This window comes from Vigna umbellata, chromosome 4 (genome assembly GCF_029865625.1).
Source record: "Vigna umbellata cultivar VRB3 chromosome 4, Vumbellata_1.0, whole genome shotgun sequence".
Lineage (NCBI taxonomy): Eukaryota > Viridiplantae > Streptophyta > Magnoliopsida > Fabales > Fabaceae > Vigna > Vigna umbellata.
This window is the reverse complement of record NC_142168.1, coordinates 35,676,455-35,748,543: the sequence shown is the minus strand read 5'-3', so window position 1 is coordinate 35,748,543 and position 72,089 is coordinate 35,676,455. Positions and strand designations below refer to the sequence as shown.

Here is a 72,089-nt window from a genome sequence, read left to right as displayed (position 1 = left end):
TGTCTACATGTGCTCACAAAATGTATGGACGATTTTAAGAATCATGCATATCATTGTTCATAAATTGGGTCAAATTTTAAGAATCATGTATATCATTGTTCATAAATTGGGTCAAACCGGCTAATAAATATTTAAAAGATAATTTTATATTAGTTTATGAATAAATATTTTTCTAACATTTATTTATTATTGATTCAAATCTTATTTGAAATGTAAATGTGGTGTTTTCACCGGTTCAATGGATAATCAAGTTTTGATAACAATAATGTTTGTAATTAATTTTAGAATATGAATCATTCAAATTTACACTAACAGTTTAAAAAGGACAATGAAAATAAAATGTACTAACCAGAAAAGCAACTTTGCTAGGTAATCTCGAGAAGTGGTTAACGTATCACTAAACTCCTCACTACTGTCTGAGTGATTGTCCAGGTTTCCTTCAACTGATTTTTCCGTTACATTAGAGTTATTAGCATCATCTCCAAAGAATCTTCTCAGTATGTTCCGAACAAGTTGGTTAATTATATCCTCCACTTCTACTGAGGAAGGTCGAGACATTTCAGACACCTGCCACACAAGTTACACAGCACAAGATTCATAAAGTGAAACGAGTGACAGTGCCAAAATTAATGGAAACAAGGGAGAGAGAGGGGGAGGGAAAGGACTTCATGCAAACTTTCAATTGCAAGGAAATACAAAATAAATACAAGCAGCGAGACATTACCATATCAGGATCTAGAGATCGAAGATATTCCAACAAATTGTTCCAGTTTCCCTTGTCATGTTCTAATTGCATCATTTCCTTCTTTTGGGCATTCAGCTCCTGAAAACAAAAGGAACATATCTACGTCAACTTTCATTCTTTGAGCTTTCCTTTTAAATGGTCCCAGAGTTATAAAACACTTCTTCCGTCCACTTGGAGGAGCACGGACTAAAGAGACTGAAAGTAAGAGCAGAGACGAGGAAGTTTTTCTTCATTTTTACGTTAAATTCCCCCTTGATTGCGAAATTTTATAAAAAAATGACAAAACAAGTTCATTCATTATTCAATTTAAACCATCATCATTTCATAATTCTCTCAACTTAAAAATGAAAAGTTATCTCCTTCCCTTCCCCTCCAGAATCCCCCATCCAAAACAAAAGTGACTATCAATAGAAACCATGATGTACCACGTATTTTTGGCAGGAACAGAAGAATATATTTGACATGTTCTAAATAATAGTTCATTCATCAATATGAGATCCTTGTTCCAAATTCCAAATACTCCAACTCAAAATCCAACTTACCAGGCGCACACATAAGAAGAAAACATTTATAAATGCAGCTAATCAGCAATCATTGTGTTTAGAAAATTGGACTAAATAAAAAGAAAAAGAGCTACCTTTGTCACACTTGTCAACTCAGACTGCAACTGCTGGATGTAACTCAAAGCTTGAGGAGGCAAATCACCAAACTCTTTCAGGCTACCATTGCCGTTGCAATTTTCAAAATGATTAAAAACCTCCATTTTCTCATTACCCTCTGTTTTTGCTCCATCCTTCACCTCAAAAACCCCCGAATGTGTTCCACCATCCGATCCCTCATCCCTGGTACCAGATATATCCAGATTCCTTGCCAGAGACATCCTGTACTCTGCATTCCACAGAGTATACCTAACAAGGAAGAGAATAAAAGTTCAATGAAAACAAAATCCTTCAATCTAGCACATAAACTATCAAGTGATTGCCCCTCCCAAAATCATATTTTCACCGTGATATTATCTTAAAAAGCATAATAACTAAATTTATCATACATTTTTTCATTGTGTCACTGTTTTGAATGTTGGCGGATAAACTTCTTTCAAGGTACTTACAAGGGGAAAAGAACAAAACAAAACGAAGCTTTTCCCACGGGTCGAAATCAATTTGGCCACTTTAACTTCTACAAAAATTCTCTTACCTAAGTTCTTCAAAATTCAAGGTGCATAATTTCATTTTAAATTCTGGGAAAAGTATAAATTTTTGTCTTAATATAAATCTCCATAACCACTCATAGAATGACAAAAAAAAGGTATGCATTGATCTTCCCCAGTGTTGTTTAAGCAAGAAACTCAATTTATAAAGAAATTCAACTCAATTCGTTGTCCCCTTTCCTTCATAAGGGCTTATAAACTATTTTTTCAAAACAAAACAAAGACTTAGAGAAGAAGAAAAAAACAAGAAACTAGATTGAATTGAACCTTCCGTGAGCTAATGAGCTAAAATGAATTAAGCTCGTGATGATGTAAGAGAAGTAGTTCAGTTCATGTTACCTTCTTATTTTATGAGGTACATCATAAAATGAATTTTGTTCTCTTTTAACCTAAAATCAATTCGTGCAACTGTCGTTTACAAGATTTCTCACATCCAACATCTTTGAAACATTAAGTAAACAAGTTGATTTAGCCTTGTTAGCTCACAAGAACGGTTCAATTAACTTTACCTTCTTATTTTCTTCTCTTACAAGTGCTCAAACATGAAATCCATAAAATGAATTAAGCTTCTATCTCGTAATCCAAAATCAATTCTTATACAGATTAATTTGAGTTTTACTTTCTTATTTTCTTCTCTTAAGAGTGCTAAAACATGAAATAGATGAAAATAAAATGAATTAAGCTTCTCTCATAATCTAAAATCAATTCATGTACATGTCTATTACAAAATCTCTCTCATCAAACTTCTTTGAAAGATGAAATATCTAAGTTGATTTTAGCTAGTTAGCTCAGGAGAAAAGTTAAATTCATTTAACTTCTTATTTTCTAGGTCTACGAATGTTAAGGGAGAAATTCATCGAAAACAATAATTTTACACTTGAACAGATTTGGCCACGAAATTGGTACTAGAGTAGCAATTGAATTGAACGAGAAAAGAAATCTCAAACAAATTAATTAGAGAAGATAGTTGTTGTTCTTTCGTTACCCGGTGACGATGGAGGAGAAGAGGAGGCGGTGGAGGGGGTGTTTGGAGACGGTGACGGTTACGGCGAAGTGGTCGGAGGGGAGGAGGCCGAGTATGGTGGAGATGGTCTGCTTCATGGAGTCGCGCGCAGCGGGGGACACGCCCTTGGAGATGGCGGAGTTGTCGAGGAGCTCGATGCGGCGGAGCATGGCGGCGATGACGGTGAATCCGCGGTTGAAGTTGCGCGTGGTTACGGCGTCGTCAGAGAAGCCGTCGACGACGCAGTAAAGGAGGAAGCGGCGGCGGCGGCGTGTGAGCGGAAGGAGGTGAACGGACGGTGGGGGAATAGGAGGAGGCTTGGAAGGGAGAAACTGAAAGAGTGACCGGTCGGTGACGCGGGGTTGGATGACGGACCGAAAGGAGAGTGCCATGGAATCGTGCTACAGGCGGGTGAGGTAAAGCCAGCTTATCTATCTTTGCGATTTTATTCACAGAGTGATCTTCTGTTCTGATCTGTTATTACTTGCCTACTCTACCAAACGGTTCAATTCGGTTCGATTCAACCGCTCTAACACTGAACCGGATTTGCAATCGTCCATTACTGATTTTAAGAAACTAATTAGTAACTACCAATTTAATCTTCGAAATTATTTCTGGCAGAATTATTCATTATTTCTTTGAAAATAAGATTTTTTTTATTGTTTCTTTGAATTATGCATCATGTTTCAGCAGGATTTAGAATTCTAATCCAAAACATTTAAAGTTGTATGTCCAGTTGTAATGTCTTCTCTCTTCTCCTTGTCCAAAGCGGCGGAGGTGCCTGCAAAAGACACTCCAACGCTCAAGTCAGTGACTTTGCTAAATAATCTTCTAATCAAGATTTAGTTATCAGAGCTCTACGACTCTTCTGTCCCTTTATCGTTTGGTTGGTTGCGAGCTCATTTTATCGAGCAGTTAACTATTTGTCCGTTCAGTTCATTTGCCTAGGAGTTATCATCAGTCAGCCATGAGCTCAAAATAACTTAGAAGCTCTCTTGCACATTTACCGTTCGGTCGACTATAAGCCCATAGTAAAACATCATATTAATTTTAACATTTTTAAAGCAAATTATTCTATAAACAAATAGTTTAACATATTAATTAGAAACATGTATTCACACATGCAGTAAAAAAAATAGTTTTGTGGTTTATTTTTCTTTTTATCAACTTTATTTATTTTATTTTTGGTCATGATCTATTATTTTGCTTGCGTAACTGTAATTGGTTAATGGTTGTTTTGATTCGTTTTGTGTTAATGAAAGAAAATAGTATCAGTGAATTCAGTTTCAATAAAATTTTAACTAATTCAAAATTATTAAAAAAATATCATTTTAAAATAACAGAATAAAAAGAGTATAATTTGTTGTTTTATTAAAAGTGTTATACACACACAAAAAAATGTTCTATAATTTTTTATACCATTTCATACTTTTGATATTATTTATTAGTTTTCATTGTATAATATTTTTTGTTTTCCGTTGTTTGCTAAGCAAATAAGTTTTTATGAATTTTTCATTATAATATGAAATAAAAGTTCTCCATTATTGCAAGGTGCCCCTGATATTTTACATAATTACAGATTCCCCTCTTTACACTGATTGTTCTGAATTTGAGAAGAAGAATCTTCTGATGTTGTTCTTTCTTGCCTTCCCAACCCCAAACTACAACATCCAACCCAAAAAAATTAGGGAAGAAAGTACATAGAAATTGAAAATATATAACAGTCTATTTGTGTAAAATTGATTTTAAAATAACTTAAAGATAATCATTTTTCAATTTTCAAATAAATAATACTTTTTTTTCAAAAATATAATATTTTAATTTATTTTATTAAATTAATAAAATAGAATAATGATAAATATTATTAACTTGTCACACAGTTTCAAATAATTCCTAGTAAGCGTTTTCATCAATTTAATTTGAAAAACTAAACAAACCTATTTTCATGAATTTAAAAATAAAAATAGTATGGCAAAATTGAAATCGTACTTAAAATTAATAAGATGAAATAAACTATTAATCCAAATAATTTATGCTAATTCATGTAAAAGTAGAAACAAAATAGTATCCTATTACTCAGAAATTTTGGACATATAAAGCTCTATAGGAAAAAAACTAAATATTGTTTATAAAGAAATTAGATGTGATTTTAATATTAGCAATTTAAATTATATATATATATATAATAATAATTAAATGGGTTAAGATTATTATATTTTATTAGTTTATTTATTAAAGGGATTAGATAAATTTGTGATTAAAAATATATATGTTATTAGATATTAATTGTATAAAGAGGAATATTTTACTTTAATAAAGAATCAAATTAAAAATATTAAAAAATTAATTAAATAATTGACAGAAATTACATAAAGAATTATGGTTTTGTGAATATTTATTATTACTATTTCTTTGTCTTCGTTCTTAAAAAAATTATTAAAAAATTATATACTATTATTCCATTTACATTATTTTTAATATCAATCAAAGTTATAGTTTTTATACTAATCTTAACTGATTTTAATATAATTAACGATCACTTAAATAAATAAATAAATAAATATATATATATATATATAATAATTAAATATGTTAAGATTATTATATTTTATTAATTAATTTATTAAAGTGATTAGATTAATTTGTGGTTAAAAATATATATGTTATTAGATATTAATTGTATAGAGAACAATATTTTAATTTAATAAAGAGTCAAATTAAAAATATTAAAAATTAATGAAATAATGGACAGAAGGAATTATGGTATTTATTTGTAAATACTTATTATTATTATTTGTTTATTTTAATTTTTATAAGAAAAAAAAAACCTAAATTGTTCTATAATTAAAAAATTATGTACTATTATTCCATTTACATTATTTTTAATATAATTAACTATAATTTAATTTATTGATAGAGTTTGATTGTTTTATTGTTTTGACTGATATTCTAACATAAATATAATATTTTGTTAGAATTTATTAGTTTATAATAATATCTATTAGACATTTTATATCACTTTTGGGATAAAAAGAAATTAAACACCAATTTTTTTTTAAAAAAAAAAAAAAGAAGGAAAACGTTAGTTATGTATGATAATCATGAAATTGGAATACGAAATTTTCAAGGGTTGAATGATTGAAAAAAAAAGAGAGGTATATCTAAAATGAAAATGAAATGACATTAAATAAAACAAGAAGTATGCGTCTAAAGTAGGCCCCTTTCCTATTCCAAACACCAATAAAACTCATTAAATATTTCAAAATGGACCACTTTTCGAATCTCAAATTGTGGCTTATATTCATTCTTAGCTCCAAACATCACAAATAAAACCATTTTAATTTTTAATAAATATTAAATTTAATTTATACACTTTTAACATTTTTCTTAAAATTAACTAAATTATTCAAACTTATTGCGGTTTTCTCAATGTCTAAAATTAACTCTTAAGATTTAAGTCACAACTATATCATGAGAAATGCTAAAAACCTACGCTGTTTATTAATTAAAATTTAATAAAACTTAAAATATTTAAATCCCACTTGAATTTTTTGGTAATCTTACACTTTTCAATAAATTATACCTATGAGACAAAGTGCTAGAAAAAAAAAATCTTCATGCATTTGTTTTTTCGTATCTCCAAAATTTTAACTCTATTTTTTCATTAAAAGTCATTCGGTTTCAAAGTTGATTAAAAGTTTTATAGATTTCAAAAACTACTAAAACTTTAATCGATTTTTAAAGCTGTTATTAACCAAATTTCCAAAACTAATTAAATAAATTTTTTATTTTTGAAAACGGGTTAAATAAATTCTTTAATCGATTTTTGAGAGAATTAGTTAAGATAATTTAAAAAATTGGTTAAGGTTCCCTATTATCTTACAACTATTTTTATTAATTTTTTAATAATCCTTTAATTAAATAACTCAATTTAATATTTTATTATTAAAAGACATTTCTGGTTTAGTTGTTTAGAAAACAAATCGGTTATCAAATCAAAAATTTTCTAGAACAAAATGTTACAAGATAATAAGTTTCTATAAAAATAATAATAATATAATTTCATGTGCTAGATTTTAATGTGACTCTTCTTCCATGGGTACCATCCGTCGTGATTTGACCTACATGACAATTTGAGCAAAAAAGTTTGTTTTATATCTATTTCAAAAATTACAGGTCAATTTAGGTAACATGAATATAGTTGTTAAAAGTTGTCAAGTAATTGATTTAGTTTTGAATTTTCTTATTCTGAACTTAATAAAATTCTTAAAGTAATGTTTATGAAAAAAAAATAAACAAACTAAATTCTTGTTAAATATCTCACATATAAGATAATTTTATTTATATAGTATAAACGTCATTTTATAAGATTAAATTAAATTTAAAATTCACTTTATAAAATTTTCTTTATTAAAATTTATAAAATTATTATCCATTAGATGTAATAGATTTTCTATAAGTGTTCAAATTCCTTTACTTAGTTATTTATATAAAGTATTTTATAGAAAGCTTAAAACAATATTGGATAAAACTTTTTCTAATATATATTTTAAAATAAAACTTGACGGAAGTTTTAAGTTTTTTACAAATTTAATTATTTATAATTGAGTATGTATTAAATTTTTTATATTAAATATTTATAATTTTTTATATTTTTTCAATTGAATTTTATTAAATATAAAACTATGTCTCTAATATAAAATATATGAATTTTTTTTACAATAACAATATAGACATTCTCTGGGGAAAACTCCCAGAAGGTCACTCATTCCTAAATTACTAGGGGTTAAGCACGCTTAACCATGGAGTTCTTATGAGGTTAGGCTACCGAAAAGCAAATGCATTTGGTGATATAAGTAGCCAAATCAATCCCTTTAAGCTATCCTTCAACCGTATAGTCCCATACCTATATAGTCTTTAGATCCCTCTCATTCTAGTGTATGTTCGATTCATCCATGTGTCCCTTCCACTCGAAGTCTGCTAGAAGTCACTCCTTGTCTGTGCTCCTTGCACCGGCATCACTCCCCGTCCTCGTCAGTGCCCGGGTGTCACAGACATCATCGTCTTGACCGTATAACGATGATGGTTTTATTATCCAACATATTTTTAATAAAAATTGTAATTAGTTTTACTTGATTATAAAATCTCACATTTTTAACTCATACAAACAAACAAGTAATTAATATAAAATAAAATAAAATAATAATCACACTAATCACTTAATATAAAAATTTAATTAAAAACATGTATTTTAAACATTCAGTAAAAAAAATTAATTAAAAATACTTTATCATAGACTTTGAAACTTATAAATATACATTGGTTTCTTTTTCATAATTTAAGTACTTCCAATTTTATTATCAATATATTGTTATGTTCAACTTGGAATTTTAACGGTTGTGCAGCAAGCTGTTAGGCCCACTAAAAAGTTGTAATTAGACTTTAATTTGAGCACATTCAGCAGTGTTACGATAAAATATAACATGATGGGACAATAAGTTCATGTGTTACCGTTCATGGTGTTTTCAACTAAATAATTGTAAGTAGTTGATTATCAATGCAATTATAAATTCGATAACATGATTAGAAGAACAAATTTTTACATAAATTAGTGGAATGTTTGTAATATGGACCTCTTTAATCTTATTCATTGTTATGTGCAAGGTTGATTTAATACTTGAAAGTATTTTATATCTAATTTCCTAATCAATTAGTTTTACATAATTCGACACTTATAGTGATTATTTTTTTTGTATTTATTGTGAGATATGTTTTTAGAGAAAGAAACATGTTTGATATATAACTTTGGATGTTGCGTTCCTTATTATGAATGTTAATAGATATAATAGTTTATAAACTTAATCGTGTTTAGACTCTTATTCTTCAAGAAAGTAATCAAGCTTCTTCATGAAAATTTAGTTTTCAATAGTAAAAAAAGTTTTTTTTTTAATGTCATCTAAGTTAATTTTTATTTGATCTCTTTGTTATAAAGGAAAGGGATCAAGAATAGAAGATGGTGAGATATGAAATTAATGACTTTTATTTTACAAAATGTATGGCAATTTTAATTTAATCATAAAATTAAAATAAAGTTTAAGTAATTTTTCTAAAAAGTAGGTTATAATTTCTATATTTATATTTCTTTTTAAGTCTCGTGGTCTTATTATTAAGATTGCAATTTGCAATTTATTTTGTTATATTTATTGTTAAAATATAATATAGTTATGTTGACATGTTTAACTTAAATTATGCAATCATCATATTCACCAATTTAAAGTTTGAATGACGTATTTTGTAAATCATACTGTATACAAACTAAATCAAACATTAATGACAAACTTAAGGTTTTACGACATCAAATTTACATCAATAAGTAAAATTATTTTTAACATGATAAAACATAGGCTTAATACCTCTTTTGGTCCCTCTTTAGGGAGGCAATGTTCAAGTCCGTCCTACCTTTTTTAAAATGTTCAATGTGGTCCCAACTTGTGAAAAAAAAAGTGTACAATTAAATCCCTTTTTGTCACGGCGTTAAATATTTAACGATCTCGCTGACAGCGTGCAGTGATCTGTGCAACATGGCTGCATAAGGGGTAAACATGTAATTTTCATTAAAGTTCATGTGGCAGTGATTAAAAAATTCTGAGTTAGGGCTTGGGTATCGCGATTTGGGGTTAAGCATTTTGGAGGAGTTGTCTTCCAAATTGGGTGATCTTGAAGCTGAAATCTGCAGAGCAAATTGAATTCCGCAAATCAGTTAGGGAATCTATCAACAAATGCATCAAGTCAAGTCAAGAAAACATTAAGTGAGAAGGGTATACTTCAAACCTTGTAATGAGGACAACCCCAAAAATTTCTCCCAGCATTCTTCGTAGTTTTGGCCACTTTGATTACTGCAATATCACCACAGTAACAAGTAGGGATTAACCCACCTTCCCTACAAGCACCACCATGAGACGAACGAGAAGATCCTTTGGCCCAGCTTTTCGAAAACAAAGAACACCCTTGGGAACCCATTCCTATGTCTCCCCAAACACTTCCCAAACCTCAAAGACCAATTAGGAGGAAACCAAACCCTAACCCCTCTTAATGAAAATCACTGCCACTGCCACGTGAACTTTAATGAAAATCACTGCCACTGCCACGTTATGAACCTAAACAGTCACGTTGCACAGATCACTCTACGCTGTCAGCTGGATCGTTAAATATTCAACGCTGTAACCATAAAGGATTTAATTGTACACTTTTTTCACAAATTGGGACCATATCAAACATTTTAAAAAAGATAGAACGAACTTGAACATTGCCCCCCTAAAGAGGGACCAAAAGAGGTATTAAGCCTAAAACATATAACTTAGCTTTTCTCTCCTGTTTTTGACAATTCTAACTACTCTAACTCCAAAACACCTATAACTTAACATATGCTTTATCTATACATAAAAACATCTCAAAATAATCAAATCATAATCACCTATTAAAGACTTATATAAAATATTCAAACAATACATGTAACCAAGAAAATATTGCATGCAAACTATAATAAACAAATTCAACCAAAGGGAAAAATAACATAAATTAAACTTCCTCAAATAAAAGAACTAATAGGAAGAGTTTACCAAGATAATCACTTCAAACCCGATTAAAGGAAAGTAAGAAAGAATAGATAAAAGATAAAGAAGTTTAGAAAAATGATTTTAGAAATATAATGTAGTTTAAAGTAATGAAAATTGTTTAAAATAATCGAGTCACACAATTTTAAGATACTATCAATTTTAAAATATTATACTTTTTAAAACATTTGCGTTATTCAATAAATTAAAATTAATATGATAAGAACAAGGTCATTATATGTGAAATTCGAGACTAATATAACTTTTATCAATAATGTCTTTTAATTTCTTAAATTACAAGTATTACATGTATAAACTCTAAACACTAAATTTAAGAGACTGAAATAATTTTTTAAAATCTTAAACAAAAAGTCTATTAAAATATTTTTTTAAAAAGTTAAAACCTTCTAAAACTTTTTCTAAGTAAGAACATAAAAGACTAAAAAGCAAGACTCGTTCTAAAATTTAAGATGCTGAAAAGAAAATTGAGTTAAAATAGAATACAATATCTTTACAAACAAACAATATATAGATTCAAGAAATATCTTCTTATCTAGGCTTGTGGGTCTACATTTTATTTTCTTCACCGTAGAATTTGTAATGATTAAAATATAAGAGGGTCTTAATCTGATTATAACATAGGTGGAAATAAAATATAATATGTAGTCAAGGATAAATAATAGAAAAATTGGATTTTTTTTCATCAAATTCAGAAAATAAAGCTGTAAGAAACACATAACACTCTAAAAATTGTTTTTGTTTTATCTTTTAAATATTAGTGTCAATCACAACATGATTTAATGTAGACTGAGGCTAAATTGACGATAAAATTAGATAAATTCTTTAAAATTAGCACAAACTTGATTGCACTGTTCATATGTTCGGGTGAACCTGGCCCTAGCTACTAATAGTTTACGGGGCTTTTCTTAAATGCACCCCATTTTGCTAAACACACATCTGAAAATTTCAAAATTTCATTCCACTTTTTTATTCGTTTGTAAAAGTAAATTTACTTTTAATATTTCAAGATTAAAATTTGTATGCACATCAGCCTCTGATCGTTGTTTTAGAAAAGAATCAACCAATGAGTTTAAAATATTTAAAAAAAGAACTATTCACATGTCAAAAAGATAAAAAATTATATATATTTTGTAACATCCCAAAAATACAGCAATAATCTATATATTAGGATAATCGCATTAATAATAATCCAAAATCAGTCTTACACTAGAGTCGAGCGTACGCTCATGGCCGAACGGCCTTACAAAAAGACTTTCAACTAAACTGCTCAAGGTAAAAGAAATCATGACCGGACGGTTTACAAAAGAGAAATATCGAACGATCATACCTAACAAAAAGGAAGGTGATCGAACGACCACCTTACTAACTAGATTATTGACCGAACGTCCTACTGTTCGGTCTTCACATCAATTTCTTCCAAATTTTCTTCTTCCAGCACCTCTTCCAACAGTTCGCCTCCTTCTGCTCACATCTACACGGATGATCATTGCAATGACAAGGACGGACGTACAAACGAGACAACACAAGGAAAAACACAGGGTAAGCTTATGTAATTTAATTCATGCATAAACATACATTCCAAACAATCCAACAAAACAAAGTACATTTCATCATACATATCATACGAAGCCTAGTACTAGACTGACTGTCCGAACTGTATGAAATATGTGTAGCTACAGGCGTTCATGCACCCGGGTGATGTAGTAACTGGAATACTCTCATCAGCTGCCACCCGAGGTTAATCCTATTCATCCAAAGTACCCCTAAGGACGGGACCTCCTGCCGTTTCCACACATGACCTACCCTCCTCTACGTGAGGACGAGTACTCACGAAACATCAGGATGAACTGTCAGCACTAGCATAACCACAGTCATACTTTACAAATCTCAATTCTCAATCCTGAGTCGTTCCTCCCTGGAACGCTCGTACAAATCCACAACATTCTATTCATCTCATATTTTCTTCATCATTCTTTATCAATCATCTCAAGTTTGTCTTTCATTACCAATCATTTTAGTTTCATCTTTCACTTTCAACCATTTCAATTTCCTATTTGATAAAAAATTTATAAAGACGCCAGACCGAACGTAAATCCTCACTCAGAACGAGGACGAACACTTGAGACGAGACAGATAGGTCTCCAGTTACAGAATAGAATAAGACTGAGAGGTTTACTGTCGGTTTGAGAGAGAACCGAGTGTAATAGATATAGCAAAGAACGAATGAACCGAACGTTCATTACAAAGTGAATCAATTATATGAACCGACTCTTGATAAATCTGACCGAACGCTGAAAAGACCTCGCCAAAGGCTACGACTCTAGGCTGAAACCAATCGATACAGACACTTCAAGATATTCCAACAATAATACTTAGAAGAATTCTCATGAAGAAACCGAACACTTATGAATATTTAACTTATTTGATTTTACATCAAGAAATCCGAATGCCAGTAAATGACCGAGCACGGTAGAGAATAAAATTCTATTGAAGTTAAACGAACGCTATTTTCATCAAGATAGATTATACAAGGAACGAGTACGAGCGCTTGGTGTAAGACCGAGCACAACTCAGTATGAGTGCTTGGTGTAAGACCGAGCACTACTAAACTTATAATAAAAGACTTGATAAATATAATAAGATACTATCGAACTAGTGTTTACAAACAACAGAAATATACCATTATATATATATATATATATATATATATATATATATATATATATATATATAGATAAATTGAGTTTATCACAGGATACCCATATACAACTGTACTTGGCCGAACGCTCAGGCATAGTATTACCACCCGAGGACGCTCGTCCTCAACTGGGATTCTCTCCAAATGAAAGAATCCCGTTTCAACTAGGTTCACCAAGAAAACCGAACGGTCAATGACCGTTCAGTAACGAACGTACACTTTTATATGAGAAATTTCATACCAGACTTGTTTATTTTCAAACTCATTTCTTAACATATAGTTTCATAACTTTATACATTTATATTATAATCAACTTCCATACTTCATACAATCCATATCATATAAGTTTCATATTTTTCATCCATCAGACAGGGCAACCATCATATATCATATAGTCAAATATCACAATACTCATACTTCACTTTAATTTTAGTAACTCAACGAACGTTCATCCAATCCAATCACATCAGTCATCATGCATCAAAATCATTCAATCAACTAAACGAACGTTCAAACATTTCAACAACATACAAATTAAATTAAATAAGTTTCCCTTACTTGAGAGCGTGAACGTACGTCCCTCAAACTGAGACTCAATTCGCCGAACTACGATCCTTTCTACCCTCAACGCTCAACGACTCTTCGAACCAAAGTAAAGCATCAGACCAAGCTCGTTCAGAAAGAAACTAAGGGCTCATGCAACCAGAACTTGGTTTGCATATTTACAAGAACGAACGGTTAAAGACAAGAAAAACTTACCCGTTCAGTAATTGAAACCAATCGGATTAAACTAAAGCTTGGGACACCGGAAGTGATCCTACGGTGCCGGAATAGTGATCGGAGGAGAGAAAAGGAGTGTTTTCTCAGAGAAAAGATGAAGAAGATGTAGAGAGAAGGAGGAGAGAATGGGGTTCTTCAGAAATTTTGAAAAGAGGGTGCATGCAGAGAGTGGGGTAGGTTTTTCTGAAAATCCAAGTTTTGCTTCACACTTCAAAATGGACGTTCCCTCATCTGTCGACACCTGCTTTCCATTGACTGATTTCCGGGGGTCCTTCGCTTGATACCTGGCGTTCGTCATCTGAGTGTCGAGCTCCCCTCTTGACACGTGAATTCCACTAAACGAATACGTGTGTGGATTTTACTGGATTATGACTTTTGATTTTTACGGGTCTGACATATTTGTTAGAAAAATCAAGTATGAGTCGAAGTGATTAATAAAAGTGAAAAAATTGAACTACGTATAAAAAATAAAATTTATAAATCTATTGTTTTAAAGTTTTAAGTCGAAGTTCATATCAGTTTTTTATATAAATTTTTGAAGAAAAAAATTAAAACAATATAAACTGTAGATAAAGTGGCAAGTAACCTTGAGTCTATTTTTAACTCTATTATCTCTGAATAAGACAAATCCTTTTTGTTTTACATGAAAAGGTCTTTCATGAGAAATTAGAATAGGAAAAATGTAAAAAGAAGACTTCATTAAGATGTGATATGTGAAGTAATTTAAACCAAGTTTCCTTCTTAAATCTTATCTTTCAGTCATTCTTTGAATTGACTAGACTTTGCATTAAGTTTTCTTTCTTTAAGAAAATGTTGTGATTTTCCGAAAACATAATAAACTAAACATTTGTTAAAAGAATTATAATTATTTTCTTCTTTTTTTCCTTTATCTGTCAGAGAAATTTGTCCAAGCATATTAAAAGTGTCAAAAACTAATAGATTGTATATTAAGAGTAAATTATAATTCAAAGTTTAGTTGCTTAAGTTGTCCTGAGTTTCAATTTTAGTTAATGTCTTTTGGTTTTGGAAATAACTTATTTAGACGGCATGTTATATATGTAACAATCAAACTTTGTGACTTCAGATCAAATATAAAAGCACTAAATAAGAATGCATGTATATAAATAAATATACATACATCATATAAAATAATTACCAAACATATGGGTTTTTGTTTTTTCCAAAAAGGAAAGATAAATTTACCAAAATTTAAATATATGTGTCTCATCTAAATGTGTTAATATACAGTCATCAATATTACTAAAAAAAACACAAACAAAACAAAGTTACAATAAAAGTAATGATGTAATTAAGACTATGTATATAATTAGTTTATTTGTTTAGATTAACGCACATATCCCATCATAGACAATAAAACGTAAATTACTTAATAATTATAAGGTCTTATTATTAGTATCAATTTTAAATAAATTTGAATATCAATAAAAAATGCGTTAATTTTTCTCGAATAAAATGTAATTTTAAATATAATTTTCAATAATACTATTATATTTCTATTTCAACATAATTTTCTTTTAGAAAGAGAAAAAAAACTTTAAAAGAAATTGTTTCGACAGAATTTAGAACCCTAATCCAAAACATTCAAAGTTGTTTGCTCCGATGTCCAGTTGTGCTATCTTCTCTCTTCTCCTTGTCCAAGCCGCGGGGAGGGTGCCTGCAAAATACACTCTGACGCTCAAGTCAATGACCTCGCATAGTAATCTTGTAATCAAGATTAGTTATCAGAGCTTTAAGTTCAATTCAAGTTAAGTTACGTGACTCCTTTGCCAGACAAATATTTATAAATTATAATGAGCTTACCGTTAGGTCTGACTCATTAGCTACCAATGAATGACAATATTAATTGTCAATAAATGACAATTATTTTCATTAACTCCCCGATAGTTATTACTATTAATTACCTTAATGGCTGATTTAATCGATTGGTTCACTGACCTGAGAGGTATCATCGGTCGGGCTGATTTCACCGATCGGTTCATTGACCTAAGAGGTATCATCGGTCGGGCTGATTTCACCGATCGGTCGGCTATGAGCCCATAGTAACATAAGCCTCCCAAGCCCTAGCAAAAATTTTGATGTTGCGTTGGGTTTATAAAGTTATATCGATCGGTAGAAGATTTTACCTGAGTTTCAATTCATACTAGCATGCATTCTTTACTGTCCGAACGGGTTTTGCGATAAGAGTTCACGAAAGAGCTCTGATAACTAATCTTGATTACAAGATTACTACGCGAGGTCATTGACTTGAGCGTCGGAGTGTCTTTTGCAGGCACCCTCCCCCGCGGCTTGGACAAGGAGAAGAGAGAAGACAACACAACTGGACATCGAAGCAAACAATTTTGAATGTTTTGGATTATGATTCTAAATCCTGCCGAAACAATATTGTTTGATCTATTTTACAAATATTATTTGGTTATCTTAGATAAAATGTATATATTTAGGTTAATCATAGACCATGAAACCATTACAATTGATATGACGAGAGTGATGGTTGTAGACATTTAAGATGATATTGCTCGAGTCCTGTGCCCACTTAAGAGGTTAAGACAATGGGGTAGGTCTTTGGAAATTTTATCATTTCATCGGTTAGATTAGCAAAAGAAATTGTAAAGAAGGTAACTGTCCCTGTTTGTTTAAATTATTCATTTTCTTTTATTGGTGTACACTAATATTTTTTAAGTCTTTAATATATATACTAGGTTGAAGCATAAGGGGAGAAGATGTGAATAAATCCTACCACAATTACTACAACAGACAATTTTAAAACAATTTTGGTGAATTGACAGCGAATATCTCCCTAATACCTATGAAGTTATAAATGTCTCCTTAAGTCATAAAGGGGAACATCCCACTTTATTGTTTTTATATGTCTGAAGGATATTTCTAAAGAAAGAGAAATAACGATTTTTCTTAGTATCTTATTTGATATAATAATTATTGTTTATCATTCTATTACTGTTTATTATAGTAGGTAAATATTATTTCAATAAAAAAATTTATGTTAATTTTATATACATGACATAAATACTAATATACTCAATTATTATATATTAATTCTCAAATAACTTAAAAAAAACAATTAAAACACATTTTATCACCTGTTCGCAAATTCATGAGTAAAAATAATTTTCTATAATTCTAAATACTATCGTATATCTATCTTTATATAAATATTAAAAACAAAATATAATTATTTCAAAAATTGAAAGATGAAAACTACAAGAAGTATTTTACTGACACGCAAATAAATTTTACTTATAAGTTATTTAAAAAATAAGAAACATAAAAGCTCTTCTCCACAGAAGTTATAATAATTTTCTTAAACGAAACAATTTTTATTTATCATTCTTGAACAAAGTTATTTTAGTACATTTTTTCAAAAGGAAGGAGTCTTCTTAAACTCTTAATTCTTTTGAAATGTTATATTTTATTATTTTCTGTTCATGACCACAGACTGCATAACTTTCAAAGTTCCCAAAGTCTTGCAGTACAGAAGACAACACAACACAACATTGGCACCTTCCAAAACCAAAACACATTGACAATTCCAAAGTAAGCATCAAAATATCCTATGAATTCCATTTCCATTTGCATTTCCTTTTGCACACACTTCACTCCACAACACAAACACACCCCAAAAAACACAGTCCCAGGTCGAAAACTCCCATGATTTGAATTCATTTCCTTCCAAACCCTCTCTTCATCTTTTTCTCACAGATCCCCACCAAAACCAACCCAAAACCTCGTTTTTTGCACAACCCAATTCCCAATTCACCAAACCAAACATGCCCTTCTCCTCTCGCCGAACACCCTGGGCCTCATCGATCCTCCCATCCTCCAACCCCAAATCCAAGGTACCCAGAAAGGGAAGACGACGCGCCTGGCTCACAGACTTCATCTTTTCCAATTTCTTCACTATTGGCCTCGTTATCTCACTTTCCTTGTTCCTCCTCATCCTCCTCCGATTCGGGGTCCCCAAACCCATCGCCACGCACTTCCGCACGCGCTCTTCACGAGCCCGGAAGCCCTTTGGGCGGAAGCCCCTTCCCAACGTCTTGAACACCAGCGCGCTCGCCGGTGCCGGCGCTGTTGACATCACCACCAAGGCGCTGTACAATAAAATTGAGTTTTTGGATGTTGACGGCGGCGCGTGGAAGCAGGGTTGGAGCGTGACTTACCGGGGGAACGAGTGGGACGCGGAGAAGCTGAAGGTGTTCGTGGTGCCCCACTCGCACAACGATCCTGGGTGGAAGCTCACTGTGGAGGAGTACTACGATAGGCAATCAAGACACATACTTGACACCATTGTGCAAACACTGACCAAGGTCAAGTCATATCTCATCCTTGCTTTTTATGGGCTTTGGAGTTTATATTTTCTGAATTGTAAATGATTGATTAAGTTACACTGTTTTTCAAATATCAATAGGTGTAAGTGTAACGTTTTTTTAAACATACCCTTGAGAGTTTGTGTTGGGTTACAAAATGGAGGGTTGTGGAGAGAAATTTTACTAAAACTCAGAGTATTAGTATTGATCCCGTATACACTGTCTTTCAATTACAAGCTGGCTTAATTGATTTGTTAAGCTATTTACTGACAGTGTAAAGAGTTCTTATGTCGACGACTTAACTTAGATCACCATGTATGATAGGTTTGTTAACTCTGTATACATTGTCGTTCAATTACAAATTTTGTGTATGACAAGTTTGTTGACTTTCATAGTAGAGTGTATTGTCTATGTATCTGTGGAAATAAGCTTGTTGACACTTTATAGCATTATGATCCAATTACAGATTGTCATGTTTGACAAGTCTGTTGACCTTCATGATAGAGTGAATTTGAAAGTCATATTAAGGATGATTTCTGATTAGTTGGCGATATAAAAACTTCTTCGTTAACAAAGCATGATTGTTAACACTTTATGTGGGTGTCTGCAGTTGGTTAAGTAAGTTTGGATTTTGGTTCATGAGAAGTGATGTGAGGTGCGTGTGGATATGGCTTTAGTTTATTTGTTGAGTGATTTACCATGACCAAGTAGATTTTGTGTTAGTGGGTTGTGACTTATGTTGTCAGTGAAACTGGGGGAGGTTATATGGTACAATTTTTTCTTGGTTGAACGTTTGAACTACTTAATTAAGCACTTTGAAGCTTAGAATGAATGATAGGGCACTGCATGTTACGACTAAAATGGTATGTGTTGAAATTAAATATTATAATGTTATTATTTAAATGTTTGATTAGATTATGGTGATTAAGTTAACAAGTGCCCCACTTGAATGAACAACAGAGTAGTTGAGTAAATTTGTGTTGCTGGATTGAAGTAGTTAACTTGCTGCTTTGAAACAGTTGATTACGCACTGGTAGTGCATGTGATAACAAAAGTGGTAGACATTGAAAGTACTGTTTTTATTTTTTAATTTGGTAACATTTGCATGTTAGGATGTAGAGCAGGAAAATATAAGCCTCAACGAAATGGGGCTGATAAATCTGTCAGTTCCATAGGTAGCTCCTTTTATTCTCTTCTTGTGTTTTGGAGAAAGTTCTGCTATAATATTGACTGGATGATCGGGGTATGTAGGATTCTCGCCGGAAGTTCATATGGGAGGAAATGTCGTACTTAGAGAGATGGTGGAGGGATGCATCTGATGAGATGAAGGAATCCTTCATCAATTTGGTGAAAAATGGACAGTTAGAAATTGTTGGAGGTGGCTGGGTGATGAATGATGAGGTAATATTATGTTGATTTTGACACTTTTCCTGTTTACTGTTAATAGCACGTATGCATATGTTGATACTTCATTCCTGGTGAGGTAATTATTATGACATGAGAATTTGTGGAAGGTAGGTTTTGTGATGCTTTTCTTTTCATCATATTGTTTTGTTGTTTAAGCTTTTAGAATTTAGGACCTTCAAGTTTGCTCCCTTTTTAATGAAGTTTATGCTCTAGGGACATGCATGTCTATGGAATGTCCAAATGAAAATTCCTGTAAACAAATATGATTACAGGTGATTTTATTGCTTGTGGAAAATTGACTTTTTAACGGTTTTCTCATTCCTGCAGGCCAATTCCCATTATTTTGCTATAATTGAACAGGTATGTTGAAAGTTTTGTCTATTTCTACAACTTTTTATTAGTTATTATTTTAAAACTAGAACTTTTAGTTAGTTTGTTGGAATGCATTTTATCATGTACCTATAATATAGTGGTGGTCAAAATTTAAAACCATTGTTTTTCTCATTTTGTAGGTAACTTAATCAGGTCTTATAATGTGCTTATATAGATTGATGCAAAAGCATCTCATATACATACACACTCAGACACACATATAAACCAACATGTTTGTTTTACGTGCAATATTCTGTTGTATGAGCTGTATTTTATGAATTTAGTTTATTATTATAATTGCTATCTCAAGCATCAAGTTAGAGCTTGTAAACAGTGATGTCAAATAAGTTTCAATAACACATAAAGCCTAGGGTACTTTGTATACTATAAATTTCTAGTGAGCATTCCTTTTCTTAATACTCCTAAACTCATTATTATTGGACTGCATTCTCAAGTTTGGGCAACATGGTATTCATTCATTAGAAGAGAAAATTATGTTTCCTTGTTTCAGCTTGTCCATGTGTTTGTGATTTCATGTGCATATCAAACTATGATCTTTTTGCTTTAGGGTGTATTTTGTGTGTCCTTAATCTTTAGACTATTGTGTAACAGGTAACAGAGGGGAATATGTGGTTGAATGACACCATCGGTTTTGTTCCAAAAAATTCTTGGGCTATAGATCCATTTGGCTACTCGTCTACCATGGCATATCTTCTCCGTCGCATGGGTTTTGACAATATGCTTATACAGAGAACTCATTATGAGGTGAAGAAGGAGCTTGCATGGCATAAAAAGTTAGAATACATATGGCGTCAAAGCTGGGACACAGATGAAACCACTGATATATTTGTCCACATGATGCCCTTTTATTCATATGATATACCTCATACATGTGGCCCAGAACCTGCTGTTTGTTGTCAGTTTGATTTTGCACGCATGCAGGGTTTTGTTTATGAACAATGTCCATGGGGGCAATATCCTGTGGAGACCACTCAGGAAAATGTTCAGGAAAGAGCTCTTAAATTGCTGGATCAATACAGGAAAAAGTCAACTTTGTACCGAACCAATACACTTCTTGTTCCTCTTGGAGATGATTTTCGGTATATTAATATCGAAGAAGCAGAAGCACAATTCAGAAATTACCAAATGTTGTTTGATTATATCAATTCAAACCCCAGTTTGAATGCAGAGGCAAAGTTTGGTACTTTGGAGGACTACTTTGTAACGCTGCGTGAAGAAGCAGAGAGAATAAATTACTCATTTCCTGGTGAAATAGGATCTGGACTGGTTGAAGGTTTTCCTTCTCTATCAGGTGACTTTTTCACTTATTCTGATCGGCAACAAGACTATTGGAGCGGTTATTATGTTTCACGACCCTTCTTCAAGGCTGTTGATAGGGTACTAGAACAGACACTTCGTGCCACTGAAATGATGGTAGCTCTAATACTTAGCTGCTGTAGGAGATCACATTGTGAAAAGTTTGCCATGGGGTTTTCCTATAAGTTGACAGCTGCTAGAAGGAACTTGGCTCTTTTTCAGCATCATGACGGTGTAACTGGTACTGCAAAAGATCACGTGGTTATGGACTATGGAATGCGCATGCATACTTCTTTACTGGACTTGCAGATTTTTATGTCCAAGGCAGTTGAGGCTCTTCTTGGAATCCGCTACGATAAATTAGATCACAGTCCTTCCCAGTTTGAGCCAGCAATAATCAGATCTAAATATGATGCTCAGCCATTGCATAAAGTGATTGGTGTTCATGAGAGTTCTTACCAATCAGTGGTTTTTTTTAATCCTTTGGAGCAAACTAGCGAAGAAGTTGTGATGCTAGTTGTTGACAGTCCTGATGTTACTGTTGTTGACTCTAACTGGAGTTGTGTTCAGAGCCAAATTTTGCCAGAGCTGCAGCATCATAATAGTAAGATCTTTACTGGGAAACATCGACTTTACTGGGAAGTTTCTGTTCCTGCTTTGGGATTGGAAACTTATTATATTTCCAATGGTTTTGATGAGTGTGAAAAGGCCAAGCCTGCAAAGTTGAAAATCTTCTCTAAGTCTAACTCAATTGCCTGTCCTAAACCCTATTCTTGTGTGAAAATAGAGGCTGATGAGGTTGAAATTGAGAATCAGAATCATAAACTAACTTTTGATGTAAAGTATGGTTTGTTACAGAAGATAATCTCAAAAAATAATTCCCCAAATACTGTAAGAGAGGAAATTGGTTTGTATTCTAGTTCTGGTGGGGCATACTTGTTCAAGCCCAATGGTGATGCCCAGCCAATTATTGAAGAAGGTGGGAAATTGCTGGTCTCAGAAGGCCCTTTGATGCAGGAAGTATACTCTTATCCTAGGACAACTTGGGAGAAAGCTCCCATTTCTCATAGCACCCGAATATACAGTGGAGAGAGTACAGTCCAAGGGTTCGTCATTGAAAAGGAATATCATGTTGAGCTCCTTGGCCATGAATTCAATGATAAGGAATTGATAGTTAGATATAAAACAGATATTGATAACAAGAAGATTTTTTATTCAGATCTAAATGGATTTCAAATGAGCCGAAGAGAAACCTACGACAAGATTCCTCTGCAAGGCAATTACTACCCTCTGCCCTCTCTTGCATTCATACAGGGGTCAAATGGTCGTCGGTTTTCCGTCCATTCCCGGCAATCATTAGGTGTGGCAAGCCTTAAAAACGGATGGCTAGAGATAATGCTTGATCGTCGGTTGGTAAGAGATGATGGTCGGGGTCTCGGACAAGGAGTGATGGATAACCGTGTGATGAATGTTGTCTTCCATCTAACCATGGAAAACAATGTTTCTTTCACATCAAATTTGGCTTCCACACCATTCCCTTACAGCCCTTCTCTTTTATCTCACTGTGTTGGTTCTCATTTGAACTATCCATTACATACATTCATTTCCAAGAAACCACAGGACAAGTCTGCGAAGCCACCACCTAGATCATTTTCTCCTCTTGCTGCTCCCTTGCCGTGTGACTTGCACATAGTGAACTTTAAGGTTCCCAAGCCTTTAAAATTTTTGCAGCTACCACTTGAAGGTCCTAGATTCGCTCTAATTTTGCACAGACGACATTGGGATTCTTCATACTGTCGGAAGGGAAGATCACAATGCACTAATCTGGGTAATGTGACTGTGAATCTGTTCAGCATGTTCAAGGATCTTACAGTCTCAAAAGCCAAAGCAACTTCCTTGAATCTCTTGCATGAAGACCCTGAAGTGATGGGATTCTCAGAGCAATTTGGAGATCTTGCACAAGAGGGGCATGTGGCCATATCTCCAATGGAAATACAAGCTTACAAGTTGGAATTGAGGCCACAATAGAGTACTCATTATGAGTGGCTGCTTCTGGTTTAGGCTGAACCACAGGGAATTCTTGGACTCATTTAAGATGAATTTTTTGCTGAATTTTTTAACTGCACTGCCCCATTGGTGATAGGGTTGGACTGCTTTCTCACTGGTGCAGGTAAGAGAATGTCCAAGCAAAAAGGAGCTGCATTGGTTGAGGAAGCTTGACAGTGGACTTTTGTTGAGTGCTGTTATGATAACATGAATGAGATATTGTAGCATCTGCGGCTCCTTGTCTGTTTTGTGCTTTGCCGTAGCATTTGTTTACCTTTTTCATGGACCTGAAAGATGAGTTTTGCTTTGTCCACGTATGTTATTGTATAACATGTCTCTAACAGACTAGGTACATGTACAGATTTATACCTCTGTGCTAGGGAGAGTGTAATCTTTTTTTGACTTGAGTTCAACATTTTGCAAAATCATAGTTGTTATCCTTCACCACTATTAAAATAATCTAATCTGGAAAAAGGATGAAATAACCATTAAGGACAAATTTCAAAAGTTCACTGAGTACTTGTTTGTCAGGTTTTGTTATCTGGTGTTGGTCATGGAATCAATAATAGAAAGTTTTTATTGAATGTACGTTGCATTAACAATTATGGTAAGGTATACTATAATGTTTTTTACGGTTTTAATTTTGGTGTTCTTAATTAGTATTTTATGACATTGGTATTGAGTTTGGTTTCTTGGTATATTTTGGTAAAAAAAATAAGGCAAAAGGCATAATTTCTCATGTTTGATTATGACAATGGTATTGAGTTTTGTGATGGTTTTTCATATGGTCGTACATGCAAATGATAGGTTTACCTTTGTCATTCTTGAAATCTTTTATCAGAGTAATAAACACAAGAAGTTTATAACAACTCATTCATTCTGTTCAACTAATTGAAGTAAACTGATTTTGACGATTTGAGAGATGCTGTATTAAAATAACAAACAAACTAAAAAAAATAAAAATTAGATAATACCATCCCACAAGACACGGTAACATTCCGGTTACAAAACATAAACAACATTCTTATACGTAATCCACCAACACAACCAAACAAAAACATTCACAATTGGAATACACAAATGTAAAAAATGTTTCCTATATTAATTATTACCAGAAAATTGTTTTGTTAAAGAAATAAACATTAATCCCTAAATTTATAGGTCACAGTTTTTATTAATTGATAATATAAAAAATGATAAATATGTTGGATCCAAATTTTTTGAGAAATGAAAGAAATAACTTTTTGATAAATATTTTTTGAAAGTGAACAAAAAAATTAAAAAAAAATTTATCACCTCATCTATTCTTCATACCACTATTTTCAAACCAATTACCTTGCTGGTTGCATCCACTTACCATACATAAATCTCTTTGCCATTAGGATTCAATTTTACCATTATTTACTCTATTTAAATTTTTCCAAGATTCATACTCAGACTCTAACACCTCTTTCCACATACCTTGGTTTTCCACCTCTAGTTTCCATTTCCATTTAATCCAAGCTATTTTTCTATCCTTAGTCCCCCATCTTCCTTTGATTTGCATAGAATTTTCAATCTAACCTATTTTTTCTATCCTTAGTCCCCGAGTCCCAGAGAAAGTGCCTTTGTACTTTAAGCTCTTTACAAGCACTTTTGAGACCTTTGAAGAAGGCTAAATAGAATAATGAAAGTGCTAAAATTACAAATTTTGTGAATTAATGTTGATTGAGATGAGAATGAATATACAAATAACATGCTGGAGTGAGACAATCAATATGAAGTTGCACCAACAAAACACCAAAGGAGGCAAGGAAAGGGAAGAGACATATGGTAGAGACACAAGTAAAAAGATGTGAAAGCTTAATTAGAATAACAGTTAGAATCTTTTGATTTGTTCTTTTATCCTTCATGGTATATATTTTTTTAAAGTTTTGTAAATAGTCTTGTAAAAATAATTTTTTTTACCCTAGTATTAATATGTTTTTTGTTGATAAAAAAAATAAAAATTAGATACTTAATTTGGATTTTTTTTTACTAGGTGCTCAAAATAAAAAAAAATGATAGTATATAAGAAACTTATAACTGATTTAACCTTAAAAGAGCATATATAAAATGTGTGGAATATTTGTTCGTGTTAAAAATCTTAAAATATTAATTATTTATATGGTATTAACAATTAAAAGATTAATAAGTATTATTTAATTCCCAAATCATTCGTGTATAAAATCATATAATACGATAATAAAGTTTTGTAAAAATAATTGTTTATAATTAAATTAAAAGATGATAAAAATACTATAAAAAATAAACAATATCTAGATATTTCATTTAAAAAGAAAAGTTAATGCAAATATTTCTATAGCGGGTAAAAATGACCTATTATGACCTATTTCTAATGTCTGCAGCTTTCATGGAAATGAATCATTAAAGATGTACAAGTAAAATAATAGAGTTAAAACAATATTGTAATGAATAATTAGATAAATATTTAATTAGTTTTTTAATATCTTATTTCATGATTCAGTAATGTTTGTACAAACAATGGTATGCATGTATTTCATTACATAATACCCATATTCATAATTGTCCAATTGATGTCGACATTACAAATTAAATGCAAATAATTAAGACTCATTCAAACCAAAACAGAATACCATATTATACTCTAGCTAGCTTTTGCACCATAGCTTCGATCAATTTAGCTAAACCAAATTCTACAAAATCAATCACACAACCAATTCCTCGTAATAAATATTGTATGCAAAAAAGAGGTGTAACCATGTCATTAATTATTTTCGCAATACTAGTACAGAATTTTCCGAATATTTCCCAAACGCGTAGCTTGAAAGCTTTTTAATAACATTTCAGAAATAGTTTCCTAGAAAATTTGACTATTTGAAAAATAAATCATTTTTGTCATCACACTACAAAATGGTGCACAAAAGAAAATACGGATGTACAAGAAGCAATTATCATGTAGTATCAGGAGATTCTTTTCTACATTTTACAAGTGCAAGTTTCTTCCTGTACCCCCATTTTAAAAAACATTCCATTTTATTATTTTAGAGTGTATAATCCAGAAATTAAAAATGACTTGCATAATTCAAAAGTAAATAGCTTTTAAGTTATATAATTCGAAAATTAAAAATAATTTCGAAATTGTATAATCTGAAAATTACTTAATTTCTGAATTTCATAATTTGAAAGTCATTTTTAAGAATTTTTTTTATTGGGGATTTCATAATCTAAAAATCAAAAAATAACCTAGTATAATTCAGAAAAGATAATAGATCTCTCTGAGGGTCTAAGAGGAAACTTACGAAAGTGCATCAAAATTTTTTAAAACCTCAATTTTATAGAAATCACATCAGTAGTTTTTACAAACTTAAGTTCAATCCAAACTTTCACTTAAAACCTCAATTTTATAGAAACAACATCAGTAGTTTTTATAAACTTAAGTTCAATCCAAACTTTGTAAAGTTTAAGTCAAACATGTAATATCTGTTGGAGTCATGATCTAACTGTAACGTTTAAGTTTATGATGTAAAGTTTAGTGATGGATTGATGTAACAGTGTGATTTACACATTGATCCATTTGTGTACATAAAATAAGCAAGGGAAAAAAAATATTGTAATGTACATAACTCCATAATTAAGCCAAAATTCCTTACTCTTCTTGTATGTTGTATCTAAACTTAACTTGCATTCCTAGATCAAACAAATTAGAGAAAGAAATGATAAAACCAAAATGCTCCAAGCCTCTTTTTAGGATGTAAAACTCCCTTCTTCAGATTACAAGATGATTTCTTCTTGCACACTGACATTAAGAGTTTTGTTGGGAAGAACAATGCAGTTGAACACTACCACCTCATCTTCAACAGTTACAGCTTCCCCTAAATGATCATTATCACAAAGGAGAAAAGGAAAAAGGTCACAACTGAAATGGTGTTTATAGGACACAGTTCTTTAAACACTTTTGGCATTGTTTTCTAATCCAGATTAGAGTTTACCTCAGTAATTTTCAAAATGGAAGTTTTCATTAAGATCAACACAGATTAATAAGTTAAAACTTCAATTTTATATGTTTAACTGAAGAACATCACCAAAAGTACCTACCAAAACTGTAAATCAGTTTTCTTCATAAACAAATTAAGAAAGCAGAAGTTTGTACCTAGAATGGTTGTGCCAAGTCTTGCATTATAGTTACCATCAGCCTGAACCATTAAAATGACTATAGGTGAGCCACAGTAAGCAAGAGTGCTTGTAAAAGTTAAAATTCAAATGCCTTAGACATGTTGATGGCTGAAATGGAACTTTTCTTTTGTTCAAAATTTTCTCCATCTTTTTGCTTTATGCTCTTTCACATTTTCACCAGTTTAATTAAAAATGTACTGAACTTGCCTGCACATGTGACCATCTTCCAAGTGATGACTTCCATCCAATAATCGAGTTTGTGACGAAAGCATTTTCCTGTCAGAAGAACAATTGCATTTTCTTATACACTGTAAATACTTATTCACATCTAACCATTCAGTTCCTTACCATAATTTCAACATCATCCAAGATGATACACCCGCTTAACCTGACGCCAGCACCTACACGAACATTTGCTGAGATAGAAACATTGGGACCAATCTGTTCAATGAAGAGAAGAAAAACTTACTTTATATTTCATGTCAAGTATTTGTTTGGGATCCAATTGCAAGGTATGAAGCGTGAGTCCCATAAAAAAAGTATTGTCTACATAAGACTTAGGGTTCTCCAACTATACTATAGTTTTACTATCTTTTGTGGTGTCTTTCACCTAAAGTTCTTATCACTATTCAGGGCCATATAAACAGAAATTTTGGTTTTCTCCACAATTTGTTTTCATTTTACTTGCAGCTAACATTTTATAATTGCAATAATGCAATGTGCACTGTTTATTCAATCTTGATTGACAGTCTGAATAAAAATCTTTCCAACATCATCTGTCCAACAAACAGTTTAACCTAACAAATAAATTCCTAACTTGCAATGGAATCAATGCACCCTTAAAACAATTATTTGGAAATATTGTATAAATTCTAGTCAAGTATTTTTTCCCTTCAAGAACAGATCTATATAATCTTTACGACTTTAGCAGAAATGCATACTACAGCAAATTTAATTTTTGTCTATAAAGGTAAAGTATTTACTATTTTGAGAAGGCAATGGAGTTACCTTCGCAGATGGATGAACTTTTGCAGAGGGATGAATATATACATTGCCAGAAACTGTTGCACTCTTAATACCATCTCCACTGGCCAAAAGATCAGGTGAAGTATACCGGAATTGAGCAAGATACAATTCTGAGCATTTCAATGACATTCTGTTCATGTAAGTGTATAATATAAGTTAAACCTAATAATGTTTCTTATATTAAATCTTGAGACAGTGTTAAGATACAATGCAACCCTACCCTGGAGTTTTAATTTGCTCCCAGAAATCCATTGTCTCATACGTATATAATTGCTTCTTCCCAGCTAGAGGTGATAATATATTCTGATCCAGTCTTACAAAATCTGCAGGAATATTCCTGAAGGGAAAATGTGTCCATGAGCCTCTGAAGATATTGTAGTTTTCAACGAGGAAACGATGTGCAAAGAAAAGGGTGAATTCTATGTAGCCAATGTGACAAGTAGAGGAAGAAAAGCAATGAGGGCTAGATATTTGTCTTATGCTGAGCAAGATTAACTTAATCCCTAAAAGAGAAAATTATAGTCAAGTGTAGAGACTCTTTTACATTTAGCTCACATCTGAGCCAATATCCATGCACCCATTAAAAATAGTTTTGAATTCTTTTCAAAATAAAAAAAAATGGTAATTAGTCAACCTTGAGGCAGATTGGAGTGTTTCAAAGTTGGAGAGACGTCGTAGATTAGCTGCAAAGGTGTCAATAAATTAAGTCAATTTCCAATGATGTAACCAAACAGCAAACAAAGTCGATAGATGTTAAGAACTGGTCTTTAAACCTAACTCAACCCTACAAAACTGGTTTGAAAAGTGAGATCTGCACCACTTATATATTGTAAATTATCTTTATCTTTAGTCTATGTGGGACTTCCAACACTCCCCCTCATGTCGAGGCATATACAATTTGAACGTGAGATTAGACATTAAAGAGTGATCCGATAGTGGGTGGAATAATAGACTCAACAAACAACAAAATTCACTAGGATAACTATGGCTCTCAAACCATGTTAAGAAATGAATTTTAAGCCTAACTCAATTCTACAAAACTAGTTGGTTAGGTGAAGTTTGCATCCACTTATATATTATAAATTTACCTTATCTTTAGTCTATGTAGGATTTCCAATAGTAGATATAGTGAAAAAACCAAAAGGTATGAAAGATTTTCAAGTTCTTAGACATGAATGCCATAAATCGATGTTAGAAATATGTAAAGCTACAAATACACCATATATAATGGAGCCAAGTTAAAAAGAAAATATGTTTGATAGCTTTAGTATGCAGAGGACCTTTTCTCATCATATTCCATTATGAAGCATCCCAATTTTTCTTTTAAGTAATAACTATAAGAAATATAATAAATGACAGAATAAAATGGGTTAAACTACGTATTTCATCGTTACATGGGTCACCTTGTCACAACTTAAATTTGATTTCTATATCTTTTTTGTTCCTATAAGAGAAAAAGTTTTCAAAATAGACACCAGCCTTTGTATGCCATAAAACCATTCTCCCCTTGTTGGTGTGGCTAATAGTTGTTGGTGACATGACATGGTAGTTACACATTTTTTATTAAGATATATATTGGTCTCTATACAATTCGCACAATTTTGATTTAGTCCTTGTGTAGATATTTTTTGTAGTCCTAAGTTGCCCAAACGTTTTCAAAACCTATCAGCATAGTTCTTGCAATGAAAAGGGTATGCAACATCTGGTAGGTACTAATAAAACACAGACCCTTACAAATAAATAAAGAAAATTATTTGGAGCGAAAAGTTATATGGGTTCACCAATTACAGGAGCTGGTCATATGCTACCAAATGTGTGTGAGTGTGCCTATAAGGGAACAATATAAACAGTGATTGGAAATAGAATCATTATTACTAACAACATTTCTCAACTTTTGCAATTTTGTGTATTGTGCCTATGTTGTCTAAAGTCTAAAGGTTGAAGCCAAGTTAAATCTTGTCTATTAAGGAACAAATTGATGGAATACAAGCCTTTTAATGGTGAAGCTTTTTAAATTATGATAAAAATAAAATTTGTCTTCTCAGTTCATATCATATACCTGCTTATACAAATTTGTTTAAATTTCTGAAGGTTAGAGCCAAGTTCAATCTTCAGTATCAGGAATCAATTAATGAAACACAAGCCTTTTATAAGTGAAGTTTTCTAAACTTCAATTGTCATAGATCACCCTATGCCTTCTTGGTTCATAATATATACCACTTCTATGCAACACTCATTAGTTAAAATTCTAAAGGTTGAACCGAGTTAAATCTTATGTATCAGAGAATCAATTCATGCAACACAAGTCTTTCAAGATTGAAAGTATATAAAAGGTGATTGAAAGTGACCAACCTATGCCTTCTCGATTAATATATACATCATCAATTGCAGTAAAAATATCAGGGGTGAAAACGTACACACCACAATTTATCAAATTGCTGACCTGCAATTACAGTGATTAGTTTTGTTAAGGTGTAATAGCAGAGCACACATACACATATTATACCAATCAAGATAATAAATTGAATTGTGATTTTTTTTTTCTTAGTAAGAAAATGAAGAGAAACAAACCAAACCGAATACTTACAAATGTCTCAGGTTTCTCAGTATAATGCAGCAACTCATTAGTGGTTGGATCAGCAACCAACTCACCGAATTGGTTAGCAGATTCAGCTGAAACCTACACAAGACATCCACAACCCCAAAAAGAGAATGAAAGTGGTTTTGTAAAGAAACACAGCAATGATCATTATAGATATGTATAATCTGAATGTATTTAGAAAACCCATAGACAGAACAACAATGAAGCCCTTTTTCCACTAGGTTGTAGGTGAAGTTGTTATAATAAAACAATGCCATAATGTCCTACTGTGAATTGTGTGTATAGAAAAAGCATTGATCTCTTAATCCCTAGTCTGTCTCTGCCTCTGATTTTACCACTTTAAGTGCTATTTAAGTATACCCATTTTCTTATGCACCAACCTTGATCACCAACATTGTCCCCATCCCACCATATCTTTTATGGGCATCTGTAAAAAGAAAAAAAGAAATATTTCAGTAGTGACATACATCTGAAGAACTACCACAGTTTAAGAGCGACATACTTACCAAGCATTGCTGGTAGTGGAAAACTGCAGCAAACATCACAGTTTAACAGAAATATATGTGACTGCAATAAAAATGTGGCGACTATGTTAATTAACAATATAACATAAAATGGCAAAAACAGATAAGGGTAGTGTTTCTAACTGGGCTGTCCTCCATGATAATATCTCTGAAGTAGTAAAGGCCACCTGCTGAACCACGCGGTTTATCTTCTTTCAAATATCTAGATTGATATCAGTAATAAGCCATGGTCAGGTGAGGTCCAGAATTTAACAAAGTTAACAAGCATACTTTCTCTTATTAAAGCTGCATATTAATGCACTAGTCACCTTACTGGTAATTTCAGCTCATTTGAGATTGAAGAGACATATAGAGCGAATTCTCGCTCCTCGTAGAATCCAATAAGATATATTTGAGCCAAATTGGGTATCTGTAGAAGACAACACTAATAAGTAAAAACACTTCACACCTTGTAAGTCACACGTCCCCTCTCCTCTCCTTTTCATCAGTTTTTAAGCTGATCTTCAATATTTTCAACAAATGGAAACCATGGACATTTATACACACACAGAAAAGTATGCATGTCAACATTGAACTGAAGTTACTTCTAGTTTTCTTTCCCTCAATTTGATCATATTTGAATTTTAGACTAATGTAGAACACACACATTGAAATGGAATTTCATTGTGGTCTTTCATTCTCAATTTGATCAAATTTTAGTACACACATCCACAGCATAACAACCATAAAGTCTTATTATCTCATTACGAGATTGGCTACATGGATCATACACTGGCCTGCGTGAGCGCACACACATACACACATAAATTGAAGTTCATTCTAGTTTTTTGTTTTTATTTTCCAACTTGATCTAATTTGAATTTTAGACTATAGATTAAAGCATAGCACATACACACATTTGAACTTTAGAGTTTAAACTAATGAAGACCATTTGTAATTACACACACACACAAGTATGCAAGTCAACATTGACATTGAAGTCCTTTTAATTTATTTTCCCCTCAATTTGATGAGAAACAGTGAGAAGGGTAATTGAGGTGAGGCAAAGAAACAAACCCTTTTGCAAGCAGAAATAGGATGGTGAACCATTGGCTGGCCAGCCAAAGGGAAAAGGGGTTTGGGAATATTGAACGAAAGAGGCCGAAATCTGGTCCCTGCAGACACAATCGAACAAAGCCATGTAAGATAGATACTAAGAGAACCCCAAAATCAAAACTGGAAAAAAGACACTAACTTTGATCAGAAAACATGCAAAGATTTCAAATACCTTTGGTTGGCCCACCCACCATGATCACAGCCACCACCTTCTCCGAGTTCTCCATGGCCAAAGCACAGATCTTTACACTCAAAATCCGAGCTTGAGACTGATAAGAACAATGGGGTTGATTGAATTATGGAATTTGAGACACAGGTGAAAGTGTTGGATCCAAGGTTGTGCTGTGTGACTCAAATTTCCACGTTGGACTTTGGACTATTAATGAGTTGGGATCAGATCAACGTAGAATTACGATCATAAATGAACTATGAATGCAATTGAATTGAAGTTTGATTTAGTTATTTAGTTATACATTTTGAGAGATAGACAAAACAAACATGCACGGAAAATTTTAAAATATAAATTAAAAAAAAACTTGTGTTTTGGAAGTTACTTTATTATTATTCTTAAAAATAGGAAATAGCTTATAGAACTACTCAGTAAAGGAATTTTATACTAGTATTATTAAATTATATAATGATAAGTTTACTTCTCCGTCTCAACATGATTATAGTTTCAATTTTAAAAAAAAAAACTAATTGTTGTTCTTAAATTTAAATAAATATTTTTTTAACTATACCAAATAAATTATGTTAATGTTTGTATCTTTGTCATGTAAAAATAATGTAATTATAAATGGAATGGAATTATTTTAAGTAATTAGTATATTTATTATTTGATAGTTGAGATAATTTTTTGACCAGTAACAAAGTTAATACGAATTATACGCTTTCAGACAAGAAAAATAAACAACATTAAAAATGTGTGAAATATTGTGGTACGAAAAAATATTATCTCTTTTTATATTATATTAATGGAAATAATAATCATATTATTAGAAGGAATATGTTTATAATGATCCTTATGTTTATATTTATTAATATTTTTTTTTATTCATAAACATATGTTCTTATTGTAGATTTTATTTTGACAACTAATAAAATTCTAATAGAAACTTATTCATAAACATATGTTTTTATTTTATATATTTATGATACCACTTATTTCTATGTTTTTTCTTATTATTACAACTTGATTTTATATGTGAAAATTTCATTCAATTAAATATAATTATTATATTAAATAATTTTATTTAATTGATTTGTACGGTTTATAGAGTTATTACTAATGGATTTTATCTTACCACACAAGGTTAACCTCTTTTGTATCTTAAGAAAAAAAAAGTTTCTAAACTAGTATTTTTTGTTACTTTCAACATATATCACATTTTACTTTATAAATGAATATAAATGATTATCAAAGTATGAAGATATCTTTTTATTTAAATCCATACTTATTTAAATCCATACATCAATTCATACACTAAAGCAACACAACACTAGGATTTTTGGCATGAAATTTCTTAAATCATAGTAACTCATATCATTACTACAACCATTGGAAATTAACTCGTATAAGCAACTAAAACCAACAAAACTATAAAAAATTAAGATTTCACAGAAACACTGCATGGTGTGAAGCTCAATGATATAAATCATTGCTCAACGCTCTATCACGAAATTGGTTTGTGACTTTGAAATTTAAATCTTAATGAGAGCTTTGTGACAATTGAAAAAATGTCTTATATTCAAGAAGAAAACTTGGTTGGAGAGAAAGCTGTTGGAGAGGAAGTTGCGTTTTTGCTTTGAAAAAAAAAAGACAAAAAAGGAGTTTGATTTTCTATAATAAAACAAGGTTTTACATTTGTTAAATTTGTTAAATGTTATAGTAATTATTTGAAATTTTGATTCTAATATTAATTCTTCAAATAATTTTTTTAAAAATTATAATTAATAATAAGAGTGTAATTCTTTTAAATAAAGTGTAGTAATATAAATGTTGTAATTTAATTATGATTCAATTTCCGTGATTTTTTATTGGTTAAATGATACAATCTAAAAAAAAGTTGTCTAATAATAAATTATTATAAAAAACAACAATAATGTGAAAGTGAAGAAGTGAAGAGGTCTGTCTCCAAACTTATAATATATAACATTGGTTTGTATTAGAACCGTATGATATCTAAATACAATATTAATTGCTATAACAATAACGTAATGTCTACCTATAAGGTTGATTATAATATGAATATACTTATTAATTAATTGCAAAAATGCGATTAAGTTGCTTTTAATGATGTTTATGCTATAACAAATGCAATATAATATTGCTATTTTTATTTTTATAAGAAGAAAATAGAAGAAGTAAACGCATATGTGTAATGAAAATATGCCTTTCTTCATTAAGAAAAAAAAAAGTAACATTATACTTTGTGTTTCTAATATTTTATTTTTCTAGATTTTGAGTTTTTTTTTCGAGTATTCTTTTTTTAGTTTTTTTTTTAAGTTTTTGCAGGTTTTTTTAGAGTATTTTTCTACATTAATAATCTCTTCATTATGACACCTCTTGTCTCTATATTAGAATTGAATTTCAAAAGAAAACCTCAATGTATACTTTCATTAAGAAATAAAGGCATTTCATTGTCATCAAGACATTTAGTAAGAGAAATGAGAAAAATGTTTTACTTTAAGTTTGTAAGCTAAATGAAACTATTTATAAATATGAATATGATTATTATTATATTGAGGTAAAGTCCACGATATAGTGAAAGTTGTCTAAGATAAAAACACATGTGACTCTACTTGGAAGTTAGAGGAGGACATGGGGAAGTCATATTCACATCTATTCTTTAGTAAGTTTAATTATGGAAGACAAAATTTTTTGTTGTTAAGAAAAATGTAAAATTTTGTTTTATTTTATAAAATAAAACTCCTTTTTGTTTTTTTTAAATCATTGAAAACTTTTAGCCAAAGAAAAAATGTTGCTCTCTCTCAAACAATTTCCTGTTTAAAATTCTTCATCTCCTTCCCTTGTGAAGTCACTCAAGTGCCCCCCCCCCCCACCCCATTTTTTCTTGAACAAAGGACATTTTCTAAATCTTTGTGAAGCCCTCGTCAAGTCTAATCGAATAGATTCTCCATTTGGGTAAGTCGAAATTTCAGTCTCATTCAATGTTCAATATGTTTTTTCTTTGCATGCAGCCTTTTTTCTATTAATGTAAAGGGTTTCATTTCACTTTTTGCTAACTAGTGGCTCTTTCGGCTCGATCCAAACATGTTTATGGTGTGTTTAGGTTGATGTAGAGGGTTTATGAGTTCGAAGGCAATTTGGAACTTTCCGAGTTGTTGGGTTGTCTTCTAAGGTGAAGGAAGCTATGGCTTTTTAGAAACTTATATGTTGGTTTTTTTGTCGTTTTTAGTTATATGTATGTTGAATACATTGTGTGGATGAGTTGTATGATGTATGATGGATATTTAGAAGTCTTGTCCTGATTTGCTTTATACTAATTTGTTTATTGAATATGTGCTAAATTTATTGTTGTTGGAAATTCTATAAAATCAAATGTGTTTGAAACTAATTATGAATTTGAGGGTATGATAGAATTAGAGGTTTATACTTGAAAAATTGGTCAATTTGGTACAATTAAGATGTGTTTTAAAATGGATTTGAGAAGAAAGAGAGTGGAAGGTGGCAAATTTAGCAATTGTACAAAATTGAAAACCTAATTTTACAAAATCTATTGATAGGATGTTGTGCGGTGGTTTTGTAGCGTTGAGTGCAAGTCTTAAATTCCAAGTCAGAGAGTCATGTGGTGACAGAGCGTTGAACGGTGATTTTGTATTGTTGAGTGCAAATCTTAAATTCTAAGAGAACCATGTAGTGATAGAACACTAAGAGATGGTTTTGGACTACTATGTGTCAGTCTTAAATTTCAAAGTTAGAGAACAATTTCATGAGAAAGTGTTGAGTAGTGGTTTATACTATTGAGCACCATACAATGTAGTGTTTCTATTTGATGTGAAATCCTTTTTTTTATAGTTTTTGTTGGTTTTAGTTGCTTATATGAGTTCATATCCAATGGTTGTAGTAATGATATATGTTGTTATGATTTAAGGAATTTCATTGGGACAATTTAGTGTTAGGTTGTCTTTAGTGTATGCATTGATGTATGAATTCAAGTAAGGAGATATCTTGACATTCTAATAACCCATTTACACTCAGATAAAGTAGAATGAGATATATGGTGAGAGAATAGATCCTAGTATAGGGATTTTTCCTTGGTATAAGACGCAAAATGGGTTAATCTTGTGCGTGATAAGGAGAAACTAATTGACAATGACTTTGCTAAAAACCATCACAAGTATATGTATCTAGTGAATCCGATATCAGTGTATGTATACGGATAATTGAGTTTGTAAAAGTCTTTAATTATGTGATTCGTATATCATTGACTATTTGAGTTGTATGACTTTATTATGAAATATATGACTAACTATATGCATGTTTCTTTTATAAATTAGCTTGTTTATGTTTGTTGTTTTATTTTTGCAATGATTATCATGATTGAATGTGAGCACATAAGAAAATAAGTATTGATCTTGTTTAAGAAGAAAATGATACTACATCTGTCTAGATCTTCTATTAGTAAATTGTGTTTGTTTATCTTTTCAAAAAACTGTATAATTATGATTTAGTTTTTATGTTCTTTTTGTATGTATGTGCACTTACTTCCGTTTCATATTATCTTTTGGAATGACTCTAATGAAAGAATCATATACTTTCTTTATGCTAGATGAATAACGATGATATAACATTCTAACTAAGAGTATTACACTATTATTTGAGATGATACATTTAATATATTTATTAAACTACTTAAATATTATCAGGTACTTAGAGGACACTGAAAATGAAACGTTTTTATTTACAGTTTATTATCATAGTCAACTCTTATAATATAATATCTTTTTGTTCATTAATTTCTAACTAGTATACTAATATTACCATTTACATGTGAAATAATTCATTCCAATATATTCACCTAACACATTTAATAAGCTTTTATGTTATTTACCTTTTTCTGATATTAAATTGACTACATAAACACACCTTGAATTGATACTTTATGCCAAGTCTTTCGGATTGAAATTTACTCAATTTTTTGACATCTCTCTCTAACTTCAATTCTGGGTAATCTTCATCACTATGCATATAGGTCTTCAATTTATGGAGAAGGATAAATTTTCCTACTTGTATTTTCATGGAGCAATTTAAGATAAGACAAAACATTAATTTTTTTCCAATAACATATGTTATTTCAATTTTATAATATGCTTTTATGTTGTTTTTTACTATTTGCATTTTAACTATCTATTTATTAATTACATAATCTGTTTATATATATATATATATATATATATATATATATATATATATATATATATATATATATATATATATATATATATATATATATATATATTCTCATTTCCCCTACATTTAAAACAATTCTTATACATGTCCATCAATTCATCTATACTTAAATCCAACATTTTACTAAAAAAAAAACTTTAAATCCAATATACTCCATTCATGGTAACAAATAAAAGTAAATACATTCACTGAGTTTTGTTTATTCCAATAAATAAGTGGTTCATGACTCATTTATTCTTCTCCCCAGGATCATTTGATGATATTAAATTACTAAAACTATATAAATATTATTTTGGTACTGAAATTTTATGTTTTACACATCATTTTAGTTAATTTATAATTTTTACAAATTAATTTTTTTAAACTTTATTAGTAATATTGTTGGATAAGCAAATATTTGTAACATTTTGTAATATTTTTGAAATGTTACTTTAGCAACATTGTTTTAAAACACTAGTTTCTAAAATTTTGTATTTTATACCTTCGAAATATTTATCAAATTTTAACTTTTATCTTTCTCTATCTGAGATTAATTTTTTACATATATTTTATTTATTGTTCATCCCCTCATAAGATGAAGCGCTATTATTTTTACTACTTTTATATAAAGTAGGTTTTTAATTTTATTTCCATATAGATAATGATAAACATATCTATTTATGCCGTTTTATGCTTATTATTTATTGTAATGAATAATTTTTTAGGTTTAAACCTCGTTGTTTATATTTGTTGGTGAATTTCAAGTGGATCATCGTTTTTTTCTGTCTTAATTGGGTCCATATACTTGTAAAATTGAGTCAATTAAACCCTCTTCGTTAAGTTTTCACTGACGGCGTCTAATTGTGTTGAGTTGTATTTTTTTTTATATGGTGTGGCATTGTATATTAAATTGAATAGGTGATTTGTTGTACAATCAACCATTCCACGCGGATGTGTTAAATTTTTATACTTTTTCTACTGTCACCGGAAACCCTCCCAGAATCGCCCTACCGACCGCGACGGCCTCTTCTCCAGCCGCCACCCACCACCATCGCTGCACAATCTTCAGCAATAACCCATTTTTCATACTGTTTCTTTCACTAAGGAAAACCCTTTTTCCTTATTTCTTCAAAGCAAATTCACTCTCTTTTGGTCCTCAAATAATATTTTTGTATCTTTCTCTATCTCTCTCATTGTTGCTGGGAAGAACACACATCCCTTTCTTCCATTGCAAAGAAATCTCTCGCAACCACTTTTCCTTGTGACTTCATCTTTTGCCTTATAGTCTCAACTCCCTTTCTTTGCAGTTGTAGACTAATGTTGATCGGATCAAGGAGTTTCTGGGTGACAAAAAAAGAATAAAGAATGGATTTTTGGAAAGTGGGGTTCCTTTACTTTCTTTGGGCTTCTTCTGTTCTTGCCATTGGGGCTGTGGAGTTGGGTCGACATCAACCTACTGAGAGAATTTCAGGTGGGGTTCTTCAAGTGTGTGTGTGTTCTTGCCATTTGGCCTAAGATACATTGATCCTTTTGCGCGTTTCGTGTCCTTGCTCGGTGACTAAAGTCGCGGTTCTGGGCGAATTGATATATGAATTGAAGATCGCGACTTAGGGTTTTGATTTGGGACTTTTCCTGGATCTTTTGTGTTGTCTTGGTTGCAGGTTTGAATGGAGGCAACGCGTAGAGATTGGAGAGGTTGGGGTTTTAGGGTTCTTCGTGATTCTGGGTTGGTGATGAAGGCGCGACGTGATGGTGAAGAAGATTATTTTGCCGCTGCAATTTGGGTTGCAGGTGAACTACGCGAGGAGGTGATGGTTGCGCGAGGTGATGGCGGCACTGTGCTAGGGTTTGATGGCAGCGATACTGTGGTGATGGCAGCGCTTATGGTTCATGGTGGAGCGATGAGGTTGCTCGCGATTCTGGGTGTTTATGGTGGATGTTGCATCGCTCGCGGCATTCGCAGCAAGAGAAGGATAGATAGTGGTGTGATTCATTGTGTGGGTGGTAGCGCGTGATGGAGGATGGTTATCCAACGAGATGAGCATGGTGACGAGGATGGTGGGGAATGACACTGTTGCGACGACTAGCTTCACCTAAAAAAACATCCATGTAATATAACACTGTCATATCAACATTTTAAGTGTGCACCACATCATCGCAATTAGACGCGTAAGTGAAAACTTAACGAAGAGGGCTTACTTGACTCAATTTTACAGGTATATGAACTCAATTGAGACAAAAAAAACGATGACCCACTTGAGATTCACCAACAAATATAAGGACCAACGGAGGGTTTAAATCATAATTTTACTAAGACATTATAAATTAAAATTTAACTTAATAACTTTTACCTTAGAATTTTGAAAAATTTCTACAATATTTTCCCTTATAATTTTCTCAATTCTATTTTAACTTCACAATTCAGGAATTTATTTTCCTATCTATTTGTGATAACACGTCACAAAGAAGCTATCAACATATCAGACAAGAAAAGAAATTAATATATTGTTTTGGTTTTGGAATGAAAATGCACTCTCCCCTTTTTTATGTGGTACCTGTGCGAAAGAGGGGAAAGAAGACACAAAAAGAAATAAAAAGATAAGAAAGAAGAAAGAAGGAGAAAAGAGAAAACCAATTCGTGACATTTACTGGCGAATTTTTTTTTCAATAATTACTGACTGATTTTTTTACGATAACTTTTGACAAATATAAATTTTCGTTAATAAATATCACTAATTACATATTTATCGACGAATTTCAATCCGTCAAAACATAAATTTGTCGAAAAAAAATGTCGTTATCAACATATTTTTAATATTTTTTACCGTTGATAATACTTGTTTTTTTTAATAATAGTTAAAACTTAGTTAAATTAATTGAGCAAATTAAAAAAATCACCATATATATATATATATATATATATATATATATATATATATATATTACTTTTCTAGTCGTGTATGTTAACTTTATATCCTTGTGACATAAATTAGTATTTTGATTTTTTAAGAGATTAGTTCCATGACTTTCAACTACGAGAACACCTATGATCCAATCTTGAATTTAGAAAAAGAAATGTCAACTTCTCATCAAAGAATATTGCAACCACAATTTATTATCTGTTTAAATAGATAGAGATGTTTGAGAAAATAAAAAAATCATATAATTAATAAATCTTTTAGCTTGTGTTGACTAAAAGAATTAGAAGAGAAGTTTATAAAGAAAACATAAGTTTCTCTCCATTAGATTGTTGATCAGAAAAATGAAAAGAATAAAATCGTGTTTTTATATTCAACCTTAATTTCAAAAATATTATGTTATTCAACAAAATATAATGTTTTATTTTGTAACATATTATTTGATTCATATATATATATATATATATATATATATATATATATATATATATATATATATATATATATATATATATATAAATATATGCTAAATAAACTTTGAAATAAAAACCCAAGAGTTTGTTTGAATAAATATTTCTATAACGAATTTTAAAAGGAAAAAAAAATTAAAGAAATATAATTTCCACGGTTAAAATTTAGAGAAGTTATCTAAAAAAGATTCTATTAATTAACTTATACGTAAATCAATTTTAATTTTGGATTGTTTTCATAAAAGTCATCGTGCGTAAGTTTATACAAACATACTCTTGAATATAAATTGGTATTAATAGTTAAAATCTACAACAAGTTTTCACTTTTTTGATATGGGTTTGAATTCTCTTGCCCCATTTTTCTTACAAGGTGAATAAACCCTTCTTAGGAAAACCCCTTTTTAGTTTCCAAAAGTGTTTTCTCAATTTTATCACTTTCCTTTTTTAAAGAAAGAAAATTAAACACTAATATATGGAAGATTTAATAGTTATGGAAATGCATGGTGATGTTTTAGAACTTCTTTTACGTACGTTTTTTCTTTATTCTTGAATACCAACACAATAATAGTTATCATGAATCCTGTGCCATTCATGCAGCAAACATTGTTTTTATCAACTACTAGTAGCTAAGCATTAATTGTCAAATATCAATAGAGATTAAAAAAAATTATAAAAAATTTAAGGAGTTTAGGGAAAATCATTTCAATGGAATTACTACAAAATATGTTCATATAAACTCTCATATATACACAAAATTTAAGAACTTGTGCCAAATTGAAATGAAAAAAATATATTAATTATAAAGTGTCACTCTTTTAAATATATGAATCCTCGAACAATTTTTTAATTAACTCAACTCTTTTGGTTGAATTAATAATTTATGTTAGTTAGGGCCAAGATATTTCCCTGGCTACCCTGCTACGCCAAAGCGTAACAATTGCAAAATTAATTATTCATTATTAGTAATAGTAAGTAAGACTATTTTAAACATGCATATATATAACTATTTTCAAATATAATACTATGCCTGCAATATGCACATCCCATGCTGAACTTTTATGGGGATAAACCAAACCATTTCATTTCATTTTTTCTTTCTATAAAGGAAAAATTAGGTAGTGACAAGAATTACTATATTTTTGTCGAAGTATTCTGGTATGGTGCACCATTAATTTAGCAGCAAATAAGGAAAATTGAAGTTACAAGAGGTTAAATCAGATCTCATGAACCAGTTTCTGCATTCCATAGAGATTCTTTAGGATTGGTTCCAAAGAAATTTTCCTTTGAATATCACAGAATTTTTGAGGATGAATCTTTGTGCTTGTGCAGAAATCAGAGAACTACGAGGTTGCATGGATCTTTTTGATTTCTCAACACAGTTCTGGGGATTCAAAAGGGAGAGCATTCTTCCAAGTACTCTCTAGAGGTAACAGTAATCTCTTTATTTTTAACAAATACTCATCAATGTCGTTTACCTGTTTGTAATTATGTAACAGTTAATGTTTTCACATGTACGATATATTTACTACCCCAAATGAAAACCATCCGTGTCATGATTAAAATAGTGTGAAAAACTGCAATATGTGTAATAAATTGACATGTAGAAAGTAAATTGGGTTACTTTTCATCAAGGATTTACGGAAGGTCAGTGATGTAGATTATTGAAAGATGGAACATTGAGACACCTAGGCCAAAATTTTAGTGTTCAATGCTGGGATCACTCACAGAAAGTGGAATCAACTCAGATATTCTGATCCCTTTTTGATTCTTTCAAAAATAACCTAATTTGGAACAGATTGCCAAATTAAAGACCTCCTAACTGTCCCTTTTGGTGGAGATTAAAGTTGGTGCAGCTAGAACACCACCACCTTTTTGAACATCTCTTGATAACACCCTTCACAATTATTTGATTAAAAATCCTAAGGGGGCATCACTTTCTGTCCCAAAAGCTTTTCCATTACATGCTTGTTCCATGCATCCTAGTCTGCTTTGTCAGAAAAGAAAGCAATGCATTGCTCTCATTGCTCTTTGGCAGAGATACATGGCTTTGTCCATGGCTTTTCATGTTGCCTAAGCAATTTCATTCATTCACGACACAGTGTTTGGATTGTTCAAAACTTCAAACAACGTCCAATGACATCAAGACTATGTGTGTTTCCTTTTCCAAATGTTTTTTTTTTCTATGGACAACACTGCTCTTAGGGATTGGATTAGATTAGATCTACCAGAGAAATAAAGCATTTGTTTGTGCATGCTGCATAAACTTGGAAAAACTGTTTTGGACTATGCAGCTTTTTCTTTTGTTTTTCCAACACCTTTTGCTTTATGGAAAAGAAAATAAGTAATGGACCAGTTGCGTAATATATGTTAATTAGTTGCATTTTTTCTTGTGATTGAGTTCAGCCAGGACCATGAGTGACAAGAAAGATATTATAGAATTTTCATTGACACAATCAAAAAACACATACATAGTGCAGAATTTTGTCTCTGCAAAAAAGTTTGGCTGAGTTTGGTCTGAAAACTATAAAAACGAGTCTTACAGTTTACAAATTACTAGATGACTAGGTAATTCTGTATATGTTTGTTTAAATTTTCACAAACACTTATCAGAAAAACAAATAAATATATATGAAAGAGATTATCTGAATCAAAGAATTTTTTTTTTCTCTTTTTTACCTTCAATTTGCTGAAGTGAAAAATGGGTTAGCGCACTCATGCCAACATAGTGTTCCTTTCCTAGGTGTCAACTAAGGAATTTCTTCTTAAATAACAGTAGCAGTCGCATGGTGCCATGGTCAAATAAATCTTGGTTTCTACTTTTTGGGTAAAAATTCTATCATATAACTTTTTTTTTAATTCATATATAATCTTTTAATATATTTATGAAAAAGTATATCTAAATACACCCATATACCTTATATTGCTGTTTGTAAAATAACTTTATTAACTTTGGTTAATAATATAATTTATTTCATATATATATATATATATATATATATATATATATATATATATATATATATATATATATATATATATATATATATATATATAGATACACATTTATTCTCTTTTTGCTTTAGAAATTATTGTAAATTTGTCTTATCCAACTTAAAGGGTCTGAGTTGATTACCTCACCCTAAGTTTATGGAGAGAATATAAGTTTTGATTTTTATACAACATGTCATATGAAAGGGATATATAACAAGCATTAAATGTGGGCAGTCTAGACTAAGGGTTAACTAAAAAATAAATAAAATTTAAGTCTACAATTCTAGTTTCAATTAATTGAAACTTGTAAAAATATCTAAGTCTACAAAAGGCATAAACCTCTCTCTGTTAAAGAAAAATCCTAATGCAATAGAATTTTAATTAGCAAGGAATAATTCTAAGATGAACTTAATATAAAAGCTCCAAATAGCACTAAAATACCCTAAGTATCTTTTTTTTTTTGTTTAGCTTCTTTTTTTACTAGTTTAATTATGTTAAATCAATTTAAAAAAAATAGATTTTCTTTTCTTTTCACTTTGGAGCAAACCTCAGACGAGTTTCATAACTAAGAAATGAAAGAAGAATTAATTGTTAAGTTTGAGAATCCCTCAAGTAATTAACTTTGGTTAGAAATATTCTCAGTACTATAGAATAATCTAAATTAAGTTCCCAAATCCATAAGCATATTCATTGAAGTATGGTGAATTTGGCATATAACAAGATGGATAGCGACTTGAAGGTTGTGCTTCAAATCAATTAATAATCTTTCAACTTGTGAATACAATGACGTGCTAAAAGAAACCTTACTTTACCTTTAATGAAAATTCATTTCGTGTTTGAGTTTCATAGAATTGATCTTTGAAAAGGAAAAAACGGGGAGAACAACATTTTAATTTTCAACGATTATTCTCTAATTTCATAATTTTTAAAAAGTTTTAGTCACTAATTTTGTCTCATAATTACGAAAGCTTTAACTTTGATCTTTTTACTTCAACATATCGCCATCTCATTTCACTTTTAATCTTATAATCCTTTGTTATTTTCTATACTGCGCAATCCTTTTCACTTTTAGAAAAAAGATATTGTAATTCATTTTCTGATTTTTTTTTTATTTTTGGAAAAACTGAATTCATTTGTAAACTTTGGTTGGACCAAACATTTTATGACGACAGTAGTTGTTGCATGATGAGAAGGTGTAAGAAACAGAAACCCACTACAGTTTCGTATGATAATTAAACAAAGTGGTGTCCATCTCACTCAAGCACCAAAGTTAAAGACACGAATAGAGATAGATGCATGACGATGTTATATCTTTTGGATAAAATTCTGAGTAACCAATTTGTTTAAATAAAATAAAAGAAGTGCTATTATAAAACATTTAATGTTAAAAAAAAACTTTTTTCTACTCTAATATTGTGAAAATTTCAAAATAAAATACTATAAATTATGAGTGCTTTAATATTAAAAAAGATAGTAAATATCAAATAGCGACACAAGAATATAACAGATAATTATTCTCTATATAAAGATTCAAATATTATTTAGATTTACTTCATATCAATCTTATTAATATTAATGTTGGAAAATATGTGCTTTATGTAAAGGTGCATGTGTTTGGTAACTCGTGAATATTGTCTGTGCGTATGTGGTAACATTTTTTTTAACTAAAAATTGGGTAATTAATACATAATTAAGAACTTTATGGTTCAATCACTTCATATATTTATATATATATATATATATATATATATATATATATATATATATATATATATATATATATATATATATATATATATATATATATATATATATATATATATATATATATATTAGTTATACAGATAACATTAAAAGAAGATGGGTGGCAATGTTTTTTTTATGGCATGGTATATGAATAATATTTAAACTTGTATTTATATTTATATGTACATGTGTTATATATTTGAATTATTATTATGATGTATAAAAGTGATATATGATATTTAAATTGATTGGATGAGTGTAAGTACAAGTAATATTTGATTTTTTTAGTTTGAGTATGCAAATATGTTTTTCTTTTAATTATTAAAATAATTTTAATTCATTTAATATTTTATTTTAAATTTATATAACTATGTATTTTTATTATTTGAAAGAAGAGAATAATATGGGAAACATTTCAATTTTAACACCTTATAATTAAAAAAATAAAACATTAAAATGTTGATAAACAAGTAGATTGTCTTAAACTATAAATATATGGTATTAATACAATTATTTTAAAAAATAATTGTAATAGTGAAATATATTTAGGCAACTAAAGCAAATTATTAGACCATTAGGAAGAACACTTCGCAATATCATTGTCCTCTATCAGAAATGTTTCAACATCTACCCCTTATTTGCTCACACTTATAAGGTGATCATCGTAAAAAGAAACAAATAAAAACACAAGAAACATCCAAAGAAACAACAAGATCAACTAATGTGCAAAAGAGTTATCTTAAGACAATTAAATCGTATCAAATATAAGCTAAACATGGATTAAATACAATAAATCATATAGATACATATAAACCGTTGACACTAGACTCAATTAGTAGGATACATGACTTTAACATTGGGTTTCACTATAAGCGTGCACTTGTACTAGTATTTATGCTCTGTAGAGTCATGATCATAGGGGTTATCACCCTACCACTCACAAGGTTAGTCGTCTTTGCGCCTAGGACCAAAATAGCCATTGGTTAGGACCTCTTGTCATTCTCTCCCCCTACCATTCCTCTTTATATGAGTTGAATGATTGGTAGAATATCAGAATACCTCCTTATTGAACCTCTAATGTCAATGCATACACTAAGATTATCACCCTAAAGAATTTCTCCTTGAATTTCTCTTAACACCATCATCATACTTGTCCACAACTATAATAATCACCACAAATGTTAATAAACAATACTATAAATATACATCAGTTCCATCAAAATTTTATTTCAGACAACCAAGAAAGAAGAAAATAACAAAACATACACATTAGCGCTCAAAGGTAGTGTTCAACATGACTTCTCGCAAAAGGTGGCACATAGCACCAACCATGGCACTCAACAATTAACACACTTTTATTGCCCAACGTCTTGAAACGAAATTGCTTCAGACCTGTAGTGTAATAAGACACTCAATGATGTCCTACTATCGCTTAGCGCTAAACGCCAAATCATATGTAATTTACGGTGCTCAATGGTTCAAAAGTGGCGCTCAGTGGCTTGGAGCTAAAATGCTCCTAAATCTGCCAAATCAACTAGAGCTCAACGCCAACCTGCAATTAGTGGGTCTATGGAGAGGTTCACTAGAGTTCAAAATGATGTTGAAAGAAACATTCTTGACCAATGTCAAGTGGATCTCCAAGGGTTTGCCGATCTAATAACTCTCAATCTGAATGTTCCATGTCGTCTGACTTCTCCCCTCTTAAAGGTAGATACAACTTCTAATACAGGTAGTCCTATATCTACATCTTCCAAAACTTGAAGTCACTGCCATCAAATTTCTCAATCTTCACCTTCCCTTCTTTCATTGTCATTGCTCCTGCTACTTTTGAAGAAAACTCCCACGACTTCTCTAAACTAAGATTCCTAAGAAAAAGGAAAATCAAATCTTTCCTGATGTGGAAGATCAGACAAAGCTGCAACCACCGAACTACTCTAGGAAGTATATTTTTATTTTTTGGTGTATCTTTCAAGCTTTACAGAAGGTTGTTTATATAGTTAAGTAGAGAACAACATCTCACAGTATTAAGTGATGTGGACTAAATTAAGATCCACAATACCAGCATCAATATCTCAACGTTGTATTAGAAAATAACATATGCAATTTTTTTGACTTAGAAAAATGGAACATGTCCAAATGGTTAAATTGATATTCCCTTCTCAATTCTTTGGTCAATAACAAATTTTAATGTTAGGGCACATACTAGTTGAATGAATTGATTAGATCCTAAGTCTTCCAATCAACATAAAACTCAACCAAGACAATTCAACATAAAACTCAACCAAGACAATTCAACATAATAAACATCCAACAAACCAATTTCAGCAGATCAAATTTCATCATACAACTCAATAAGGAAATTACAAATTTTAAGATATCTATAACTAAACAAAATATAATGCAATTAACTTTTCTTACCTGACCAATAGCTCACAAAATCCTAACCAACAAAACTCCTTCCAACGTGTAGGATGTTTTATCTACTCATAAAAACATCACAAGAACGCTCAGGACATCCTGTTATGATTAGTGATCAACAAAAACTCATGTAAATGACTAAAAAGACACATGCAAGTGAAAGAAGGCTAACGTGCAACAGATAACAAAAAAGACTGAGAAAATAACCTAAACTTAATCCTGCGATCTTAGTTCTTCAATCAAACTAGTAAAGAGAAAAAACCCTTAGGGTGTGTTCGGTTGAAGGGAATTCACTGTTTACAGTGATTTGCGAGCGACGATGGAAAGAGCGAACATGTTCGTTTGCAGCGATTGTCGAAGACGAAAAAGGATGGATTTGCGGGATGGCACGGTTTGATCGATCTTCGCATTACTGAGATGATTTGAGCGGATTGTTACCACATTTACACATTTGCACTGAGCCATTTCCATAATACCCAGGGAGATGCACGGTCAAAGACCATGCGAGTGCACATTATTAACTTTGGCACAGGGATGGCTGGCAAACGCGTAACCGGTTACGCAATATATATTTTTCAGTTTTTTTTATAATTATTTTAGTATTATAATTTAAAAAGATGTACATCTTAATAAAATTAGGTATATTATATTTTCTAATTTATTAAAAATAAGTTGATTATTTAATTTTTATAATTTTTAAACATTAATTTTATAAGTTATTCATAATTTTTTTTTCTTTATAAACATTTTTACAATTAAATATAACATTTTATATTACTTTTATAACTAGGGGCATTTTGGTAATCTTTAATTTCTACCAATTAAACTAATTTTTAAAATCTATGACATCAATCAAATCCTACACTAATTCTCACAAACTTTACTTCCAAATCCACTCTCAATTACCCACAAATCCACTCAAAAAAAGAACTAAAAAATTACCCTCAAATCCATTCAAATAATCTCTCCCAAATCTACCCAAAAGAACACAGCCTTAAAGAGAAGTTAGAGAACTCTAAAAATAACTTATAGAAACATAGTGTTTTTAAAATAATAACATTAGTTCATAACAAAATTATTTATATTAAAATCTTTTAATATTAAAATAGTCGAGTCTCACTATTTTTTTAAAGCACTGTAATTTATAAAATGTCATTTTCTAGTTCTTTACTATATGTATTTCTGTCATTAAATTCTTTAAAATATTTTTATTTATTGTAAAAAAAATTAATAAATATTTGAAGATTTATGTCAATAAAAATATATTAGTTATTTAATAAAATATAGATGCAACACACATTTTATATTCATTTCAAGTTGGAAATGGAAATCGATAATAAATTATATTTTATTATATATATATATATATATATATATATATATATTTTGGATTTATTAGTTGTTGTGGGTTAAAATTGGACTATGTATGTGTTTTTTAATCTTAATTTATATTAATTTCTTTTAAATAATACAAAATAAATAGGTTAGTTGAGTAAATATTTTATAACTGTAATATCATGTGCTTAACTTGTCAGAATAAACAAATCAGTTAAATTCTTTTTAGACCTCCATATTTTGTGTCCAGTATTACTTAACTAATTGACTTTATTTCTCAAATTATATATATATATATATATATATATATATATATATATATATATATATATATATATATATATATATATATATATATATATATATATATATCATAGTGACTAAAAGTAAGTTTTTTATTTTCGTTTTAACAATAAATAATGATCATCATTTAATAATTGTAATACAATTGAATTGACTGGTATTTTAAAATTTGGGAAATTACTGTAATGCATTAAAACTGAGTTTAGTGACAATTTCATCCAATCAATAAAAAGTCATATATGAAGGGGTAATAGACTATTATAACCCTTGTATAAAACAAAAAAAATAGATAGAAGAAAACATATAGAAAACACAGGATTACCACCAAATAATTTATACTTGCCATAGGAAAAACAAAATTAATGGTTGGATTTGGAAATGCAATTTACTTCATAAAAATAAAAATAAAAAAAAAGATAAAGGGAATTGTCATAGCACAAAAAGTAGGCACAGCACTTAGGAATTTCTCTCTTTTTTTTTAATATAAATTTGATGATGATTGAGATATGCATTTTCACACGGAATATAATATATGCTTTCATACAATTGCCATTTCTCTAACATTCCTTGAATGTGCATACTTCTTCAAATGATGTAATTGGAACAAATGTAAAGAAAATAGGGTAGGCCAAACATTGATTAGATTAAAAACTAAAGAATAATTAAATGTTCTTTCACACATGTTTTATCCTATTAAAAAAAATGTTTTTACAATAAAATATTTAACTAAAAAATACATTTAAAAAAAAAAGTTGACTGCTTGGCTCATTCCTCAAAGAAAGTTAATTCAAATCAAAATAAAAATGATTTTTTTTCTACCAAATGTTGTCTTATATTTAGCAAACAAGTTAAATCTATTATCAATCATCTCTTGCTAGTTTCCATGCCTACATTATAACTTGTAAGTAGTTAGAATACCTGAAAAATATAGAGTGTAGTATTTTCGGGGAGATGCAAAAATAGATGTCATAGAAATTACTATGGTTAATACTAGTTCATTTTCCACGTGGAATAGGTGTGTTTTGAATTATGACAGTAGGCTGTAACGTACATTATAACATATAATATTCACACAGCTCAGGGTTTGGTTACGTGTACAGGAACAATGGTTTTGGACGTGTTGAGGCATGCAGCAGTCACGTGTCGGAGAGGAGAAGAGAGTGTTTTTGGAAGAATCCACTGATTTTAAGCACGATTGGTTCCAACCCTTAATGCAAATCGTAATGCCATTCTCACAACAGAAAAAGTCTGTAACTTTTGCACTTATCTGCTGTGTTTATGACCGTTAATAAAAAAAACCTGCTACATGGAACAAGGCAACAAACGAAGAGTAAAGTTTTGATGTGGCAAGTGATTTGGTTTGGCATGCTATAGGTGCAGCTGCAAAGTGAAAAGCCTAGTGTCCCATTACAAGGAGCTAAAGACAACAATGATCCATCTCCATCTGTTATATATATATATATATATGTGTGTGTGTGTGTGTGTATAATATGTGTGCTACAATGTCCAAAAGAGTTTAAAGCTGTGTAGTGGTGGGGGGTTGAGCTAAGTGCACAGTGATTCGTGACTGAAAGTGCCAAAACATGTTCATGAGGAAGCAAAACCCACTTCGCTTTGTGGTTCTCTTGTTGTCCTCTTAGGCTCTTTTGAAGTTCAGAGTGCTGGTTTGGTTGGTTAGTGCATTATTTGGTGTATCTCTTTCTCATGGCAGGTGGACAGAGACAGCAGAGGCTCAATAAGTCATGCATTCTTCTCATAGGTAAGCATTTTTTTGTCCATTTTGGTGTTTTCAACCATCTTATTGCACTTGAATTTGCTTATGATTAAGCATGATAGTTGCTCTTGAGAATCATGCTTGGATGAGAAGAGGGAAGTATCATAAATAATCCCAATGATGGCTTTCTCTCTGGTTCTAAATAAATGTGTCTTATTCACCATCTTTTGAGAATAACTTGCTGAGACGGATCTTAATACTTAAAGGGATTGGTTTGCGTTGTGATTCTTGTCTTGGGATACTATATTCACCCAAAATATATTTTCTGAGTATGTGAAAAATGAAAAGTCCCTTGAAAACTGAGAAGCGCAGAAAGGAGTTGTATTGTATTCTAGCATCTTATAAAATATCAGAAAAGACAGAGTCAAGAGTCTAACAAATATTATAAGTCTAGTGTTCTTGCTCTTTCTGACTTTCTATTAGGCCAATTTATTTGGGGTTAAAACTTAACTTTGAGATGTTTGTTGGTGCACTTTGACAGCCATTGCAGGAATAGAGAGGTTTGCATTCAAGGGGGTGGCATCTAATCTGGTGACATACCTAACTGATGTTGTGAACTTGAGCAACTCATCTGCAGCAAAGATGGTTAACAGTTGGGTAGGCTTTACTTCCATAATGCCTTTGCTGGTGGCACCCATTGCCGACGCATATTGGCACAAATATTCCACCATAATGGTCTCATCTTTCCTGTATTTTGTGGTGAGTCACCCTCCACAAATTTTCCTTCACCCTTTCTTTCACATTTTTATGTATTTTTGTAGCATGACAAAACTTAAATGCACTCTCATCTAGGTGCTTTTATGTTTGTTTTCTAATTACAGTTGAATTTTCTCTTGAAAAATTTGCATAACAAAGGTTTCAATTCAAGATCAGCATAAGTCACTAAGGTGCAATTTCAATTCTGAATAGAGAACAGTATGAAAAAAACAAATCTAAAGACATGCATATAACTTTTGTTCTTAGTTATATATGGGAACTTTATCATAGCTCTTGATTCTTTTGCCTCCTAACTTTATTGGCCACTTCTGAATTTAAATATGAAACGTGTATGTGGCTGGTAATTTAGCTGACCTACTCGGTGTAACATATGATTAGGATATCCATTGAGTCTGTAAATTGGAGTCCGAGTCATATGCACTCTTCTCACAAAAGGATATTTCAGTGTTTTTTGGACCAATTAGAGAGTTAAGCAGGCTGAGAAAAGATATCAGTGTTTTGGACCCTTCTCAGTTAATTAACATTTCACCTTCTGTCAACCTTAGTGCCACACGTTTTACTACCTTTGAAATCTGATTCTCTACACCCCACTAAAATATCTATCCAAACTTTGATTAAAAAAGAAAACCGATGGAAAGAGTTTCATTGGTGAGGAAGAACATGTGATACTTCATCATATTAAAGAACTGGTATTTTCTTCTGCATCAGTAGAACAAACTTCACACAAACAAATTATCAAACACTAAAATGTCTGATGGAATATTCCAAGCATAGTAGGAGTAAATGCCTTAATTTAAACACTATTTTATAGCTCTGCAAGCTGCAGCAAGAAATCTTAGGTACTGAATTTGATATGTTTAGCCACACGTGATAGATAAATATCCATTTATAGTAATTCACACAAATGGTACACGTGGACAATCTTGTTTTTGTGTGCATCCACTACTGGGAAATAAATATATTATTCTTGTTACCTTCACTGTAGTAACTCAAAATTGATACAGTATGTTCTTATTTAGAAGCTTATCATTATTTATGTCCTCTATTGACTAGGAGAACCTCTCAATAATTGAAATAGTTACTGCCTTCATTTCTGTTCTCATTCTTATCTGTTGAGTTAGAAGGATATCACACATATTAAGGAACAGGAGAATTGTTATCATCATTTATAATAAAATTATTTTTAACTTACTAACATGAAATAACATGTGTAAAGTTTATTTGAAAAAGTTATGTTGAAATAAGGGCATTATTAAAAACAGTAATTAATACTAATGGAATGGATAAATACAAATAAATTTTTATTTCAAAAGTGGACTTTGAAATGGGAATCCATGGCATGCGACTTCATGGAAGTAACTCAAGTGAAGTCACCAAATTTACAGTACACAAAGTTATATTATTATAAATTTTTTGTCTTACTTTAACTTTAGAAAAAAGCATACCACTAAGTTATTAAATTAAGAATTATAGCACCACTAGCTAAAAGGCGATCATTATTGAAACAAATCCCTGGGTGAAATAACCTAAAGTTATTTACCAATTATAGTGTCATGCAGAACTGATTTGATATCTTGAATTCATATCAATAGGGTAACTTATTCATCGAAACAAAGTAAGACCAATGTACACAGTGATTTTGAAGTGCTTGACAAATTTTCATATTATTAGTATGTGGTTTTGTTACATTATGAACATGTACAGTGACATGGCAGCATTTTGTGGATGCATCTGCTAGTAACTATATTTTGTTTTGTGTTCTCTTCTTAGGGACTTGTAGCATTAACAACAACAGCATTAGCACGGTCATGGCATCACAGAAACAGAACAATGTCTTCTTCATTTCTATCTCTGTCTCTCTACTTAATTTCATTAGGCCAAGGTGGATATAACCCATCTCTGCAAGCCTTTGGAGCAGATCAACTTGGCGAGGAGGAAGAACTGCCTTGTAGCAAAGATGATAAAAGTTACAACAAAAAGACTCTATTCTTCCAATGGTGGTATTTTGGTGTTTGCAGTGGAAGCCTTCTGGGTGTTACAGTCATGTCCTACATCCAAGACACTTTTGGATGGGTGCCAGGATTTGCCATCCCTGCTATTTCAATGATTATGTCCATTTTGATTTTCTCTGCTGGAAGCCCTATATATCTATATAAACAGCATGAATTCCTTGAAGCTAAGAAGCCCATCATGAACATATTTCAAACCATAAAAGCTTCTGCATTGAGATGTTTCCATAGTGAAATTACCCTACCTAATGACAAGTCTGAAGTGCTGGAGCTAGAGTAAGTTCCACTTTCATAGAAAGTCACATTTAGACTTGATTGCACCATTCATTCCTAATTATCACTGAAATTCAATTTGATCTCCCTGTTTTATCATGCAAATTTGATCATCTACTGTTTTAATGGTACAATTTTGGTTCATCTTTTAACTTGACATCCAATATTTGACAGAAATGTAGATGTGGCATTGCATGAGAGGAAGCATTTATACATACTAGATATTATCAGATGAATTAAAATTGCACAGTTAAAGGACCAAAATTGAATTTCATTAATAATAGGAGTGGCAGAAGTACAATTAAGCTTTAAATTTACTACCATGACATACTCAATGTACTTAACATGAATATTTGTTTTTCTTGTTTTAGGCTTCAAGAGAAACCCCTTTGTCCTGAAAACTTGGAAAGCCTGAAGGATTTGAATGATGATTCTAAAAGTGGCATGTATCTTCTAAAAAATGTCAAGGTTATGGTGAGGCTTTTGCCCATATGGACAATGCTTCTAATGTTTGCAGTGATTTTCCAGCAGCCTGCAACATTTTTCACAAAACAAGGCATGACCATGAAGAGGAACATTGGTGCAGATTTCAAGATCCCACCAGCCACACTCCAAAGTGCTATAACATTGTCCATAATACTACTGATGCCACTGTACGACAAAATATTCATACCAATTACTCAGGTGATTACAAGGCAGGACAAGGGTATAAGTGTGATGCAAAGGATGGGAATTGGAATGGTTCTCTCAATCATAGCCATGATTATTGCAGCTCTAGTTGAGACTAGAAGGCTTGAGATTGGAAGGCAAATGAGAAGTGCAGGATTACATTCAGAGACAGTGCCTCTAAGCATTTTCTGGCTGCTACCACAGTACATTCTTCTTGGAATCTCAGACATTTTCACTGTTGTTGGCATGCAAGAGTTCTTCTATGGTGAAGTTCCCAGGACAATGAGAACAATGGGAATTGCCTTGTACACCAGTGTTTTTGGGGTTGGAAGCTTTGTGAGTGCACTGCTGATCACACTAGTCGAAGTTTACACAAGTTCAAAGGGAATACCAAGCTGGTTCTGTGATGATATGGTTGAAGCACGTTTGGACAATTACTATTGGCTTCTATCATGGTTAAGTGCAGTGAGTCTGCTACTGTATGCACTCTTGTGTAAATATTACCTCAAGAAGAGCGATTCAGATAGTGAATATTGATGGGTTTTTTTTCCCTTCTAGGTTTTATCTTCCTTCTAAGCAATAGTTTGTTGAACTACTTGACCTCATGTTGAATAACAGTAATTATCATCCCTGTGTGTTTCATGTTGCCCAGAGTGAAAAAGATAAAAACTTGCTGAAATTTTCAAGTTTTGAATGGGAAAAACAAAAATTATTCAACTTGAACATAACTCATTTTTGAAAATCTAAGTGAATCCAAGTTTCATGGAGTAAAAATAAGAAAATTCAACATTATATATATTAAGTTGTATGGTGTCAATTCCATGTGTAGATTGGCATTATGAAAATGTAAGATCCCATGTAAACTACCAAACCCTCCAGTACTATCAAATTTCTTCTGCATGATTGAAGCAACTATAGTGTGGATATGCTTTGAAAATGAAGAATAATAATAATAATAATAATAGAAAAAAGCTAAGTGGATATGGGAAGATATGAATCCCACAATGTCCTAATGGGGATTGTCCAATGTCCATAATGGTCAAAGTTAGGATTCTCAGAGTTTTGTCGGTCAAATGTTTCTAAAGATTTGAATAGAATTTAACCTATTCAATAAAAGGAAGGTTCCTTAAGTACACATGCTCCTTTCATCAAGGTTGTTAGTTCATTGTGGATTCCTTCAAAGCTTCCACAAATAATTATTTAAAGCCTTAAATTTTTATTCTATCACTTTTCCTTGTTACACTCATGCCTCTTTTAATCTTAAAGTAAATAAGCATTCTTGTTTTTATCTTTAAAGGATTCTTTATCTATCTTTTTAGATCAATATTTATCCTTTTAATCCTTTTAATAAATGGCATCTATATTTCGTTGCTTTATTTCATTTAAAAGCAATATATTCATTACAATTTAGAGCATTATTACCCATTCAAAATATCATAAAAAAATTGAATAATTTAATTATAGAAATATTATTCTTATGTTCAAAGTACAAGCCATACAATATAAAAACAAATTAATCTCTCAATCTATTTATTTTTATTTTAATTTAGTAGAACATGGTTGTTTAAGTGAGCTTTCCCTGTTTCTGATTCACCAACAAGACAAGTAACATGATCAATCCACTCCCATTAAATCAATAATAGAATTATCCATTCAATTGAATTTTTATTAATTTTTTTTGTTCGATTGAATGTTTAAAATGTTTATTTTATCTTTATCTAAGTGCTTAGTAATTCATTTTGTCATCAACAAATAATTGTTTTTTTTTTAATTTCTAATTTGTGGATCAACTTCAGTTGACTGGTAAGTTAAACCAGACTAGAGATGAAAACAAGAAGTGATAAAGCAAATTGAAGACTAGCAGACAAAAGTAATAATTACATACTTCATATATTAAAAAAAAATCAAACATTGATACAAATATGAAAAAATATATATTTTGAATATTTAATTAAACAAAAGTTATAAAAAAATATTTAGAATTTCAGACAAAAACTTTCTAGTAATAAATATTTCACTAATTATGAATTACTTAAAAGTTAATTAAACGTAAAAAAACATAACATACATTTTATGGATTTGAAACGTGAAGAAACTGTTTATATGTGAATATTGAATAAGTTTATTTGTTTTTGGTGTGTGACGAAACATGGGATTGAAGATGATGTTTTTTGTTTTTGGTTTGGTAGGTTTATTGATGATAGGAGGAAAGGGAGAAGATGATGATGATAAGCATAAAGAATACTCAGCAATTTATAACTTTGGAGACTCAAATTCAGACACAGGAACATTTTCTGCAGCATTTGCAATGGTTTTTCCTCCCAATGGTCAAAACTTTCCAGGAAAATTCCCTACAAGAAACTGTGATGGCCGACTCATCATTGATTTCATCTGTAAGCACAAACCAAATCTTCTATTTTATCTTTTTCCTAAACAATATTTGACAACTAAAAATCACTTAAAACAAATTATGCAACTTTAATATTTTAGCCAGTTAAACTTTTGATTAAATATAATTTTAGTTTTTAAATTTTGATACAAAATTGTAATTTGTTTCAAACTTTAATATAATATAATTTTTAAATTTTTTGATACATTTAAAAATAAAGAGATATAGTCTTTAACTCAAATGTTGTTATTTTTTAATTATTAAATAGTGTTTTAGAGTAACGTTTAAACAATTTACATGATTCATCACGTTTGAACTTAAACGTCTAAAATACTATTTAACATGTAAACAAATTTAAATAGTATTAGATTAAGATGATTATTTTAATTCACTTTTAAAGTTTATGAATTAAAATATATTAAACATTAATATAAGACGAATTTTAATTTTGTATTTAAGTTTATCGAAAATAAACATATTTAAATCTTAAATTTTAATAAACTAGGTTGAAACTCAAATCCAGTAATAAACCCATGATTAGTTTCATAAAGAAAACTAGTTGTTATCACTTATTTTATGTTTTTTTTAATGTGTGCATATTTAGGTGAAGAGTTGAAGATGCCATACTTGAGTGCATATTTGGATTCCATTGGGTCAAATTTCAGTTACGGTGCAAACTTTGCAGCTGGTGGTTCATCCATACAAAAGACGGGCTTTAGCCCAATTAACTTTGGGCTTCAAATATCTCAATTCATACAGTTCAAGTCCAGAACAATGGCCCTCTACAATGAAACCTCTCACACTAGTTTGTTCTCCTTCCTCTATTTAATTATACAAATCTAAAGAGTGAATTTAAATTAGTTCACATTGATTTTAACTTTTTATTTTGCAAGAAAATAATTCATTTTTAATAATATTATTTATTAATGTATTTTCCATAATAGGGGTGGATGCATCTTTCAAGAGTAGGTTACCGAAGTCCATCAACTTCTCCAATGCCCTATACACCATTGATATTGGTCAGAATGATCTAAGCTTTGGTTTCATGAGCTCAGACATAAAATCACTTAGATCAACAATCCCAAGTATACTAAGCCAATTTTCTTTTGGATTGCAGGTAAATTCTGTTAGAAATTTCATATCAATTAGAAATAAGGCTAATTTAAAATATATAAATGGATACAAATCTCACTCTACAAACCAATTTTGTAGGATTAAATTAGGGTTAAAACCCACTTCTTAACAAATGTATTCCTTATTTATTAGAATTTATTTATAATGTTTTTTTATGTACCACAATTTAATTTTAATTTATTGTCTGGCAATTTATGGTGATTTATCAATCATCTTTTTTAAAAATATATTTTTCATCCAACTCTTGTGTTGGTTTTTGCTTCAGCAACTTTTGAACGAAGGAGGCAGGTTCTTTTGGATACATAACACAGGTCCAATTGGATGTTTGCCAAGAAAAAACATGATGAACAAACTCACATACGAAGACTTGGATTCTGCTGGATGCAGAAAAAATGAGAATGAGATTGCTCAGGAGTTTAACAACCAACTTAAGGACATTGTGTTTGAGCTAAGAAAAAACTTCACCAATGCCATCTTCACCTATGTTGATGTCTACTCTGCCAAATATGAACTAGTAAAAAATGCAAGGAACCAAGGTGAAGATTTTAACAGGAGAAATTAGTTTTTTTTTTATTAATATAGAGACTCAATTGAATTTTAAAAAAAAAATTAATTGAATAAAAGAAAATATAGAAGCCACAACATTAAAAACTTACATATAGAATAAAATTATTTGGAGTGAGTAACGTATATATATTAGCCTTATAGTTTGAATTGCATGGTTGTATGAGGTAGGTTTTGTTAATCCAAAGAAGTTGTGCTGTGGGAGTAGGAGTGTAAGCTATTTTGACTGTGGAAGAAAGAAGATAAAAAATGGAGAAGAAGAATACTACAAATGTAAAGATTCATCAAAGTACATTAGTTGGGATGGTGTGCACTATTCTGAGGCAGCAAACAAATGGCTTTCCACTCTCATTGTGAATGGCTCTTTCTCTCATCCACCACTTGCTATAGGGATGCTTGCTTCTCAATCTCCAAAACAAAGTAAAAGATGATTTTCATTTCAAACTTTTGGTATGCTATTCTTTTTTTCTATCATTGTTATTTTTCTTACTAATAATGGAAACTAAGAAAAATATATCGTCGTTTAAAGTTTTAAAAATGATTAAGTTTGTAATCAAACTCACAATGTAACTTTTTCTTCATTCTCACGGCTATATCGTGGTTGAAGCTTAAGAATTCGGACTAATCCAACATCCATTGTTTTTATCATATGAAAATGTAAATTCTAATATTTAGATTATTTCTTAATTTGAATATTTACTTTTTTTTAGTATATATATATATATATATATATATATATATATATATATATATATATATATATATATATATATATATATATATATATATATATATATATATATATATATATATATTGGTAAAGGTATGAGAATAAGACAAGTCAAGTATGTACATATTCATCTCGTTCCATTATCTAATTGAAAATATCGGATATTATTCATACCCATATTCATACTTGATTAATATGGGGATTCTCGTCAAAACGAAAACGAGTTCAGACAATATTTGTGAAGACAAATTGATCATTTGTCATCTCTACCTTTATAATAATTACGAAAACTGATGGGATTAAGGAGATGACAACGAGACTGGAGGGGTGACCCTTAATAATAGACCAATTTTTCTTTGATTTTTTCGATTCATCGAAAACTAGTTTTCCTTCGAAATCAATTTTAAACTCCAAATAGATGATCACCAAACCCCGAATCCCCACCCTTAAACATGAACCTTGGAATTCACATTTTTGAACACATGATTGCAAGAAACCTCAACCAAATACAATATTGTTGTTGGGAATCTCTCTCTCTTAAAAAACATAGTGGATTCAGTGTTGGGTTTATGGAGAAGAAGGTTCATTCGAGAGATATAATATCAATGATATTTGAGTCTAACTATATAAAGAATTGACACTATTTTTTATAAAAAAATTTTAAAATAATGTGTTAATGGATCTTTATCTTTATATAATGTTTTACTTTCTTATTTTTATTCAATATACAACTTAAACTTACACTTTAAATTCTAACACAAAGAGGTTGAGGTCGAGAGAAAGGTGGTGCAATAAGCTTTATAATAGAAAAAAACAAGTTCTATATAGACCTTGATAGCAGTGGAGATTCAACCAACAAACATAACTCTCCAGTATTAAAGTGAGGAAGTGAATTAAAAAAAAAAAAAAGAGAGATGACGACTTTAACATCCTTAATTATTGTTTATTATCAATAATATTTTACCTTCTTTTATAAAGTTAAAGAACAGAATTGATACATGTAACATCCCAAAATTATACAGTCAGCAACTATATAATAGAATATTAACATGTATTAATATGATAAAGCAGTTTTACAGTAACAGAGAACAAGGTTCAAATTTGGCCGAACGGCCTTACATTTACATACATAAACTTCGAGCGCTACAAAAATAATAAGAACGAACGGTTTACAAAAGAAATACCGAACGTTCAATATTCAAACGCAAGCCAAAAAGGAACGCTTGCTCTAAAGCGGCTCGCTACTAACTACCCTAACTAAAAATAACCGAACGCCTTTACTGTTCGGCCTTCACCTCAACTTCTACTAAGTTATCTTCAGCAATAACTTCCTCTTCAAGTGTTTGCTCCAGAGACGCATCTCCCTCTGCTCACATCCACACGGATGATCATTGCATTTGACAAGACGGATATACAAAAACAGACAACACAATGGAAAAAATGCAAGGGTAAGCTTATTGAATTTAATTCAAGTAAAACATACAGTTCATACATACCAAATATATTAATTAATTCACAATACATGCATTCAATTCATCCATTAACTCAATCAAATTCCTGGTACTAGACCGACCGTCCGGACTGTATGAATTCTGTGTAGCTACGACGTCCGTGCACCCAGGTGGAAGAGCTGGAATACTCGTCAGCTGCCACCTGAGGTTAGTCCGTTCTGTCCAAGTTACAGTTATGGACTAAGACCTCCTGTCATTCCCACACATGACATACTCCTCTCTACTTGAGAACAAGCACTCACGGAATATCAGGATGAACCGCCAGCTAAGCTTACCACATTCATACTTTACAAATCTCAATCTTTCAACCAAGAGTCGTTCCTCCCTGGAACGCTCGTTCAAAATACACAATCATAATTTCATCTCTTACATCATTCGCACATTTTAATCTTTCATCTTATTCACACTTTCATTCTTAGTTTCACTTCCATAAAAGAACGAACGTCCAGCCCTCTTTGTAATAGAGGACGAACGTTAATACATTACCAAGAGAGGCTCGTTCACGAGTAGAATAAAACCAAGACAGGTTATTAGACGAACTCCATTATAACTTGACTCAGTTAGATGAACTGAATCTAGTACGATCTGGAAAATACTTAGAATGATTTAAGTTCAATAACTCTGGAATGAATCCAATGGATACATAATTCACAAACTTGTTTAGATAAATAAACCGAACACGAGATAATTCAGGAGACAAACCGCCAGTCAATGACCGAGCGCGAAACTAGGCATTTAATGAAGTTTTGGACGAACGTCGCTGAAGTATTGGACGAACGTTACTAGGACTATTGGACGAACGCTATTTAAATTTATGGACGAACGCTATTTCAATTCAGGACGAACGCTATTACCGCTTGTTGATAAGTACAGAAGGAACGAACGTTAGGTATAGGACCGAGCGTTCTTTACCACATACACATTTGGATGAGCGTTTGGTATAAGACCGAGCGCTACTTAGGACGTACGCTTTGGGTCGAGACCCATAGCTAATTCAATACATTTGAAATAAGATTTTTCATAAGTTATAATGTTGAAGTTACATTTGGAACAATATGACTAAGTGTTTAAATATATTCTCAGGCTTCTCAAATTTCTCACAAACACTCAGGGTATTTACGTTTGGCCGAACGCGCAAACGTAAGGCTATTATAAGAGGGCGTTCGTCCTCAAAGAGAATCCTTCCCAAATGAAAGGGTTCAACTACTACAAAGAATTTACTTAGGACTACCGAACGGTCAAAGACCGTTTCGATAACGAACGTTCATTTTCATATGATTTTCATATTCAATTTCAACATACAGTAACCATATTTTTCAGTATAAACTTTCATGCATTTAATCACTCATATCATGGCACAAATTCATACTTCTTCATACATCATCTCATCATACAACTCATTTTTCAATTTAATCCAACCATAGCACATTTCATCATTTACGCGCATCATTTCAGAATCATATTCGCATACCAAAATACAATATCATGAATCATACATTCAAGCAACACTTAAACGCACATGCAGTACAACACAATCACATGAATTACATCTAATAAGCTTCCCTTACCCGGATTGGGGTGATCGTTCAAAGAGTGAATGATCTTGTTTCTTCCAAATATGGTTCTCTCTCAACGGTTCTCTTAATCCCTCCAACTAAAACTAACCAAAAGAAAAATGAAAGAGCTTAGTCTACACCATTGCATGCAACTGAATACGGCTTGCAGGAATTCCAGAACGAGCGTCCAAGTAAAACTTACCAGAACTGGAAGTTGTTCGGTTCAATATGAAGCTCTCGGTGCAGGGAACGTCCTCACGGTGCTGAAACGTGAACGGAGCAGAGAATGATGAGTTGCAGAAGAGAGAAGTAGAATGGTTTCTAGAGAGAAGGGAGAGAATTTGGAAGATAGAGAGTTTGAGGAAGAAGATGAAGTGTGCAGAGAAAGGGAAAGAGTTTTCCAGAAATCAATTTTCTCTTCCCAGGCAGGACGTGTGTCCATTCTTCTGCTGCCACATGTCTTCCATTAACGTTTTAGAATGTTCTAAAAATGACATTTGGCAACTGCATGCAGAGTGGTGTGTGTGCGTTTCATGATGGCACTGCTCACGTGTCACAGTGCATTGTGACAATACAATATCATTAATTAATGAAAGCTGACAGGTGACTAAGCATAGTATTTAATGAGACGTGACAATACATACTTTAAAATAAAAACAAAATAAAACTTTAATAAATACATTAAAAATGAGAAGCATATTTAATATTTTAAAATTTTGCACATTTATTATAAACTTCTTTTTGTCATACAGGTTTTTTTTTTAATTTGGGTCAATGATTTTTTTGCACTTGATTGGATCGCAATAATACGGTAATGAAAGTTAGGGTGTTGCTCCCTATACCACCACCCCTTGCTCCTAGCACCTCCTCGTTCCTAATTTGTTTTTCAGTAAAATTTTATTTTTAGGGTTAATATTTATTACTTTCTACTCACTCCAACAATAATCTATTTCTGGTCCCCGAATGAATGCATGCAGCGCAACAATATCAAAAGCTCTTCTTTGCAGACAAGCTCTTCTTCCTCTCTTTAATGTTTACTTTTTCCTCTCTTTCATTGTTTTATCGTGTTTGCTGTGAGATTATGGCGGACTTTCATTTGGTGGTGTGAGAATCCAGCGTTGCGAGAGTTCGGTGTTGGTGGTGGTCGTGCTTGAAGGTGAAGGTGCAGAGTTCCTCCCTTCCAAGGTGCGTGATAAACCCTAAAATAAACATTTTAACCTTAAATGGATGTGAGCATCCGTCAACGGATGTCAACATCCGTTAAAGGTAAAACAGATGTCCCACATCCGTTTTGGCTTTCACGGGGAGCGACGAACAAACAACAGCAACACATGTTAAAACCAACCAGATCCCACTAGATCTACGCTCCTCCGCACCAGAAATCAACACCAATAATGGAAGGAAGCAAACAAAAAAGGAAAAGGGAAGTGGGGAAGAGAAGGTTAAAAGAGAAAGAAAGAGAAGGAAGAAGAAAAGCTTAAATAGATATGGTAAGTGAGAGAGAATCCGTGAAAGATGTGGTGGTGGGATGCAGTCACTAGAGTGAAGAAGTGAGTGGTAAAATTAGGGTTTTGAAATATATTAAAAAATTTCAAAAGATAAAAGTAAAAAAGTTAAAACAGAAAGATAGTTTTAGAAATAAAATAAATTGGAGAGATAGAGGGAGAAGGGGTGGTGGTGGAGGGAGCAACCCCTGAAAGTTATTATAAGCTCTTTTTTTTATGGGTCTTTTTTTCTTCTTTTTAATTTGTGTTTCTGCTGAATGGGACCAGGAAAAACTCCTGTTGCCTCCGCCCGGAAACACTCCTCCTCTGTCGATCGGTCCTTCGCCTTCTTTACGCTCGGTCTCAGTATAATGGGGTTGACCTGCAGGAAACACTCTGACGCTCAAGTCAGAATTGGTCTTTGTAGGTCTATGTAATTGTAGAAAAAATAGAGAGTTTACCTTCTCCTTCGATTGTTATTTATATGACTTCAGAGAATATTACCCATTAATTCACCTCTTAATGGCTTTCAATGCTAATCTTAAATACTCGACAACGACCGTTACCTCATTAACTACACATTCATGAGCATTCAATCGCTGTCTCCAGCAAACAGTTTTGGAGGTCCTCCCGATCGGACCTATTAGACTTTGAGACTCGATCGGACATATTAAACTTGAGAGACCCCGATTGGACATATTAGACTTGTTTCTACATGCTCGCTATTATCTGAACACTCCCGGTCAGTTACTCCCCTCGGTAATAACAATTTGGATCGATGAATGTTTTTGGACTTAGTTGGATCGCACTAATGATGTTAACTTTTCTTGACATGAAACAATGTATATTAATCTAAAACTATTTATTAATGAAAGATTCCTATAATATTGTAAATATTCACAAATACAATTTTCCTTAATGATATTTTATATGTTGAATATTTAATTAATTAATTTATATTAATACTATTTCGTAAATTTAATTTATCACATATTTAAACTTATATTTATATATTATATGAATTGTCAATTTTAAATACTTTACATCTCATATACATGACAACAATAATTTATTTCTATTATCTTCTTCACAATTTAAAAATTCTCTTTAATTTATTTTTATCTAACAAAAAAAATCATTTATCACTACCCGTGAAAATATTTGCCATTCTTCTTAATTTGTTTTATTTATAAATTTTACTTAAATTCCACAAATCAATACATGAAACTTAATTCATTGTATAACAATTATTTAAAGAAATATGAAAAAAAATGATCTATTTAACTTTAAATGTTTCATCTAAAATATCTGTTTAAAAAAAACACAATCAATCTAACTCACAAAAATATCAAAATACATCAACCCACCATTATATTTAAGCATGCATATCTATCCAAATCAAAACCAACATTGATATTTTTAATTAGTCATGATTCTTGAAATTTGTGAATGCAACCTTGTACACAACCTTAAAACTAAAACCTTTTGTACCAACAAACAGATGTTAGCTAAGAATGATGCGTTGTTTAATGGATATGGGTGCTCAACAACTCAGCCATGTGCACATCAAGAAATAATGGGACATGTATGTTTAAAAGGGATGTAACAACTCAAACAAATGCACATGAAAAAATAATTTGATGTGTTTCACAAATTATCTGAGCCAGAACTTCAAAAAGGAAAGTTAAGATTATCACATACCAGGGGAATGAATAAATATCTGTTTGAATAGAAAAAAGAGAGTGAGATATTCTCTAAAATATAAGAACAAAAATCTATTCACTTATAAAATATTTATAGATTAAATATGTTTTAAGAAAATATATTATTTAATAAAAAAAACAATATTGTTGAATTAAAATGATTATATTTATTTATTTTTAAAATTTAAAAATTAAAATATATTAATATTTGAGATATTAATAAATTTTAATTTCATATTTAAAGAACTAAAAGTATATTTAATTATTTTTTTAATTTTTTATAAGCTAAAATCATATTAATTTTTCTTCTACATTATAAACACGAACCACCAGTCAGTCGTGAACAAGATGGCTTTAGGGAGTGTATTTTCTTGATCAAGAAATTATATGTCTTCTTTTACACATTGAGCATTGATTTATAACTTTTATCTCTTCCGAATATTATCACCTACTTTTAATTTAAAATATTAAATTAAAATGTTTACCTGTTAAGAGGTGTTACAGGGAAAAAAAAGAAGGAAAAATTGAGTACAAAAGTGAAGTCATGAGAGAGTCAAATATAGTTGGTGACATTATTGCAAGCATATTAACCTATTTTCAACCATCAATTAAATGACTACTCATAAATATCTTAAATGTTTCCTCTTTTATACATGTGAAAGGCATGGTAACATGTGTGTTTTTATGTATTTTTTCTTAGAAATATTTTTTTAGTGAATATTTTTTTTAAATTTAAATGATATTTTACATTAGATTTTAATATATATTATAAATATAAAAAAAATTAAACTAGCTCATCGAAATTAAAACTAGAATTATTTTATTAAGACAGTATTTAAAAAATGAAAAATTCATGCTAAAAAGTTAAATATCAAATTTCTTGAAATTATAAAATTCCTCACACATATTATTTTTTAAAACGATTGTTTATTTTAATTTTATGAACTTTGCAATGCCTTCTGGATTTAAGCATTTTTTTATAAAAATTAATATTAAAGTTACTAAAATAAGTGTTTATTTCAATTTATAGTTTCTAAATTTGTGTACTATAAAAGTAGTAAGATATATTAATTATTATCTCTTAGACATGAGAAAAAGTGCCCAAAACATTACATGGTGGAAGAAAAGAGAGAAAAATCTCTTAGACATAAGAAAAAGTTAAAGTAACTTTGCCGACACACTCAAATCACTTTAATATTTGCAACCATCTAAAAATTTAAATCTCATGCAACAATCAATCGTCTGACTTTATCTTCTCCATATGAAGTCAAACTTTTATTGTTTTATTTTCTTTTCCTCAATTCCTTCTACATTTCGTTGGTACAGAAAGGGTTTTAGATTTATGTTCTTTTGATCTTTTAACGTTCGATATGTATCTAACGTTTTTGTGGATGACGTAACTCAGACGTCACGTATACTCCCCCGACGTCTATATAGACGTCGGTTGTGGCCATCTCCGACGTCTATATAGACGTCTAAGTGGGGTACCCGACGTCTATATAGATGTCAGATGTGGTCACATCCGACGTCTATAGGTCCTAAAACGTTTTGTTTACTGTAACTCATTGGTCGTCGATTTGTGCATTGCTAGACGTCTATAGACGTCCGTCAGTGCACTCACCGACGTTTACTGGGTGTTTTTTTTTAAATTAATTTATTTTTGTAATAAAACCACACTTGAAAAGCAAAAAATTGTCCCAGAACAATATAATATAATATATATATATATGCGTTTCATATAAAGAAAGTTCTACTTAATGTAAAAAACAATCCAATACCAAAACTATCAAGATATAAACTTAAACTAAACCTAAACTAAACCTAAGTAATGTTCAACAACAAATATAAGTGTTCCTAACTCCATCTTTACAGAAGATAAGTTGTTCACTCCTGCCTTTAGTTGCCTAATTGTGTCCTCTGGTATAGGAGATGTACTCTTGAAGCGCTGCAAAATGAAACAAGATTCATTATGGTTTCATATATGTTTAAAGATGAATTTGATTTGTAATGTATTCAACAACGAACAAAACCATATAATTTTACATTGTTTGGGAATGATGACCATCAGCTGCCAGTGCAACCTATCACGAAGGACAAATAGTTATTTAACTAATTAAGGAAACTTTAATAATGAACTTTTACATATAACAACACCTACCCATCAATGTATGGCACAAGGTATACGTCTCTTTTTGACTCATCCATCCATGTTTGCAAATAATGTTGTCTGTTTTCAAGTGTGTTACCAGAAGGTTGAATGGTCTGAGGTTCAACAAATTCGTACATGGAAGACCGACCTTGGTCCACAACGTTAGCAGGTGCACCACATTACCTTCATCAGTAGTGTTTCTGTCAGATTTCTTTTTAAAACGGGATAAACTACATGTTGGACAATACTTTAGCGAACCAAACTTTTTTATGTACAAAACACAATCATTAGGACAAACATGTATCTTTTGATATTCAAGACCCATTGGACATAAATTTTTTTTGCCTTGTAATTACGAATAAGTAGAGTATTATTTTCTGGAAGCATGTCCTTCAACAACTCCAACAACTCTGTGAAACTTTTATCGGTCCATCCATTCCTTGCTTTTAAACTAAACAACTTTAAAGTTGCAAACAGACGTCTAAAGTTCGAGCATTCTGGGAACAACGATTGCTCTGAATCATTTATAAGAGAATCATACAAATTAGCTCTTCCAAAATTATCTTCACCGACATCACGTATCATGTCCTCTAAATGATCATTCATCCATTCTTCCACATAATTTGTTCCTCGTGACGTGGTAGGCTGGTCCAGTACTTCTCCATGCCAAGTCAAAACGGTATAAGTTCTCATTATGTCGAACATGAATAAATGGTCATGCACATTGCCTAAGTCTTTCCGTATTTTATTAAGACAACGAAAACAAGAACAAAAATATGTCTCGTTCACAGACTTAACATTTTGTTCAACATATTGCAAGAACTCCGAAACACCCTTATCATATTCTTCACTGATGCGACGTTCATTCATCCAGCTTCGATCCATACTATGTTCGTAAAATCATTCATCAGTTTAAGTTTTTTAACTCTCACAAGGTTAGGCCCTACCCATTCAAAAAAATTATTTTTCATAATTTGCTAAGACATGTGCAAAGAAGTCTACATCATAAATTTGATAAGATTTCGGCAGCATTTCGCATTGGTCTCTGAAATACACGAAATGGGAGTAGTCAAGGATGACCACAATAAAATATGCATCTGGAGAACAACACAACTACTGAACCGAAATTTTATCAATCTTATCCATAAACTCCAACGTACATGTTATAGCAAATTATGAAAAATAATTTTTTCAAACTGTCCAATCGGACAATTCAAAATTTAATACAAATGATTAAAAGATTAATCGTTTGCGTTAAATTTCAAACGAGAACTAAGTTTCACTCAATGATTTGATACTTATAATCTAACATGTCAATTATAATAACACAACTATCACATGCATATTCAAAAGCCAATAACACATGCAGACCTTCAAGTCAAAAACATGCAAACGCAAAAGCCAATAAAATGTATACACAAAAGCTAATAACATGCATAAAAAAAATTATCAACAAAGAAGTTAATCTTTTTAGCATATTAAAAAACCAAGGAAGATTGGCTCCTTATGAACCTCTGGGCATTTTCCAAATCGTTTATGCCAACCACAACGTCATAAACGCCCTCATCTAGAGTTCTGGAGCATTTTCAGTATAATATCTTGCCATGTTCTTGTTATGTTCATCCATATTTTAATCACTCTCTTCTAAATAAACTCTTTTTTTAATTTTGATTTTGGATTTTAACATATAAATAACATAGTCATATTATTGGCATTAATGACAAAGTTATATTATTTACATAATTAACAAAGTGAAAGTAGTTAGAAATTCAAAATATTCATGTTGTAACAATATTGAAATATTATTATTAAAATTATTTATTTTATTATTAATTATTAATCTATTTATAAATATAATTATAAACTTTTTTAAAAGTGATATATATATATATATATATATATATATATATATATATATATATATATGGAATAACAAAATAAATAATAGAAATAATAAACATTAGGTTTGATTTTTTATATTTTCTTTCTATATTTTCAATATTTGTATTAATTTAAATTTTATTATAAATAACTAAAAATTTATAACTAATATCTTATTAAACTCTTTTATATAGGTATATTTTTTTTATGTTAATCGATTTAACTCAGAGGTTAGGACACAGCTGTTCATCAGTTCAAATCTAATAATTGATTTTTCTCAATTTATTTATGAACAGCAGTTTGCAACTCATTATCTTTTAATAATCCGAAATTATTGAGCCTAAATTTTATCGTATAAAAAAATGTTACTTTTAATTCTACTGACAAGAAAAATTACAAATGCACCAAATCTACAATTATATATTGCAACCAAATGGTAAATAAGTTAAGCCTAATAATCCTACTAGTATCCCTTTGTTTCTTAAAGAGACGTAAGCATAATGTTACAAACTTTTACAAAACAACCACATTTAGAAACTTTTATCAAACAATTATAATCATAGACATGATGATTTTCATATCTGAAATATACCATTTTACAACTAATCCTTAGTATTTAACATCAGAATGGAGTATCTCTTACAAAAGTGCATCTGAACTAGTCAAGATCCTTAGCAACCAGTGTTTAAGATCCTCCTATAAAAGGCGTGGAACCCCATCTGGAGTGTATACATTTTTTTTCATAGTTGAAAGAAGATCAACTTGCTTCTGTTGAATTAAGAAAATGCATTCTAATTACATTTATCAAATATCTTATTTAAGTATTATGAGCACATAAAAAATATTACAGAACCAAACAGAGAATCAACCATTATTAGAGAAAGGTGATATATATCTAACAATCATTTGCAAACTATATTGAATTAAGGGAATTAAATTGGCCATGTGTTCTTAAAGTAATTTAAAAATTAAAG

The 72,089-nt window shown here is 30.9% G+C and overlaps 5 protein-coding genes across 6 annotated transcripts in view; 3 read left to right on the top strand and 2 right to left on the bottom strand.

The window, feature by feature from the left end:
* LOC124833972 (seed maturation-like protein) overlaps positions 1 to 3,409 on the bottom strand; it is a 4,436-nt gene extending 1,027 nt beyond the window's left edge. For both annotated transcript variants that reach the window (XM_088114307.1, XM_047308551.2), the window contains exons 1-4: positions 2,938 to 3,409; positions 1,383 to 1,653; positions 725 to 823; positions 350 to 567 (exon numbers count right to left, since the gene is read on the bottom strand). In XM_088114307.1, coding sequence (XP_087970433.1) covers positions 350 to 567; positions 725 to 823; positions 1,383 to 1,653; positions 2,938 to 3,347 — 998 coding nt within the window. In that variant the 5' untranslated portion in view covers positions 3,348 to 3,409. The remainder of the gene's footprint in view (positions 1 to 349; positions 568 to 724; positions 824 to 1,382; positions 1,654 to 2,937) is intronic.
* Positions 3,410 to 17,562: 14,153 nt separating this feature from the next.
* Positions 17,563 to 23,980, top strand: GMII (golgi alpha-mannosidase II). The gene is made up of 4 exons (XM_047308554.2): positions 17,563 to 18,413; positions 19,665 to 19,814; positions 20,148 to 20,180; positions 20,805 to 23,980. Exons 1-4 carry the CDS (start codon positions 17,874 to 17,876, stop codon positions 23,535 to 23,537), a joined length of 3,456 nt encoding a protein of 1,151 aa, XP_047164510.1. The 5' UTR covers positions 17,563 to 17,873; the 3' UTR covers positions 23,538 to 23,980.
* A 3,075-nt stretch (positions 23,981 to 27,055) lies between these two features.
* LOC124833973 (uncharacterized) lies at positions 27,056 to 33,429 on the bottom strand. Its single transcript, XM_047308552.2, has 15 exons — positions 33,151 to 33,429; positions 32,940 to 33,037; positions 32,192 to 32,292; positions 32,007 to 32,085; positions 31,866 to 31,926; positions 31,740 to 31,786; positions 31,345 to 31,437; positions 31,110 to 31,200; positions 29,392 to 29,440; positions 28,978 to 29,094; positions 28,740 to 28,887; positions 28,080 to 28,172; positions 27,939 to 28,007; positions 27,709 to 27,751; positions 27,056 to 27,430 (listed from the first exon to the last, which is right to left on the bottom strand). The coding sequence occupies exons 1-15, from the start codon at positions 33,203 to 33,205 to the stop codon at positions 27,330 to 27,332; spliced, it is 1,245 nt and encodes a 414-aa protein (XP_047164508.1). The 5' UTR covers positions 33,206 to 33,429; the 3' UTR covers positions 27,056 to 27,329.
* Positions 33,430 to 43,125: 9,696 nt separating this feature from the next.
* On the top strand, positions 43,126 to 56,641 carry LOC124820439 (Major facilitator superfamily protein). The gene is made up of 5 exons (XM_088114095.1): positions 43,126 to 43,205; positions 51,673 to 52,331; positions 52,828 to 53,045; positions 54,834 to 55,348; positions 55,717 to 56,641. The coding sequence occupies exons 2-5, from the start codon at positions 52,277 to 52,279 to the stop codon at positions 56,549 to 56,551; spliced, it is 1,623 nt and encodes a 540-aa protein (XP_087970221.1). The 5' UTR covers positions 43,126 to 43,205; positions 51,673 to 52,276; the 3' UTR covers positions 56,552 to 56,641.
* A 1,522-nt stretch (positions 56,642 to 58,163) lies between these two features.
* On the top strand, positions 58,164 to 60,532 carry LOC124820441 (GDSL esterase/lipase At3g27950-like). Its single transcript, XM_047292125.2, has 5 exons — positions 58,164 to 58,407; positions 59,008 to 59,208; positions 59,348 to 59,520; positions 59,803 to 60,073; positions 60,273 to 60,532. Exons 1-5 carry the CDS (start codon positions 58,164 to 58,166, stop codon positions 60,530 to 60,532), a joined length of 1,149 nt encoding a protein of 382 aa, XP_047148081.1.
* Positions 60,533 to 72,089: the final 11,557 nt, after the last annotated feature.

What these genes read in the sequence shown, in the direction of transcription:
- GMII (XM_047308554.2), top strand. Translation starts at nt 17,874, where the DNA reads ATGCCCTTCTCCTCTCGCCGAACACCCTGGGCCTCATCGATCCTCCCA. An exon ending in TTGTGCAAACACTGACCAAG is followed by an intron (nt 18,414 to 19,664) that starts GTCAAGTCATAT and finishes CGGGGTATGTAG; the next exon opens with GATTCTCGCCGGAAGTTCAT. An exon ending in GCTGGGTGATGAATGATGAG is followed by an intron (nt 19,815 to 20,147) that starts GTAATATTATGT and finishes TCATTCCTGCAG; the next exon opens with GCCAATTCCCATTATTTTGC.
- LOC124833973 (XM_047308552.2), bottom strand. Translation starts at nt 33,205, where the DNA reads ATGGAGAACTCGGAGAAGGTGGTGGCTGTGATCATGGTGGGTGGGCCA. An exon ending in CTATTTCTGCTTGCAAAAGG is followed by an intron (nt 32,293 to 32,939) that starts GTTTGTTTCTTT and finishes TGTCTTCTACAG; the next exon opens with ATACCCAATTTGGCTCAAAT. An exon ending in TTATCATGGAGGACAGCCCA is followed by an intron (nt 31,927 to 32,006) that starts GTTAGAAACACT and finishes TTTTTATTGCAG; the next exon opens with TCACATATATTTCTGTTAAA.
- LOC124820439 (XM_088114095.1), top strand. Translation starts at nt 52,277, where the DNA reads ATGGCAGGTGGACAGAGACAGCAGAGGCTCAATAAGTCATGCATTCTT. An exon ending in GTCATGCATTCTTCTCATAG is followed by an intron (nt 52,332 to 52,827) that starts GTAAGCATTTTT and finishes GCACTTTGACAG; the next exon opens with CCATTGCAGGAATAGAGAGG. An exon ending in CATCTTTCCTGTATTTTGTG is followed by an intron (nt 53,046 to 54,833) that starts GTGAGTCACCCT and finishes TTCTCTTCTTAG; the next exon opens with GGACTTGTAGCATTAACAAC.
- LOC124820441 (XM_047292125.2), top strand. Translation starts at nt 58,164, where the DNA reads ATGGGATTGAAGATGATGTTTTTTGTTTTTGGTTTGGTAGGTTTATTG. An exon ending in CAATGAAACCTCTCACACTA is followed by an intron (nt 59,209 to 59,347) that starts GTTTGTTCTCCT and finishes TTTCCATAATAG; the next exon opens with GGGTGGATGCATCTTTCAAG. An exon ending in AAAAAATGCAAGGAACCAAG is followed by an intron (nt 60,074 to 60,272) that starts GTGAAGATTTTA and finishes TGTATGAGGTAG; the next exon opens with GTTTTGTTAATCCAAAGAAG.